Raw genomic sequence first — 60,948 nt, 5'->3', positions numbered from 1 at the left:
TACCAAAAAAAAAGGTAATTGGAGCCCCCACCGTGGGCGCCACCTTGAAATAGTGGGGGGGCTTGTGTGCCTTGATGATTTACAGAGTTGTGCCAACGGGGTTCTCGACCCTTGGCAGATTCTACCATGCCAGAGAGATCTGTACTGAGAGGCCAGACTAAGAGCGTCCTTATTCACTCTCGGAGGGGCAGCTGCCTCCGAGTTTCATTCAGGGACCGGAGGACCGTACTTGTACGAGCCGAAGGACCCTACAGCGCGGGCAGAACGGGCTCATGAGCCGGGTGAAGGCAACCGTTCTAGGGGAAGGAAAACCCTGATTGCAAACCCGTACTTGTCAGGACGTATAACCTGACACAATTGCGAGGGGCCAGGGTGCTTCGACACTCTGGCCCCTCTGGTACAGGGGGCTCAGGCATCCCCGGCAGACCCTAGCCTACCACACCGTAACCCTAGGTCATGTCTCTGGGGTCTTGCCTTAATTGGCCAGACCGCGAGGCGGGTCCTCTATAAAACACCACGTAATCCTACGGTTGAGGCATGCCACGCTTATGGGATGAATGGCAGGTGCGTGACCTGTCGCTAGTGGTTCCTCACCCTGGACACCTGGCGAACCCAGGGGGCAAGCTAGCCTTACCCCGGGTAATGCGGGAGCTCTACCCGGTGTCGTCGCCCACTTCCTGCCGCACTCGTGGGAACATTATGCAGATTTCCATTTTTAAAAAAACAAAACTCTCCCAGCTTTCGGGCTCAAAATCCCGTATGGACGGGTGTAGCAACCCGTCAGAGTACTCACCATTCTCCTCGGAGGGTGATTTTTATGGGGAAGGAAAGGGGGGTTTAGAGGTGGTAGGAAATCTACCGGCAGGTGCCACCTCCCCGCCCCCTGGGGAGGAAGATCTAGCTGGCCCCAGTGGAATAGCCGCTGGGATACAGCCACTAAGTGAGGGCCGACGACCTCCCTCGGGGAGGCGCCCCTCCGACCGCGGAGGTGGCGCGGTGAGCTCGCCGGGCAGGTCTATGCGAGCGTCCACCAAACGCAGGACCTGTAAATCACTAGGTTCTGGGGGTCCCAGTCTGTCACTGGTAACCACCAAACCCGGTCCCCTCTGCTCTAAGAGGGGAAAGGATGTATCCCATCCCTCCATGAGAACAAGGAGGAGGAGCAGCAGCAGGAGAAGAGGAGTCGAGAGGTGGGGACCTCGAGACCTGCGAGGGCTGAAGGGGCGTTGGAGCGGACCACCACCGGACCGGTGGTCCTCTCCGACGTCCTGCTCTCGCAGGGATCGAGAATCCCCATATCCCGACTCAGGGAAGGACAGAGGAAGAGGGCCAGGGAGCTGGTGAGCTCCAACGGCAGCAGCAGCAGCGGCTCATGCACCACCATCACCACCGGCCCAGCGCTCGAGCAGGTAAAGAGGGGACGCGGTAGGCCCGTAGTTAGGCAAGGGCGTAGGGATTAGGAAGAGGAAGAAGGCGGAAAAAGAGGAGAAGAAAGGCGGAAAGTGCCAGACTAGAAAAGGAGTTACAGGCCATTCTAGATGCTGGCATATTCCGGTCCCTGGGAGATAGGAGGCCAATGGAAGAGGTCTTCCGAGACAACGCCGCGAAAGGGCTGCTGAGAGAAGCCAAGGTGAGTGAGCTGGCCTCGGAGGTAGGTCGCGCCCTGGGCACGATTCGGTTGGTCTCACGAAGGTCTAAAACTCTGAAGGGGACCTTCGTGGGAGCACTGAATCGTGCCGTAGGGATATCCGAGGCCGTGCACACCACCCTAATGGCCAGGGTGGCCAGTAGGGAAAAGGAAGGGGACATTACCCTGGCCGAAAAAGAGGCAGAAGAACTCCGCATGGAGCTGAAAAAGGTAAGGGTGGAGAATAGGCGGCTAGCGGAGGAGCTGGAATGGACGAAGCGACAAGTCGCTTCGTCGATTCCCATGGATCCTCCGGCGGCTGCCTCTTCTCCACCAGCTCCGTCAGTAGGCCGCAGGAGACCGACCTATGCAGATGTGACGGGAGGATCGTCGTCGGTTGCGACGAGCGAGGAAGGGGAAAGGATAGGGAGGAGAGGGAGAGGGAAGGAAGAAGAAGAGGAGGAGAATAGCCTCTTCCTCCACTCCCACCACCATCAGGGCAGCGGGAAAGGAAGGGGGAGGGTCGGACATCCCATCATTGGATGATAACATGGAGGAGTTGAACGACCCCCCGCCCCACAAACGAAAAGAAGAAAGGAGCGGAGAAGGAACTGGACGCCGACATGGAGGCCCGGTTCCCGGACTGTGGCTGCAGGGCGAAGGTTGACCGGCTCAAAGCCGTAGTCGACCGCCTTGCAGCTGCCGGTGCGGGAGGCGGGGCAGCTATGGCGGTGGGGGCTTCGGCACCCATCCTCCCCGTAGGATCAGGGAAGGAAAAGAAAGGGAAGGCCTCTCCCAAGGAAGAACGGACAGTCCCCGAGGTGCCTAAAGGACAGGGGAAAGTGGAGAGGAAGAAGGAGAGCAAAAAGAGGAAGAAGGCCAGGGCCAAATTAATGAAAGAAGAAGAGGAGAAGAGGATCCGGGAAGGAAGAAGGGGCATTGCTGCCAAGGACCTCCTGGAGGCAGGATGAGATCCGACCCAGAAGGCTCTACTGAAGGCGCTTTTGCCCAGCCAGGGACCAAAGGAGACATGGTCCCAGGTGGTTGGGCGGAAGGAGCTGCAGAGGAGGATGAAGGAGGAGATGAGGACAAACGGGCCGGCCGGCCTGGTGGCCCCCGCTCCAAAAGCCAGACCTGGAGGAAAGGGGGCAGCAGCAGTTGGACGGGGCAGACCCAAACCGCCGCGCTCGGCGGCCGTCACGGTGATATGCCCTGAGGGTGAATATCCCAGATTCATGGTGGAGGCCAGGCGCCGCATCATCCCGGCGGACCTGGGGATAAGAACATCCCTGAAGGTCCGCCGGTCCCTGAGCGGGGCTCTGTTGATTGAGGTGCCTGGCCTTAACGTCGGGGCATCCGTCGACCGGCTTGCGGAGGAGCTCCGCAAGCTGGCGGCGGAAATGGGCCCCGGTTTTCGCATCCAGAGACCGGTGAAGGTCGCAGCACTGCGACTAGCCGGCCTGGATGCGACAACCGGGGCCGATGAGGTGATGGCCGCCGTGGCCCGCGCTGGGGGATGTACGCCCGGGGAAATATCCCCGGTAATGATGAACATCACCCAACGGGGAACGTCCGCGATTGTGGTGCGGTGTCCGCTGGCGGTGGCCGCGAAAGTAACCGCCGCGGAACGGGTCCACGTTGGGTGGACCCGGGCCGGGGTGACAGCGCTGCCCGCTCGCGCAGTGTTGTGCTTCTGGTGCTTGCAACCGGGGTACGTGCGCGAGCGGTGCACCAGCGCCGTCGACCGCAGCGACCTATGTTATCGCTGCGGTACCCCCGGCCACCACGCCGGGGGGTGTCAGCGGGCGGTGAACTGCCCTGTCTGTGTAGAGGCGGGCAGGCCCTCTGGTTATAAGATCGGAGGGCCGGCCTGTGGCCCGGAAAGGAAGAAGAAGAAGAGAGGAAAGAAGGAGCGAGGACCGGAAGGAGCGGGAGGTGCATGGGCGACGGGAGCCCGAGACGTCGCCGGGATACCAGCCCGACCTACATCGGAGCAGCCAAGGGAGGGGAGCGGGTCCCCTCCCCCAGAGAGGAACCCAGAGGGAACCAAGAGGGGAGAACGAGCGGTAGTGAAACACCGGCTCTCACCCCAGCGGGAACCACGAAAGACCAACCGCTCATCCAATTCGACTGGGAGCCGGAGACGACACCGGGCCTGGAAGGATGGGGGGAGGAGCCACCAGCAGCAGCTGGGAGGAAAAGAAAGCGGAGAGAGGACCCGGACCCGGAACTGGACCTATTGACTGGGGACGTGCAACACGAAGGACCAGTCACAGAGGAGGGACAAAGTTCCAAGATGAGGAGGGTGGAGCTACGGGCCTACCCCCAACGACCGTAGGAGGGAACGCCACCCCCATCTCCCCATTCAAACGATTCCTCCTGATACTCCCGAGAGGAAGGAGTCGCAGAAGTAGGGACCCCCCGCCATTCCGCGGAGGTACTTGCAGAAGGGGCCACCACGGCCGAAGTCCCCCCCGGGGAATCCAAGACGGCTCAGCCGTCGGAGGATGACCAGGGGGGACTGAAGTAGGCAGCCCGGAGGAGGCGTGCAAGGTATAGCCTTCACGCCACTCCGGGCCCTACAGGCCGACGTCGGCCGCGGCGCCTAGGCTCAGGACCTCTGTATATACAGAGGATGACTGAGCTGGGCGCCGGGCTGGCAGTGGTCACCGAGCCGACCTGGATCCCGGTTCGCAGCGCAAACTGGTTCGGCGGTCCGAACGGCTCGGTGGCCTCGATGGTAAACCCTGCGATGGGGGCCCCACCCTGTACATTCAGGGAATCGGGACTCTCGTACGTGGCAGTCGATTAGGGGCCCGTTACTGTGGTGGGGATATATCTTCCCCACCGCAGAAACAGGGCCGGTCGTCCTGCCCCAATTAAGGCGGTCCTGGACAGGGTCGGGGAGTTGGTGCGAAGGTGCCATCACCGACCAGTCATAGTTGCCGGGGACTTCAATGCCCACTCGGAAGGGTGGGGCTGTAGTCCCCGGCAGCGGGACCGCCGGGGGGACACCGTAGTCGGCTGGGCGGCGGGACTGGTCCTCGATCTGATGAACGAGAGCTCAGAGAGCACCTGCATGCGGCCGGGAGGCGGAGCCTCGTTCGTTGACTTGACCTGGGCGACCCCCTCGGCCGCCGGGTTCTTCCACGAGTGGAAGGTGGAGGCGGAGGGGGAAACACTGTCTGATCACAGACATATAATGTGGACCCTCCGCCTCCCCAAACTCGAGCAGGTGCTCATCCGCCGCCCAGGGGAGAGGGAGCTCCCTTTCCCCAAGAGATGGGCCCTCAATCGGTTAGACGCGCACAGGTTTCGGGCGGCTGTCCTTGTGGCATCCTGATACCTGGGAGGGGTGCCAGGAGGGCGAGACCCCGACCCCTGTAAAGGGGCCGGGGAAATAGTTGGCATTGTGACGTCGTGCTGCGATGTCGCGATGCCCCGATCCCGCCCCCGTCACCGCCGGGCCACGTATTGGTGGAGCGAGGAGCTACGGCGGCTCAGGTGCTCCGCCATAGCTGCCAGAAGGCAGCTGACACGGGCCCGGCGGGAATACGGGGATGCCGCAGGGGCAAAAAGGGATTACCTCAATGCGAGTGAATCCCTAAAAGTAGCCATCGCCGAGGCAAAGCGAGCGGCCTGGGAGCAACTAGTGAGCTCCCTGGACGACGATCCGTGGGGGCGCCTTTACAAAAGGGTGACTGCGAAGATTCGCCCTTGGACGCCCCCACCGACCGAACAGTTGGACCAGCAGGCCCTCAATGGGCTCCTGGACGCCCTCTTTTCGAGGGTAGAAGGGGGCTCACCCAGGTTTCCTCCCCCAGAAATGGGGGAGGGAGACTGGGATGAGGGCCTGGAGGTCAGTCCGCAGGAGCTCGCTGGGGCCAGAAAGAGGCTCGGGGTCAAGAGCAAGGCCCCTGGCCCCGATGGCCCTGGCCCCGGGATTTCTGGCCGCGCCTGGGCCCTCGCACTCGGCGAGGGAAACCTGTTCGCGGCCACCCGCAGGGTACTGAGTGGGTGCCTCAGGGAGGGGGTATTCCCCCCAGAGTGGAGGAGGGCCAAACTGGTCCTCCTCCACAAGGAGGATAAAGCACCCGGCAGTGCGTCTGCCTATAGGCCGATATGCCTGCTGGACGAGGCGGGCAAGTTGCTTGAACGCATCATTGCCGACCGCCTCGTCCAGCACCTGTCCTTGGAGGGGCCGAACCTCCACGATCGCCAATATGGGTTCAGGCCCGGGAGATCAACATTGGACGCAGTCCAGTGTCTCCGGGGCCTGACCTAGGTGGTCGTGGAGAGGGAGGGTGGGGTGTTGCTGGCAGTATCATTAGATATAAGGAACGCCTTCAACACCCTGCCGTGGCCGGAGATAGGTCGGGCACTCGTGCATCACAGTGTGCCCGTTTATCTCCGGCGTATCCTCTCGGACTACTTCGGGGGCAGGGACCTCGCCTTCCCAGTGGAGGGCGGGGTCCAAGGCTGGCGCACAATGGAACGCGGTGTTCTGCAGGGGTCCGTCTTGGGCCCCCTACTGTGGAACATCGCGTTCGACCGGGTGCTGACAACTCCGCTTCCCCCAGGCTGCCACGTCATCTGCTATGCGGATGACACTTTAGTGGAGGCCGGGCGGGAGAGCTGGGGGGAAGCCCGCCTCCGAGCGGAGGCGGCACTGGTATCGGTGGTGGGCTCCATAAAGGACCTGGACCTATCGGTGGCGCCCCCGAACACCGAAGCTGTATACTTTTACGGCAGAGGTCGAGGGGCGCCTCCGGAGACTCAGGTCCTTGTAGATGGCGTCCAAGTCCGCGTCGGGCCGACGATGAAGTATCTCGGCCTGACGCTGGACAGTCGCTGGAGTTTCGGGCCTCACTTTGGGAACCTGGCCCCCAGGGTGCGCAAGGCAGGCCTGGCGGTCGCCAGCCTCATGAGCGCCCAGGGGGACCCAGGATGGATGGCACGCCGCCTGTATGTCACGGCCGTGCTCTCGATCGCCCTATACGGGGCGCCCATATGGACGCCAAGCTTCTTGGTCTGCCGGAGGGGAAAACGCTCCCTCCGGCAGGCCTTGAAGCTGGTACTGATCAGCGTGATCCGGGGGTATCGGACCGTGTCATATATGGCGGCGACCACCTTGGCCGGCGTCCCTCCCGTGGAGCTCCTTGCCGATGAGAGGTGCATCCTCTATTGGCGGGTGAAGGAGCTCCGCGCGGAGAGAACGCTAAGGGCCAGGGATTTGAAGGGGCTGAAACTCCAGGCCAGGGACCGGACCCTTCGGAAGTGGAAGGACGAATTGTCCGACCTGAAGGTGTCCGGTCCCACAACGGCCGCGGCTGTCTGCCGCTACCTGTCTGAAGTGACGGGCAGGAGGGGACGTGGAATGACATTCCACCTGGTGAAGATGCTGACCGGGCATGGCTGCTTCGATCGGTATCTGCACCGGATACGAAAGGAGCCCACCACTCGATACCACCACTGCCCCATTCTCTAGGACACGGCGCACCACACCCTGTCCGCATGCTCCGCATGGGACGGGGAACGCCGGGTCCACGAGGGGGCGTTGAGGTGCCGAAGGGGGGAACTCTCGCTCCCGGGCATGGTCATGGTCATGTGCGGGAGCGAGGAAGCGTGGGACGCAGCGGCATCCTACTGCAGGGAGACCATCTCGCAGAAGGAGGCCGCAGAGTGGGGACGCCGACCAGGGGTGCGTCACAATAGGCGACGCACTGATCGGCGGTCCCTAGAAGGGGGAATCGGCAGCAGGCCCGAGGTGGCGTCGGCCGAGGAGGACCTGCCTGTCCACAGGGATGGGACAGAGACTCCTCGGCCGCCTCAGGCCCACCTCCGTCCGGACGGGGGGGGACTAGGTTTCCCTAAATCCCCCCGTGCGGTCGGACAGGTAGGACAAGGGGGAGTGGTGTCCCGGTTGGGCCCGGGCCCACTCACCCAAAACCCTCCTCCCCCTTGAATAGCAAGGAGGGTGGGGGTAAGGAGGAGGGGTGGATGTCCCCTTCCTCCTAATATGTGATACCAGAAGGCCAACCGGTGAGGCTCAGCCGACTGGGGCGCCGCGCTCCATACCTTCTCCTCAAGGGGAATGGGGGCGCGGCATCTGGGCGTGGAGCTCGACTATGAGCCCTGGGGCCGAGGTGTCAGGGAGGGAATACTTGCGTAGTTCCCCTGATCCCCCCATCTCGGTCCGACTGGTAGACACCCCGCAGGGGTTTTAGTGAGTAAAAGTCTCATATAACCCTCCGCCCCTCCCAGGGGGTGAAGGGTACCCATTATGGGTTTCCCCTGCGTTATCAAAAACAAAAAAAAAGGTATTTGGAGCTCTACTGTTCTGGAGCTACCAGAAAATCTGAGGATATAATGGAGCTCGATTATTAGAGCTGCCTGAAGGATTCTTAAAACTAAAATCTATTCTGGAGTGTCAGCTATAACAAGGTGACCTAGCTTGGGGCTCGACAATGCGCGGAGCTGCCAAGACAAGGGTTCAACGATGCGTGGAGCTTCCAGATCCTAAGTCTACTTCCTGTAAGGAGGAGCTCTCCCGTGGGGAGCTACCGATAGATAATTCGCACGGACATTCTGGGGTTCATCTGCGGTGGAGCTACCAGGGATTCATGGGAGTTTGATGTGATTTAATGAAAATGGAACCTATTCTTAATTGAACAATATTCAATAGTTACAATTTTATCATTAAAACTGGTGTAATGTGATTTTATATATATATTGTGCGCGTTAGTGTGTCAAAATGGTGTGTTAAATTTTGGGTTGACCCGTTGTCGCCGGCGACGACGGGTTTGATGTGGCCGGCGCTCCCTTTCGGCGGCCTCCTTCTTGGACATTACGTCCCTGCAAAAGGAGGCCGCCGCTTTCCAACCCTACTCACTCCCGCACATGGCTGCGACCATGCGCGGGAGCGAGATTACCCCATCGCGCCATCCCATTGCCCCGGCCAGGACACGGCGCTCCTCCTCCTAGGCCGTACATTCGGCCAGGGTATGGAGCGTCGTGTCCATCAGCGCGGGGCAGTGGTGGCATCTAGTGGTGGGCTCCTTTCCTATCCGGTGCAGATACTTGCCAAAACACCCATGGCCTGTGAGTATCTGTACCAGATGGAAGGATAGTCCGCATCCCCTCCTGCCTGCCCACTCCGGCAGGCAGAGGCGGGCGGCCTCCGCTGTATCGGGCCTGTACCCCCGAGGGTCGGACAATATGTCCGCGCACATTGCATGGGTACGGGCCACAGCCTGAGACTTTAAGGTCCGCACATCCCTGGCTCTTAGGCCCCCCCCTAGTGGAGCCTCCTTGACCCTCCAATAGAGGATCCCCCTCTCCTTCGCAATGAGCTCCACGGGAGGGAAGCCAATCAGGGTGGTCGCCGCCATGTACGAGACCGTGCTGTACGATCTCGTCATTCTTATCATCATGGGCCTCAGCGCCTGCCTCAGCCTCCGTTGGCTTTCGCGGCAGGCGCTGAGTTGGGGCGCCCATATCGGCGCGCCGTATAGTGCGATCGACAGCACGGCCATCGTGTACAGGCGGCGAGCCCTCCATCCCGGGCCCCCAAGGTTGCGCTGCAGGCTGGTAACAGCCAATGCTGCGTTGCGCACCCTGGGGGCCAGGTCCCTAAAGTGCTGGCCAAAGTCCCAACGGCCGTCCAACGTCCGGCCGAGATACTTGATCGTCGGCCCGACGCGGATGCGGACGTCATCGACTAGGAACCGGGTCTCAGGCGGCGCCCCTCGACTGTCGTCGTGAAAAAACACGGATTCAGTCTTTTGGGGCGCCACCCTTAGTCCCAGGCCCTCAATGGTTCCCACCACCGATGCCACTGCAGTCTCTGCGCGGAGGCGAGCCTCCCCCCAGCTCCTCCCCCCGCCACCACTAGGTGTCGTCTGCATAGCAGACGATGTGGCAGCCGGGGGGGAGAGGAGTTCGCAACACCCGGTCGAACGCGATGTTCCATAGTAGAGGGCCGAGCACCGACCCCTACGGAACACTGTGTTCCATTGCGCGCCGATCTTGAACCCCGCCTTCTCGGTTGAAGGCGAGGTCTCTGCCCTCGAACTAGGCTGCCATCGTGCGCCGGAGATAGGCGGGCACCCCGTGATACTCGAGGGCCCGCGCCACCTCCGGCCAGGGCAGGGTGTTGAAGGCATTTTTGATGTTCAGCGACACCGCCAACAACACCCCGCCCCCCTTCTTCACGATCGTCGCGGTCAGGTCCCGGAGGTGCTGGAGAGCATCCAGTGTGGACCTCTCGGACCTGAAGCCATATTGATGGTCGTGGAGATCCGACCCCTTCGAGGACATGTGCTGGACGAGGCGGTCCGCAATGACGCGTTCCAGCATCTTGCCCGCCTCGTCCAGCAGGCAAATCGGCCTGTAGGTCGGCGCACTCCCGGGTGTCTTGCTATCCTTCGGGAGGAGGACCAACTTGGCCCTCCTCCACGCTGGGGGGAACACTCCCTCCTTTAGGCACCCGCTGAAAACTCCGCGTATGGTGGCGGATAGGCTCTCTTCGCCGAGCGCGAGAGCCCAGGCCCGGCCAGGAAATCCGTCGGGGCCAGGGACTTTCTTCTTGGTCCCGAGCTTTCTCCGGGCCTTGACGAGCTCTTCCGGTTACACAGCCAGACCCTCGTCCCAGTCCCCTTCCCCCAGATCGGGGGCGGGGATCCTGGGTGGGCCCCCTTCCACCCTCGGCAAGAGGGTGTCGAGGAGCCCTTCGAGGGCCCGGCTGTCCAACGACTCCGTTGGCGGGGGCGCCCAAGAGCGGGCCTTGCCCATAATTCTTTTGTACGGGCGTCCCCACGGGTCGTCGTGCAGAGAGTTCGTCATTTGTTCCCAGGCTACTCGCTTTGACTCGGCGATGGCGATTCGGAGGGCCTTCCGGGCCAGCCGGTAGGCCTCCGCCGCTCCCGTGACGTCCTCGCCTTTTCGCCGGGTACGGTACAGGTGCCATCTGGCACTGACGGAGGAGTCTCGGAGCTCCGAGATCTCCTCCGTCCACCAATATGCGATCCGGCGACGGCGAGGGTGGGCTTGGGGCATAGCGGCGTCGCAGGCCGACGCCACTATCCCCACTAGTTCCTCAGCCCCCCTTTGGGGGCTGAGGGCCCACTCACCTGGCTCCTTGTTAAAGTGCCAGGTGGCTACGAAAACGGCCGCCCTGAACCTATCCGCGTCTAGTCGACTGAAGGCCCATCTTCTGGGGAGGGGAAAGTCTCCCTCGCCGGGGCAGTGAGGGGCCAGCACCTGTGGAGGTCCGGGGAGGCGGAGGGCCCACACTATGTATCGGTGGTCCGATAGTATTTCGCCCTCCACCTCCACCTTCCACTCCCGGAATAACCGGGCGGCCGAAGGGGTCACCCAGGTCAAGTCAATGACCGACTCCCCCTTCAGCCGCACATAGGTGCTGACGAACCCCTCGTTTATCAACGAGAGGTCAAGCCCCACTGCCCAGTCTATGAGAGCCTCACCCCGAGGGTCCCTTTGCCGGGGATTACATCCCCACCCTTCAGAGTGGGCGTTGAAATCCCCGGCAATCATGACGGGTCGGGAATGGTACCTTCGCACCACATCCCCGATCCCGTCTAGGACCCTCATAACACGGGCGAGGTCTTCCAGACCTTTCTTATTCTTACGTGGTGGAGATACACTCCAACCACCGTGATGGGCCCACAGTCGACCGCAAACAAGGACCCCCTTGCCCTGATTACACAGGGGGGCCCCCGCCGCGGGGTTTGCCACCATGGCGACCGAGCCGTCCCTACTTCCGAACCAGCACTTGCTGGTGGGTGGCACGTAGTGCGGCTCGGTCGCCACCCCCAGCCCGGCACCGAGCTCCAGGATCCTGTTCCAGAACAGGTCTTGGGCCCGATGGCCGGTGCCGAGGTTGGCCTGTAGTTCCCGGAGGGGCATGAAGGCTGAGCCTTGTTCGCCTCCTCCGGGCTATCTACTTCCACCCCCTCCTGGGAGACGTCAGACGGCGGGGCCGTCTCAGTTTCCCCCGAGGGGGCGTTGGCCTCAACTTCGGTGGCTTCACATGCGGGTGCCTCTAAGTGCGCAGAGGCTGGGGAGGTCCCTACCTTTACCCGACCTTCCCCTCGGGGGTATGGGGAGGTGTCTACTTGGGGATTCGGGGGGGACACTCCCACCGACTCCCCGTCTACAGTTGTTGGGGGTCCCTCGTCCTCCGAGGTCAACCTTACCTTTTCCCTCCTTTTTGGGGCTAGGTCCTCGTCGGAGTCCCTCCTCCCTGAAGTCTCCGTCCCAGCCCTCTTCTTCCGCACCAGGGGCGCGGTCTCCATCTTCCCTTCGTCATTGGACGGGGAGTCCCACGTGTTAATTGTCCCCCACTCCTGGGACATCTGCGATATTACCACCATGGAGGCCACCTCGTCCTCTTCTCCGCTTCTCCTCTCTGGAGTCTCCTCCTTGAGTGGGTCCCTCGTAGGGAGAGTGTCCAGAGGGATACCCTCCTCTGTATTCCCCGTTGGGGGGTGTCCGGACTGGCACCCCCCCAACGGGGGGATTGTCCACCCCCACACCGACGCCGGGAGGGGAGCCCAGCGCCCTGAGAGTGGCGTCGAGGTCCTCCCTAGCCCTCGCCGGCTTCCGAGACGCGAAGGGAGCCTCATCCGGGAGGTTGTCGTTATACGACTTAATCCCTCCGGGGGAGGCCCCTCTTCCTTCCTCAATTTCCTCAGATGAGGGAGGTGGAGACGGTCTGGCCCTCTTCCTCTTCTTTCTCTTCCTCTCGAGTGTCCTCGCGTCCCACAACTCCTCCTCATTGGACGTGGAGCCCCCAGTGGCATCTGCGTAGGTCCTCCACCTCCTTTGATCTGAAACGACGCTGGAGGGAAGAGGGGGTAGTCCCGGAGGCTGAGGGTCACCGGGGCGGCAGTCTTTAGAGCTTTCAGCTCCTCAGCCTGCCGCCCCATTTCAGCCCTCATCCTCCTGTTATCCCCCTCAATCCCTCCATTTCCCTTCGGAGGACAGAGGAGAACTCACCCTCCTCCCCCTCCATTACCGCCACCCTTGCGATAAGGGTGGCCATCGCCGCCTCGGAGGTGGCCAGGTCGCGGTTGATCAGCCTCACAAAAGTACCCTTGAGGGTCCTGGCCCTCTGGGCTATCATTTTTACCACCCCCAGTGTGCGACCCACCTCCGAGGCGAGTTCGGCCGCCCTTGCCCCCCTGAGCAGCTCGATGCAGGCCGGATCTCGATAGACCTCCTCGGCAGGGCGGTTATCTTTCATAGAACGAAAGAACCTCCTGTCGAGGTGATCACGGGCCTCAGCCTCCAACCGGCTGAGCTCCTGCTGCCTCCTTTCTTCCTTCTCTCTCTCTCTCTCTCTCTCTCTCTTCCTCATCCCCTCACCAGTTGTGGCGGGTCTGCCCCGTTTCTTCTGGGGAGGATCAGGAGAGGGGCGGCGGTCACTCGGCAACAGAGGATCCACCGAAGCTGCTGGTGCTTACGTTCACCGCCCTTGCCCTCTTCTCTCAACTTGGAAGGCCTCCTCGTTAGCCTTCGTGGTCGCGGTCGCTGTTGCCGTCGCTGTCGCTTTCATTCTGAGCGCCGAGGCCCTGTTGATCCTCACCGCTTTGGACGACTCCCGCACCGCCGCAGTGACTCTTCCCTCAGTGGCTGCCCTCGATGCTGCTGGCTGAGTCACCCTTGCTTCTAGGGTCACGGTGCACCTTCTTATCGGGATCCTGGAGCCCTGCGAGAGGATCACATCCGACCGGATGACCGGTTTACCAGTCGCCTGGCCAGACACCCTACTCCCCCCCACTCGTCGCCCCGGACCCCGCATCCTTGGGAGTTTCCTCCTTTATCCCCGGTTTTCCGCTGGGGACAGACCCCCTCTTGGAGAGGGGGCCTGGCCTGTTGGCCCCTGGTACTGGGACCCCCTGGCCCACAGGAGTCCCGGACCCCAGGGACTTGCACGTCCCACGTTGGGTGGCCGCCCTTGTTAGCCTACCCGACGGGCTCACCGATCCCTAATCCCCACAGTCAGGGCGGATCACCGAGCTGCTGTCGCCAGCGCTCGTTGAAGGGGATGGGGTCCCCTCTCTTAGTGACCCCTCGGAGGCTACTCCTCCGAGGTCCACTTGCTCTCTCTTCTCGGGGGGTAGGAAGATGGCACCCGCCTTATGATTCTCCCCCATCCTCTCTGTCCCTACCTTCTCCTTTGAAAATCACCTGACGAGTCAGGTGGTGAGCCCTGGGGCAGGCTACTACGCCTGCCCATTTGGGTCTTTGAGCCCGAAAGCTCTGAGTCCGTAGACTCGGGGTTTGGTTTATTTTAGCGGATCAACTTCATTTTGGTCCCACGAGTACGGCGGGAAGGGTGCGTCGACCCCGGGTAGAGCCCCCGCATTACCCAGGGTAAGGCTAGCATGTCCCTTGGGTTCGCCAGGTGCTCAAGGTGAGGAACCACTTGCGACAGGTCACGCACCTGCTATTCATCCCCTAAGCGTGGCATGCCTCAACCGTAGGATTACGTGGTCTTTTATAGAGGACCCGCCTCGCGGTCCGGCCAATTAAGGCAAGATCCCCGGCAAGATCCCCGGCCCCAGAGACATGACCTAGGGTTACGGTGTATTAGGCTAGGGTCTGCCGGGGATGCCTGAGCCCCCTGTACCAATGTGCCGAAGCACACTGGCCCCTCGCAATTATGTCAGGTTATACGTCCTGACAAGTACGGGTTTGCAATCAGGGTTTTCTTTCCCCTAGAACGGTTGCCTTCACCCGGCTCACAAGCCCGTTCTGCCCGCGCTGCAGGGACTTTTGGATCGTACAAGTACGGTCCTCCAGTCCCTAATAAAACTTGGAGGCAGCTGCCCCTCCAAGAGTGAATAAGGACGCTCTTAGTCTGGCCCCTCAGTACAGACCACTCCGGCATGGTGAAACCAGCCAGGGGCCGAAGCCCCCGCCGGCGCAGCTCTGTACCTCATTGGAGCACGCAAGCTCCCCCACCACGTCAAGGTGGCGTCCACGGGGTAGAACTAATTTCGCCTATAACAGATGATTCTTATAGTTCCGATATATTAGTATTTCATAGAGAAGTATAATTGTATGTGTTGTGTTGTGTATTGGTTTTATATTAACTAGATGCACTACCTTTCGAACACACATCCCTATATAGAACTAGGACACACGAAATGGCGGAAGCCATTTGGGCAAAACTTATTAAATGGTATTAGATCGTGAAAAAACTACGATAAAATTAATAACATATGCAATCCACACATTACCGATATACACTAATACATAAATAATTATCAATAATATCATAATTACTAAATTGATTAAAACATAATAATCGATAATTACTAAATTAATTAAAAATTGATTAAAATAGGGAAATAACTATTTTGCTACTTATTAAATTAATTATAAAACCAATTTGTTATAATTTTTTGCAATTAATTTTTATAGGTGGTTTAATGATTTTTCTTGCGCGTACTTGATTCCCTGGGCAATACGGAATATAGTGAGAAGATTGTAAATTTTCTATCTTGACTGGTTAAGTGGTTATTTATTCAATAATTAGTCTGTGTGTAATTTTAGGCAGATCGAGGTATGAGCAAATTTTGGGTTCTGAGAAAAAGTTATATAGTGACAAAGGAACACTCTAGACTTATTATAATTGTTATGAATAATGACATTGAATTTTTTAACAATAACGGAATACATTAATTTTATCCTTTAGTAATTATGTTCAAGTGTTTTTATTGTAATATGGGTCTGCGGCGATTTAATTGTTATTTGCCCGATTTTTTAAATAAACGAATTAAAATAATGTATTAAACTAATTTTTAATCGTGGGGGTACCATATTGAAAGTGTCCGACACATTTTTAGCGATAGTAAAAATCCAAAATTATTTTACAAAATTAGTTTGTTTATGCACAATTTTGTAATTTTCGTGTATTTGGGGTTGCGTTAATGTTGTTTCTGAAGGTTTGAATAGTAGCAAAATAGTTATTTCCCTATTTTAATCAATTTTTAATCAATTTAGTAATTATCGATTATTATGTTTTAATCAATTTAGTAATTATGATATTATTGATAATTATTTATGTATTAGTGTATATCGGTAATGTGTGGATTGCATATGTTATTAATTTTATCGTAGTTTTTTCACGATCTAATACCATTTAATGAGTTTTGCCCAAATGGCTTCCGCCATTTCGTGTGTCCTAGTTCTATATAGGGATGTGTGTTCGAAGGGAAGTGCATCTAGTTAATATATATAGGTTTATGCCTGTCGGTCTCCATTTTGTGCAGATTTTCTGTCAGCTGTCAGTCGTGAGCTGTTAGTTGTACCAGCAGAAAGGGAAGAAAAAGTAAAAATGTATTATTTTAACGTTATTACAAGCATCGGTACATTCGCCCTGTGCCGATGGTAATAGCGAGTGTGATTTCTTTCGATAGTGTTTGTAGAGGTACAACTATATATGGGAGAGGTTCTTTAATATTGTTTTCATTGCAGTGTTTCTGTAATTTGCCCGATGCAGGATGTACGCATAAAGACAGAAATTCTGTTGCTCGGGCTCCTCTCAATAAGGGAGATGAGTAAGGTATGTTGGGAGAGGAGATGGAGGAGAAGAGAGGCGGAAACCTACTGATTATTTGGCAAGATAGACTGCAGGGAGAATTTCGAGGCATATGGTTTAAGGAAATTATTCGGGTAGGTATTTAATACTACTAAGCTAATTATGTTAATAAATGCGCAAATTAAACGAATATTTTCCCAGCGGGGCTTTGCTATATGAGGTTATCTTTGCTGTCAAATGCTTGTCCTTTTTGTTCTTCGAGCAAAGCATTAAATTTAGTTAATTATTATTCCGGTATCTGATTTTTCATTAAAATTTGGAGTGAATTTATTGGTTTTTATTCGTTTTATCCGAGTCTAATAGGAATTGTGTGTATGTGGACTCTGCGTCTATTGTCTCTGATATAACAGAACCTCAAAATTTATTAATTAATAACTCAGCAACTAATCGAGCTAGACAATTGATTTTGTGTATGCAAGTATATCTTTTCACTCGCTAACGAACAGTGCACTCAGAATTTGTCCAAGTTATTGTGGAACGAATTTCGCTTTGAGAACTTATCATGCAAAATTTAGTTGGAGCGGTATCAATTTTGACACTAAATAATTTATTTCTCAAGATCTAGATGAGATAATTGGCTCATTCTTTCACGTACAAGTCAGGTTTTAAGCCTTCTTTCTGAAAATCTAATTAGTTTTGTCCCCAGTTACTCAGAGAAAATTTCAGCTTAAAAAAGTGACATTCATTGGGTTTGTTGCAACTGTTTCGACATGAAATCTGTACAAGTCTGTAACTTTCGGACTATTTGCTCTACATTAATGATTGTAGGCTCATTAGTTTCGGTTTTTCGTCTACTTGTAGAATTTCTAAGTAGGAATTAGGCCTGACGCTTGGAACATCCTGCACTATACTATAATTGTTGGATTTTTCTTGTCGCTGAGACAATAAGGTTATATATTAGCCTTAGCGTGATTCCACCGTGTCAGTACGTCGGCTTTTTTCTTTTTGGAAAACGCGGGAGTTACTTATATTAATCTTGTTTGTTACAGAGAATGAACGAGTTGCCGTATTGCACCTAAATATATATATGTATATTTATATATTATTCTAAATATGTATTTTGTATTCCTTTTTAAAATATAGTTATGTCTTATGTATGTACAAGTGTGTTATAGGGTTTTTCTTATTATTAATTCCCTTTGGATTTTGCTTTTTGTTATAATGAATAACTTTTGATAAATCCATAGTAGTTATTAATCATGAATCAACCTCGATAAAAGTTATAGCTCATGCGTGTCTCGGCGTAGGAATTCGTAGCGGAGTGTTTATTTTATTGAAGATATAAACCGTATCAAACGGTACCATGAATAGTATTCGTCAGATCTTTCGCAGCTTAACTTACGTCGGTTTAGTAGGTGAAATATTAGAGGATTGTTTGGTCGTTTTATCCGGCAATTTGGTTAGTGTAAAGATTATTAGCGATATACAATAAATGTTGTAATGTTAGTGCTAGTGAATATTCAATATTAAAAACTACAGGAATAGGTTTTAAATTATACTCGTGATATGGCGTCTGTGAGTGATACATTAGCTTTATGACTGTTGCCTACTATGTTGTTTCCTCAGTGTTAATAATAATTTTGATATTATTTTATGACAAATTTGGATAAGAATCAGATGGGGGCTAGTGAATTCACCCGGCGGCCGTGGCGCTGTGGCGACGCCACGTACCTTACGGTTGTCTCGGCGTTCCGGGTTAGACTTCACGTTATGCTTGTCCCGCCATTTTGTTGTACAGGTGAATATAAAATTTTAAAGTTTTGATCTGTCGCAGTTATTTTTAACATAATTTCCTTGTATTATGCATTCTACTCACTAGCTTAAGAATAAGAATATAAAATATAACTAGGGCTAGTAATAACTATATAAGTTAAGTGATATGTGTAAGTGCATTATGGTTAACGATATTGTATGATTTAATTAATAAGAAAAGTGCATTATATTATGCATTATATGAGGATTTATGCATTATAGAGGGTGTTAAATAAGAAATTGTGACATAATATATAATATATTTTTCAGAATTCCTTAACTTGTAAACTGATCAATGAAATGGGCTTTTAGCTAGTGTTTTGAAAATTCTCAAGGTAATCTACCAGAATGTTATAAAAATTTAATGTTCTATTTTGAAAATTCTGTTGACCTAGGCCTAATGTTGGTCGCATTTTCTGCAAAAATAGACATTTCTTTTATGACTTCTTTTATTTATATATATTCTTATTTACCAAATAAATTTTATTACAAGTTTTTATACTTCTTCAAATTTAATAGATACATGTATACAGGGTGCACGATTTATCTGAAGACATTGAAATATCTCGAGAACTATGAATTGGATAAAAAAAAGTGGTTAATGAAAGTTGTTAGGCTCCAAGGGGGACATTCAATGATACCAAACTCGACCTTCCCCTGGGGGTGAGGGTTGGGGCAACTTCGAAATCTTAAATGGAAATTCCCATTTTTTATTGCAGATACTGATTCTACGCCACAAAATACGTAAATTTTGTCCGAAACTTTTTTTTTGATTCGTGATAGATGGTGCTGTAATCGCAAAAAATTATATTTTCCGCAATTCTCCAGAAATGATCATTGGATTGAGAAATAAAAAATACCTGTTCAATATTTTTAAAGAACATAATAAACGTTATTCCCCCCCATCCTCTCGGGGTAGGGTGGGTGGTAACGTTCAAATTTCAAATGGGAACCCGAATCGAAGAGGGAACTGCTCGACACGCCACTGTAGGTGTATAGCGAACTACGGCTTATTATAAAAGGCAGTGCAATGCGGTCAGAGCTCACTTTTCTTTCAGAATTAGAACTGAAAGCATCTCTAACAATTTCATTTTACTTGACTAGTTTTTATTACCTGCATATCTACCCTTCATTCTTTGAACAGAATTGCAAGTAGAAAATGAATTCTGCAACCGTAGAAGAAAAAATTGAAATGATTCTGATTTATGGTGAATGTAGGAGGAATGTTGACGATGCTGTTGCCTTGTATGCTGAGCGTTTTCCAGACAATGTTCGCTCACGTTCTTTTTTTTACAAAGTTGTGACTTCCTTTATCTCGGATGGTAGCGTACAAACTAAAAAAAGAAAACGAAGAACAACTGTTACAGGAGAAGTTAATGAAATAGCTGTGCTAGCAGCTGTTCACCACAACCCACAGGTAAGCACTCGGCAATTACATCGCGATTTCGGAATTTCCGGAAATAGTATTCGCACAATATTGCATCGTCATAAATATCACATTTCACTGCATCAAGAACCTCATGGCGATGATTTTCATAATCGAGTGGTGTTTTGTGAATGGGCACTTCAACAAATACAAACGAACCCCAATTTCATTGCTAATGTACTATTTTCAGATGAGTCTACATTCACAAAACATGGTGGCGTTAATCGACATAACATGCATTAGAAAATCCCCACTGGTTACGACAAGTTGAACATCAACGTCTTTGGTCGGTTAATGTTTGGTGTGGAATCATAGGGAACAGACTCATTGGTCCTTATTTTATTGAAGGTAATTTGAATGGAATCAAATATCGAAATTTCCTGGAACAGGAACTACTACCACTACTTGATGATGCCTTGGACGTTCGACAAAGTATGTGGTTTCAGCATGACGGTTGCCCAGCGCATAACTCAATAGCAGCACGGGAAGTTAGACCGTGATTACAATGGTCGGTGGATTGGAAGAGGTGGCCCGATTAATTGGCCTGCTGTGTCGCCTGATTTGACATCACCGGATTTCTTTCTGTGGGGTTACCTAAAAGATAAGGTTTATCAACAAGTGCCAACAACTCGTGAAAACATGGTAGAACGCATAAGAAACGCTTGCGCTGAAACTCCCGCAGATATGCTTCTATCCTGTGTACAGTCATTTGAAAAAAGGATCAAGTGTACTGAAGTTGAAGGTAAAAATTTCGAACACTTACTCTAATTAATTGAACAGTGAGAGGCAAGGGGATTCACATTAAAAAAGCACCCGAAGGGAACATAAAACTACTACGTCCTCGTCGTTGTTCCTGTGTAACGTTAAAAGTAGTTTCTCGGAAAAATTCAACGCTATCTATCACGAATAAAAAAAATTATTTCAATAAAAGTTTCACGTACAATCTAATTCTGCAATGAAAAATGTGGGTCCCCATTTGAGATTTGAACGTTATCACCCACCCTATCCCGAGAGGATGGAGGGGGTATAACTTTTATTATGTTCTTTAAAAATATTGAACAGGTATTTTTTATTTCTCAATCCAATGATCATTTCTGGAGAATTGCGGAAAATATAATTTTTTGCGATTACAGCGCCATCTATCACGAATAAAAAAAAAAGTTTCGGACAAAATTTACGTATTTTGTGGCGTAGAATCAGTATCTGCAATAAAAAATGGGAATTTCCATTTAAGATTTCGAAGTTGCCCCAACCCTCATCCCCCAGGGGAAGGTCGAGTTTGGTATCATTGGATGTCCCCCTTGGAGCCTAACAACTTTCATTAACCACTTTTTTTTATCCAATGAATAGTTCTCGAGATATTTCAATGTCTTCAGATAAATCGTGCACCCTGTATATTTGTCATTTCAAATCAATCACCCTGTACATGTATATGAATACGCTGATATATATATGTGTGTGTATATATATAAGTGTGAGTTAGTGAATAAGCGACTAAGAGTGTGAATGTATTAAATATAATATAGGTCTGTGAATACTTTGATTTATAACAAAATATAATTGTTTCAGATATAACATGCAAAGTGGTCACACGAGATGCTCGATGCGGGTAAAGTGTCGCAAGCTGCACGTATTAGTGGGGGCTTGGGGGTTCCCCAGTTTCAGGTTTGACATTTTTTTGCTACTAAAACTATTTGTTCTTTAATATTTCTCTTAATTGTTAACACTTAATGAATTTTCAGTATAGCTATTAGGTGGAGGCTTTTTATACTTCTAGTAGAAATTTGAATCGTAGTTCTTAGTTTTATGGTTACTGAGATATATCGAATCTCCTCTGATTGGTAAAAATTTTGAGTGGCTATAACTTTTAAACTATTGATTTTACAAGATTTCCGTCAATACAAAATTTGTAGCATTTTAAAAAGCCTTTCGATTGCGTTCAACGATTTGGTCAAATTGTTATAGTCTCAAGAGATATATGCTTTCATTTTTAATTTCGACCGTGAATAAACATTTTGGATGATTAAAATTAATCATGTTTCTTGTTAGCTTTCAGGTTTTAAGGCGAAAAAATTATAATGGAAGAGAGCACGTCGTGGGACGTTACACCTGAACGAACTGGTGCGCCGTTATGTGCGCGACAAGATATTTCGCGGTAAACCGCTGCCGCGACAATTGCGCGTATTTTTGAATCTGTCCACTTTGCAATCCTGCGCCAATTCAACGCGCTGCGTGCTCTGCCGAGTGACATCATGGAGACTATGCGCCACGACGACATGGCGAAGAACGAAATGTACGGTGGTGCGCCCGGACTGGGCTCGAGTCAATCGCATCACGGAAAATCGATTGGTCTGGGTAGAGGCGGACCGCCCAACGCGGCCACCGATCCGGGCGGTGTTTTAGCCCTGGTGCAAATAGCCCACGTAAAGTACGATTCTGAGAAATCGTACATATTGTCTCGCGGGTACATAGTCGCTACATTTTCATCGGGATGTGATGTCTAGGGAAGAATTACAATAAAGAAATGCCTATACTTTAATTGTTTCGCTCTTTATTCGCAACTCATCCTATCCCCTTTGCGCGCCGATGACGCGCAATCAGTATCGACGTACAATCTTGTCGCATTCGTTGCAAATGACGAAACGCGTGGCCGCCTCGTCGTTTGCGTGCAATTGTTCCGTCTCGGTGCGAAACGATCCGGTGGCGTGTTTACATTCGAGCTCTCTGATGAAATTCAAAAAATGCTGATAATCGTCAAACAATGCGCGCAACGCGATCTTCATAGTGTCCTCATCGATCGACTCGTCCTCGCGATTCGATCGTGGCGATATCACCGCAGCCAGTCTCGGCGAGTACAATATGTGATTCTCGAGAGCGAAGAATCGACCGCACAGCGATTCGACGCGAGGATCGCTGTTCATTTGTAACGTCCTGCGACGTTCTCTCCACCATATCATTTTTTCGCCTCTACATTAAAAGGCCAGCGAGACATATAGGTAGATTCAACCATAGAGGGTAATTGTTACTATTAAAATTTATCGATAAAAGTTCATATCTTTTAAAATAATAATAATTTTAGAAAATCGCGCGGTGCGATTTAAGGCTCCTTCAAAGTATTACAAATTATGTCCTAATAAAATTTCTGTAAAATCGATAGTTTAGAAGTTATGGCTATTTGAATGTCTCGACCAATCAGGAAAAGGCATGTTTTTCTCAGTAACTATAAGGCCTAGAAGAAAAATCTTAATTGCTAACAATAGCATTAAAAGACCTCTATTTAACGACCATATTAACATTTTGAAAAACATTAACAATTAATAAGAAACCAACAATGTTACTTACCAGTAGACTTCAGAAAATTCTAAAATTCATACGCAGGAACTATTGGGACATCAGTAATGCGTACCTTCCGTGAAAATTAAGAAAAGTCAATTTAAAATATTTTTAACACCTACGTACATAGAGAACATTTTAGTGAAACATAAGCAAATGTCAAAACCTCAGAATATTAATTACAAAAGGAAATAATGCCAAACGAAAACAATTAATTCTTGCCCACAAACAGAGAATCCTTCTGACAGTACATTCTCAAAATTTGGTAATTTTTACTTAAAATTTAATAAACCTCATTTATTTAAGTTCAGGGGTCGTTTAAATACCCTATTTAGCTTGGAAATCCACCATTTTTGCCTTGGTCACGTTTAAATACTTTATTTAATTTAATTTAAGCCTTCTGTCCACGTTCAAGCTCCTCTTAAATATTGCACTCTTTTAAATTCGTTCGTACAGTACAACGGCTTGAACTCATCACTAATAATAAAAATTAATTGTTCATCGAATCTTCTATTACCATAAGCTTCTATAAGGTCTAAAAGTCGGTAATTTATACATAAGAACCGTTTATAACAATTGTTAATTAATTACCGACGCCAATAATAACGAAACCTACCCAAGGGATCTATCTTACCGACATACGTAAGTAGAGAGCCCTATGGTAGAACTCAGCCTTGCCGAGAAACATTAATTTAACAACAGTAATAATAAGGATCCCTGTAATAAGAAATCCTAATTTTCCAGTTAACAATATTATAAATCTCTACACTCTAAAACCCACTGTTAACAATATGCATTTCTTATAATAATTCTTAATAACCACATTTAAACATTAATAACAAATATCTCTTTTATTATAACACATGCATATTGTCTTTATAAAAATCATAACTAATTAACATTATAACTTTCTATTACACTATTCATATAATACTAAATTAGGCGTATATTATAACCTTAAGAACCACACATATATAATATTAACCATTTCTTTTTATTAAATTATAATATTATAAGGCATAAATAATTACGCGCACATATAAATTAATAAGTCAGACTGGCGACAGGAAGTCTCAAAGATAAGGCACGCACGCAGCCGGGCCACCGAAGGTGCTCTGGAATCCCCGAGTAACCCGAGCCCATATCAGGTAACATAGGGCATCCTGTTGACCACGCTCCTTATCACATCCGGCGGCGCGCCGAGATGTCTCGATGCCCCGTCAGCATCACGCCACTCAGTCCCACTCTGAAAAACCTTGAACGTTCCTACTCTGGATCCCTCTCGTATAATCCCATTACTCCTACCATATAGCCTACCCCACTCTTGAGTTCCATTGTCCGGACCGAACGAGGCCCCGGGAGCAGCTCCCACCGCAGAGTCGACATCGGAAGTTCATACAGTACAGACGTGCCTCTTAGGAGAGCCTCCAAGACATCTTTGTTAATTTGACGCAAAGAGGAAAAGTGTCTCTGAGCGACCGTGCCACCACGGACAACGGTCGTCTCGCATAAGAGCCTCTTCCTACGCTCCTTCAGAGCCTTTGCCTTGTGCTATTCAAAATCTGGAAGATTTCTTAGGAAACTTGCCAGAACATCCACGGTGTTTTATAATACTCCAAGTGTGCGGATAAGTCGACTCCCCGCTCGAGTTGTGCCGTGGCTAGAGTGGTCCTAACAATACTGAGAGTATTCTGGAATAAAAAAGCCTGTTCTTTGAGATTTCTCTGCAAAAGTCTGAGCTACTGAAATAAATAGTAAGTATATAATATTTTAATGCACAACACTCACATACACCGCGTTTCGCGCAAGTGAAATACAATCGCGATCTAAGCCTTAGGAACATTGTTACGCGAGTGAACCAGTGACGTTTCACCATACGCCAAGTCGAATTATTTAACAGATACCATAGCGTCACGCTGAAATTTTCGTTCATGTCGGTTCGTAACTGCCTTACATAAGGACCATTCATTATAATCCGAATAGTGTATTATCTACGTTTAGTTTGTCAAACCGCTCTTAGAATTTCGTTCCGATTTCCTTAGGATACGCTATACAAGCTAGTATATATATAAAGAGAGAGAGAGAGAGACAATCTTCAGATTCTTCTTTTTCTAAATCGTGATTACGAAACCCCAGTGTCTGTCAACGCAGTGAACTACGCTCACACACTTATTATTCCCTTTCCATTCCTCCTTGCGGGCGCATGACATCGGTGCTAAGCACAGGGTTACGCGCGCACGGCATCGGTGCCAAGCACAGAGCCGTATTGGTATAGTCAGAATCCTTATCAGCAGTGGCATCCCACCACTCTGACATCGTCTCCAGGCGGATTCCTTACGCCGGAGACTCTGCTTTGAAAATCTGCTTACTCCAACCTCCTAGGCCTTCACCTCGTTAATAGACATTGAATAAAAATAAAAATTACAATTATCTCGTAACAAGGACTCACAGAGACGTTCCTTCATGTTAGCCTTCTATCTATCTCTCTCATTAGCTATTTTAGTTATAAGACATTTATATGCCTTTATAATTTCATGTATAATTATGTACTTGATATAATATTCCCACTGTTTCTACTGTAACCTGCACTTGCACATATAAAATATACTGCGTTCTGCTATTACCATTATCCGTAAAGACTATTCTATATTAAACAATCAAATTACTAAGGTTTCAGATTAATAATATTTTTACAATCTCATTGTTTATTTAGACGAAAGTATATTCTTAATAACGACAAGATCTTGACATTATCCATTATAAAACCTGGAATAATATAAATCATTTCATGAAGTGCATCCTTCCCCACCCACATATATATATGTATATGCATTTATTGAATTGTAACTGATTTTATTGTGTATGTGTAGACGTGTGCCATTGCATCGGCATACGCCTTAATTACCTCACTGTGTTACTTGCTATTGTACAATTCCATTAAAATCACCGATTCTCTTGTACAACGAACATATGCCATTGCATCGGCATACAATTCTTCAATATTTTCTACTAAGCATTTTAATTTTATGCAGCATCCTTGTTTTATCGGCAGCCTTTTTCCTCTTATTCGAACATTTTCTTGAAAGGAAGATATTAAGCATTCATAAATCTTTGTCCTTTTTATTCAGTTACTTAAATCAATTGGTGCCATAACATCTCTTGCCAGAGGAATTTATAGTTCATTAACCATTAAATCTGAATCTTACATTATTAAGCATAGATCTTGCTCACTTTTAGGGAAGCGCCTTACTGGAGCTACCCGCCTCTATCCTTGTCCAGACTGAGGAGCGCCTTACGGGTGCCTCTCGGCTCAAGCATCCTATCCATCCCGTCCAACTCATAAGACCACCCCTTCTCCATCAAGATCAGGAAATTTAACTTGTGAATTAATAACCTGTACAGTGCTTAGTATCCTTCAATCTCAGGGGCGCAGCTGACAGCCGCCACCCGCCTCAATTATCCTTCTCCTACAATCCGCATAACCTAACCCTGCCAAAGCATGGTAGTAAGCATTAATTATTAGTACTTTTACAGTACTCTGGCAACGGATAACTAAAGTCACAAGAGTCTTTTTCACTCAATAATTAATTTTATCAATTGCTATTTTAACTTGTCCGACCAAAAATGTTATTCTTAAACTCAATCCGTTAGATGCCAAATAAACATCGCGGGGGCGTTAAACAGAAGGCAAGGCAGCTACGTAAGGAAGCTTGCCGACGAGCGGCCCTGTTGTCTCAACACATGGACCCCACCAAACCCCGTATAATACAAGATATCACGGGGCACGATCTAGTTCCTCCATCGTACATCAAGTTTTTATTACAAAACAGACTCATAAGCACATTTAAATACGCTCCACGTCCATTACATTCCACACAAAGACACTTCATTCCGGATTCGCATTCTTTACCAAGCTCTTACAGGGCTCACACGCGCAACCCTCGGCTGGTTAAACAGCGTTCGACGACAGAAACTCTAGACATAGAATTGATAGATTTAACACAGGACGACACTTTCAACAACAAGACAGCCACCTACATTTACCAACTGGAGTCCTATTCTCTCACTGGAACTCCTCGCAAATTACCGTACCACCTTCATTACTTCCACCGGGCAGGATAACTGTACATTTTCTCAACACTTCACTGTAACTCATTACTAGCAGCTATATAATGTAAACCACATTTGTATTCATTAATTATATAACTATAAGTATTATCACTCATTTATATTACACTTTTAACTATCATATTGTCTCATTGTTAAATAAACAATTGTTTAGTCTCTATTCCTATCAATAGCCATAATCTTTATATCACCTACAATCACCATATTTCCCCCTTTCACCATCTGTCCGGAAAAGCTCTCGGCATCCCAGGCAGTGCCGGTGTAAGCAGGTAGGCCTAAATAAATAGAGAGCAGGCGGATCACGATCCCTAGGGAGACGCGAGACGTTACATGTTCCATCAGATACACCGGTAACATGGCTCTCGCCATATTGTGCGCCGTGTCCTTGTCCGTGTAAACGTGAGGCCCGCTAAAAACCACGTCGTTCGCCTCGAGACCTCGCTCGTCCGGACAGGCGACCGCTTTCGGTCGCAGGTATGCCGTCATGTCCACTTCACCGTGAATCGCTCGTAGCTCAGTGCCGCGCGGATAATACATGTAGTAGTTTAACGCCACTGCGTCACGATAAAACGGATACGGCGAGTACAAGGTGCTCGACTCGAATGCCAGATCGGTGTGTGTCGCGTCGCCCCAGAACGATCGCAGAGATTCGCACACCAAGCGACGATGTTTCGCGATCGATGGATGATTGAACGTTCAGATCGTCGCCAGGTCGCGCAGATGGTCGTTCTCCGGTGCGACGAGTGAGCGCGCGAATCGACGATAACTCGGCGACTCGTCGAAGCTGTCGCTCGCGTTGCCGAACCATCACTAGGCGGTCGTCCGATCGAACAATACGCCAATCTCCAATGCGAAACCGTCGCGCTCAAGACTTTTGCTGGTGCGCGCGGTTGTCGTCTCGCTGGTCATGAATTGCAGGAGAAACCGATCGCTCGCGAGCCCCTCAGCCGATGAGAGGCGCAGACACACGTTCGGGAATTGACCGCCGTTGCCGTACAAGTAATCGCGTTCTCGACGCACACCTATGTACGCTCGAGCGATCGTTGGCGCGCCGTCGCTCGATTCCGCGATCCTGAACTCGTCGCCGCAAAAGTACGCGCTTCCGTCGTCCGTGGCGACTATCGGGCACAGGTGGCACGGATTAGCCAGTCGCACCGGCGCGTCCTCGCTGTCGCGCCGTTCGCGCTCAATCACGGCGCGAAAACCCGCGTCCACAAACTCGGACGACAGATCGAGAAATCCGTTGTCGCCGTAGTTGGGCTCGGGCAGCAAACTCGGCCATTCGCCCACGGTGGCTTCCCGGCAGAACGGACCGATCACGTCGTCGCGCTCGGAGATCCATCCGTTCTCGCACTCGCATCGCCCGTTCATGAACGGATCGACGTCGGGCGCGCGAGACGCCTCGTCCAAGCGACCGTGGTCGCCGCAACCGACGTCGCGCGAGCACGCCGAGAGCGGGTCGCTCGCGTTTGTCATGAGATGCGGATAGTTGCATCGACATACAAAGTTGAACGAGCCGACGGAGGTGTCCTGAGTGGCTCGCTTGCGCACGAGCATCCAATCGACGTTGGCGACGCGACATTGGCGCCTGGCTCGGCCGATCTCGCTGGTCGCCGCGCGATTCGGCTCGCTGAGATCGCGCAATCGCGCGGCCAGCGACTCGCTCACGCAGTAACCCTTGTCGACGGACGTGTTGGCGCGTAGCGTGAGATTCGTGCCTAGATACTCGCCGTAGTCGTAGTCGGTCATGTGCACGGTCACCGGGGCGGACACGTGAGCGCATATGCGCAACGACAAGCTGCGCGATTCCGCGCATTCGAAGCACGCGGCGTAACCGTCCGAGACCAAACACTCGCGAGCGTGTCCCAGATCGTCGCAATCGCGCGTATCGGACGACCGGTCCGGCAGTTCGATCGTCGCGCGACGAAACCGTCGCAGTCGATCGTCACCAAACGGTCGTCGTCTCTTGGACGCCCCCTCGTTATCATCGCCGTCGCCGCGCGTTGCGTCGTCGCACGACGGCGATCTGGCGCGCTTTCTCGACACCGCGCCGGCGTTTACCGCGGCATCGATGGCTCGCGCCAGCGCTAAAAACGCTGTCGCGCACGCGGCTAGCAGCAGTATCACCGCGCCGATCAGTCGAATTCGGCGAATCGCGATTGACGTATCGTCGCGGCAAAGAACCTTTCACGCGCGTTGCGATCGAAACATTGCGCCTGTTCGCGAACGGACCGGACGTAGCGAAAGAAAAGACACGCTGAAATTGCGTAACAATCTGGCTTTTATTGTTCCATATTGCGCATTTTACAACAAATGGGTGTATCGCCGGTGCCAATCGATCGCGAACGCTCGCCAACGTCTTACTTCGCGACGACGGGACGAGTCGTCGCGTCGGGTGTTTGCGCGATCGACTCGAGCATACGCTCCACGCGGGCCGAGTCGATCACGCGAAACGACTTGTGAAACGCCATGCCCGTGTGATCGCAGATTACAAACTCTCGCACGTAGTACAGTATCTTGCCGAAGAACTGTCCCAACAAACGATTGCGCAACGGGCACAGGCGATGACGTCGATAGCAACGGGCCGCTGAATGATGCCAGGCTCGATGATGCGCGGCACGAATCACCGATACCGCGGTGTGCTCGAGTCACGGACGCGTACGATCGTCGTCCTCACCGTCGTCGTTGTCGTCGGTCTCTTCGTTGTCGCGCGGTAGCAACGACGATGCGTCCTTGTCGCGCTCATCGGGCGTGTCGCAATGGCGAAACAACTGCGGAACCGTCGTTCGATGAGCATCGGCACCGGCGGTGGTGGTCCTCTCGTTGTCTCTCGAATCCGTGGCTGCGTTCGACGAGCGAGATGGTTACCGCTTATCGCGGTAACCACGAGCCGATGCGGCCGCGTCGTCGTCCGAATCCATATACGAGTCGGCGATGTAAGCGTGAAACCTTCTCGCCTCGGCGGACGAGATTACGCGGCGCATATTGTTCGATCGCCATATCCAACAGAGCGACAGAATGACCAGACCATGCCGTTCGGCCAGAGCTCGCGCGTTCGTCGCGTACTCGCTCAGAGTCGAGTCGTCGTAATGCGTTATCAGCACTACGTTGCACGGTGTATTCACCAGCGACTCGTACGTTTCATTGATCGCCGTCAACGCGTCGGCCGAACCGCCGTAGGCGTTCACGATATCGCGTCGATTCGCCTCGTAGGTTCGACGAATCTCCCGCCACACGTCGGCGATGCTCTTGCCGCGACTCGTGCCGCTATCGTCACATTGTCGCACCGTCGTCGGTTCGATCATCGGCGCGACGGCGCGTTACGTTGCGCGGTTGCTAGCAGTAATCGTCGTCGACGACGTCGTCGTTGTCGCGGTTTCGTCGTCGTCGCTGTCGCGGTGTCGTCGTTGCGTCCTTTCTCCGCCACGCAGCAACCATCGATCCATCGTTCTCACGGCGAACCGTAGCTTGGGCGAAACGCGGTTCGATCACCGACCAACGACCGTGCACGTGCAATAGCTTGGCGCGAATGATATCCGCCGTCAGTCGCGCCGCGCTCGTTGATATATCCTCGTCGTTGCCGGAGTGCCCCGCCGATTCGACGTCGCGTGCCACCAGCGTGAGAAATCGCGCGCGTGTTATCGGATCGTGTCGCGAGGTCATCGGCATGCGTCTGCACAGACTGGCGCGAGTCGACGTCACCGAACGAGTTCACTCGTGCAGCGTCACGCGCTTGATCAATTGAACGGTGGCGTCGCGCGTCATGACGCCGATGCGACCGACGCGACGCGCGGTCGGGCGTACTCCTACCATGCGACACGAATCCACTCGCAATTCCAACGGCTCGCTCAACACGCGACTCCGATCAGCGGCGTCGAGTCGTTCGAAGCCCGCACGATCGTTTGCGCGCACGCAGCTCTTGAGCAGGGCGCATGTTTCGGCCAGAGCCAGCGTGCGATTCCTTCTCGGCTCCTCATGAGCGACATCGGCCAATTCTGCGGCGTAATCGTGCACAAAATCAGCCACTTCCGACAGGCACAACGCGCGCAACAGATCGCGATCCGGGGCGGAAAAATGAGGCGCGTTCAATACGAGCGCCATCACCAATTGACCCAATGTGCACGAATGCGACGCGTCGCGAGTGATGCGCAGTAGCGGATCGTTCGCGCGTTCGTGCAAAAAGTAGCGCACTCTCTCGTAATTGGCGCGTCCAGCGATTACCGCTGAACGATGCCGCGTCAAGCGAGTGTTGTCCTCGTCGATCGCGCGTCGGCGCGTCGATTCGAGAAGCGCGCGCTCGTCGCCTCTTTGCGCGCTCAACGCATTCTCGACGAGATACCGAGTTCCGTCGCGCACAGCGTCCATATTCGCGCATCGTTCCAGCACGTTAACGTACGCGAATCGCGACGAGGTCGTCTCGTTGTTCTCGATGCGCTTGACACCGAGAGGCGGCTGTTGCTGTTCGTTGTTGCTGCTATTCTTCGCCATGACGCGTCGTGCGATTCATCGAAGCTGCGGTAATAATGATGATGACGTAACAGAGTATCGTACACGGCGTCCAGTTGACGGTCGGACAATCGTCTGACTCGATCGATGAGATCGTTTTGAAAGAAACACGCGGTCGTCGAACCGCTGACGGTGTCGCTGATTCGCGCTACCTTCTCGGCGGGCACATGGTTGTTGCGTTCGCGATTCCGTCGCGGTGACTTATTGCTGCTGCCGCCACTGCTGCAACGTTGAGAATCGCGCGATTGTCGCGGCGTTTCCTCCAGCATCGACAGGATATCGTCCATGTGAGCGCTGTCGCGATACACGGAATATTCGTCGTCGTCGACAAACGCCATCGCCGATCGTTCTACACGAATCATGTGATTTTTTGCGTGATCGAGAGCCGCCGCGAAACCCTGTTGCTTCGCACCGGTGCGCGCGCGCACTCGATCGTGCGAATTGGTCAGTGCGCGTACTCGTAATATCGGCGATGGCACTGCCGACCACACTGCGGTCTCGTCAAACACTGCTCGAGCGATTCGGTGCGTTGTCGCGGTACTACCGCTGCTGCCGCCGTTGTCTCTCGGTTCGTTCTGCCACAGGGAAATTCGCAACGGCACTCGCTCCCCGCGCACCCGAGCAGTCTCGTCCACGAGACCGCACGCTTGCGCGAACAATACGAAATGCATGAGCGTACGATGACGTACGCGAGAACCGCCACGAACGTCAACGCGTCGACGCACGCGAGCGTCAGACCTATCATAATGATCTATCATAATCGATGCGCGATATATAGACGATTGGCCAAAAAAACCGCTTACACGTCTACACTCCGTGACGCATTATTGAATATATGTGCCGTTGCAAATCCGCTTGACTCAATGCCAAGAAAGCGTCGTGTGACACGTACGGCTTATCGAAAGACGCGTTTATCCGCTTTAACATCCCACGACGTGCTCTCTTCCATTATAATTTTTTCGCCTAAAAACCTGAAAGCTAACAAGAAACATGATTAATTTTAATCATCCAAAATGTTTATTCACGGTCGAAATTAAAAATGAAAGCATATATCTCTTGAGGCTATAACAATTTGACCAAATCATTGAACGCAATCGAAAGGCCTTTTAAAATGCTACAAATTTTGTATTGACGGAAATCTTGTAAAATCAATAGTTTAAAAGTTATAGCCACTCAAAATTTTTACCAATCAGAGGAGATTCGATATATCTCAGTAACCATAAAACTAAGAACTGCGATTCAAATTTCTACTAGAAGTATAAAAAGCCTCCACCTAATAGCTATACTGAAAATTCATTAAGTGTTAACAATTAAGAGATATATTAAAGAACAAATAGTTTTAGTAGCAAAAAAATGTCAAACCTGAAACTGGGGAACCCCCAAGCCTCCACTAGTACAGCTTGCGACACTTTACCCGCATCGAGCATCTCGTGTGACCACTTTGCATGTTATATCTGAAACAATTATATTTTGTTATAAATCAAAGTATTCACAGACCTATATTATATTTAATACATTCACACTCTTAGTCGCTTATTCACTAACTCACACTTTTATGTATACACACATATATACAGAGTGTTTGATAGCTGATCATGCAGACGAAAATTGGAGATAGATTGGGTGTAGCCGAAAAGAAAAGTCATGTAGCACAATGTCAAATTGCCAATAGTTATCCAGTTATTAATTAAAACATGTGAGCCAACGAGCGCGTAGAGAGCGGAGGGCGACCGCAGTAAGCACGTAGACATTTGATACAGGCGGAGTCAGCGAGTGGCGATAGGCAAGCGCGCGTGACGAGGAGCAACGTAAACGACAAGAGGCGAGTGCGCGCGATGAGGAGCGAGCGAGCGCGAACGACGAGGAGCGAGCGAGCGCGACGAAGAGCGAGCGAGCGCGAATGACCAGGAGCGAGCGAGCTATAAGGAAAAAGCTATAAAGAAAAAGCTCGCTAGCTCCTCGTCGCGCGCGATCGCCTCTTGTAGCTTACATTGCCCCTCGCCGCGCGCGCTTGCCTACCGCCACTCGCTGACTCCGCCTGTATCAAATGTCTACGTGCTTACTGCGGCCGCCCTCCGCTCTCTACGCGCTCGTTGGCTCACATGTTTTAATTAATAACTCGATAACTATTGCCAATTTGACATTATGGTACATGACTTTTCTTCTCGGCTACACCCAATCTATCTCCAACTTTCGTCTGTATGATCAGCTATCAAACACCCTGTATACATATCAGCGTATTCATACACATGTACAGGGTGATTGATTTGAAGTGACATATATACATGTATCTGTCAAATTTGAAGAAGTATAAAAACTTGTAATAAAATTTACTTGGTAAATAAGAATACATATAAATAAAAGAAGTCATATAAGAGAAATGTCCCTTTTTGCAGAAAATGCGACCAACGCCAGGCCTAGGTCGACAGAATTTTTAAATAGAACATTAAATTTTTATGACATATTCTGGTAGATTACTTTGAGAATTTTCAAAACACTAGCTAAAAGTCCATTTCATTGACCAGCTTACAAGTTAAGGAATTTTGAAAAATATATTATATATTATGTCACAATTTCTTATTTAACACCCTTTGTAATGCATAAATCCTCATATAATGCATTATATAATGCACTTTTCTTATTAATTAAATCATACAATATCGTTAACCATAATGCACTTACACATATCACTTAACTTATATAGTTATTATTAGCCCTAGTTATATTTTATATTCTTATTCTTAAGCTCGTGAGTAGAATGCATAATACAAGGAAATTATGTTAAAAATAACTGCGACAGATCAAAACTTTAAAATTTTATATTCACCTGTACAACAAAATGGCGGGACAAGCATAACGTGAAGCCTAACCCGGAACGCCGAGACAACCTTAAGGTACGTGGCGTCGCCACAGCGCCACGGCTGCCGAATGAATTCACTAGCCCCCATCTGATTCTTAAATTTGTCACTATAAAATAATATCAAAATTATTATTAACATTGAGGAAACATCATAGTAGGCAACAGTCATAAAGCTAATGTATCACCCACAGACGCCATATCACGAGTATAATTTAAAACCTACTCCTGTAATTTTTAATATTGAATATTCACTAGCACTAACATTACAACATTTATTGTATATCGCTAATAATCTTTACACTAACCAAATTGCCGAATAAAACGACCAAACAGTCCTATAATATTTCACCTACTAAACCGACGTAAGTTAAGCTGCGAAAGATCTGACGCATACTACTCATGGCACCGTTTGGTACTCTTTATATAGTACCGGCCAAAAATATATCACCTTTAAGATTTTTTAGCATAACTTGATTTAAAGTGTATGGATATCTATTAGGTCATAACATGTTTTCACAACAGGTGTAGCTTACCGAACAAAGTACTTTTCATCAAATAATATAAACAACTCGTGAAAAAAATAACTTTATTTCAAATGTCCAAAGTACGTGGAAATGAATAGTAAACTTTAAATAGCCACAACTATGTTCAATGTCAACAGAGGAACACCAGATTCATAATTTAAATTAAATAACTCTAGTATTTTGTAGCAAAGCCTTTTGCATCGATTACAGCTTGACAACGTCTGGGCATGGAATCAATGAGTGCGTCGATTGTAGCTTGAGGGATCTTTTTCCATTCTTCTTCAAGTTGGGAGAATTTCTGAGCCGCATTCGTAGCTCGCTTTCCTGCCAAACGTCTCTCCAGCTCTTCCCACAACGATTCTATATTCTATATTTAGATCGGGCGATTGACTTGGCCAATCCATGAGAATTACGCGATGGCGTCGGAACCACTCCTGCACTTTAACTGCTCGATGTTTCGGATCATTGTCTTGTTGGAAGATGAAATTGCGACCAAGGAAACGTTTTGCATATGGAAGCATTACATTCTGGAGGATGTTTATGTACACTGTTTGATCCATAATGCCGTCGATTTTATGAAGAGGACCCATTCCTTTTGCGGAAAAAGCACCCCACACTATAACCGAACCGCCTCCATGCTTCATTGTAGGAAGTTGGTATTTGGGGTCAAAGCGTTTGCCTTCAGGACGACGAACCCACTTTATTCCGTCACTACCGAACAGCATAAACTTACTTTCGTCGCTCCACAGAACGTCAGACCATTGCCGTGATGTCCAGTTAAGGTGTGCTTTGAACCACTCTACTCGCGCCTTCCGATTCTGCGCAGAAATGAATGACTTCTTCACAGGTCTTCGACCATGTAGTCCTGCGTCTTGCAGGCGATGGCGTATGGTACGTACAGATGGATTAGACTGTCCTGGAGTCAATATTTCTTTAGCAATGTCCGGCGTCGTGAGATGTGGGTTGCTACGAGATGTACGCAAAATGTTGCGATCGACGAGAGAAGTAGTACAACGCGGTCGGCCACGTGTTTTCTTATTAATAGAACCTTCTTGAACCTTTAAACGCTTAAGCAACTTGGTCACCGCTGATTTGGAAATGCCAAATTGCTGGGCGAGTTCTTTATGCGTCCGTCCTTGTTTGCGACCCTCTACGATAGCTTTCCGTTGTCGTTCGTACACATTTCGAACACCACGAGTCTTCGCCATCTTCTAAGATACTAAACTAATGTATACAGCCGTGTAGAAGTAGCGCCAGAATACATAAACATAACGAGTACACAAAGGTTGTCAACGGACGATTTTGGGACAATCAGTAAATAACTTTGAAAATCATAGTATATGATGTCAAATTTTCTTATACATTACACACACAGTGTACATGATACCAGCTATCTGTTGTAAAAATTTGAATTTATTTTCTTTACTGTGAAAGAAGTTATGGTCAAAAACCCTGAAGGTGATATATTTTTGGCCGGTACTGTATCTTCGATAAAATAAACACTCCGCTACGAATTCCTACGCCGAGACACGCATGAGCTATAACTTTTATCGAGGTTGATTCATGATTATTAACTACTATGGATTTATCAAAAGTTATTCATTATAACAAAAAGCAAAATCCAAAGGGAATTAATAATAAGAAAAACCCTATAACACACTTGTACATACATAAGACATAACTATATTTTAAAAAGGAATACAAAATACATATTTAGAATAATATATAAATATACATATATATATTTAGGTGCAATACGGCAACTCGTTCATTCTCTGTAACAAACAAGATTAATATAAGTAACTCCCGCGTTTTCCAAAAAGAAAAAAGCCGACGTACTGACACGGTGGAATCACGCTAAGGCTAATATATAACCTTATTGTCTCAGCGACAAGAAAAATCCAACAATTATAGTATAGTGCAGGATGTTCCAAGCGTCAGGCCTAATTCCTACTTAGAAATTCTACAAGTAGACGAAAAACCGAAACTAATGAGCCTACAATCATTAATGTAGAGCAAATAGTCCGAAAGTTACAGACTTGTACAGATTTCATGTCGAAACAGTTGCAACAAACCCAATGAATGTCACTTTTTTAAGCTGAAATTTTCCCTGAGTAACTAGGGACAAAACTAATTAGATTTTCAGAAAGAAAGCTTAAAACCTGACTTGTACGTGAAAGAATGAGCCAATTATCTCATCTAGATCCTGAGAAATAAATTATTTAGTGTCAAAATTGATACCGTTCCAACTAAATTTTGCATGATAAGTTCTCAGAGCGAAATTCGTTCCACAATAACTTGGACAAATTCTGAGTGCACTGTTCGTTAGCGAGTGAAAAGATATACTTGCATACACAAAATCAATTGTCTAGCTCGATTAGTTGCTGAGTTATTAATTAATAAATTTTGAGGTTCTGTTATATCAGAGACAATAGACGCAGAGTCCACATACACACAATTCCTATTAGACTCGGATAAAACGAATAAAAACCAATAAATTCACTCCAAATTTTAATGAAAAATCAGATACCGGAATAATAATTAACTAAATTTAATGCTTTGCTCGAAGAACAAAAAGGACAAGCATTTGACAGCAAAGATAACCTTATTGACTCAGCGACAAGAAAAATCCAACAATTATAGTATTGCAGGATGTTCCAAGCGTCAGACCTAATTCCTACTTAGAAATTCTACAAGTAGATTAAAAACCGAAACTAATGAGCCTACAATCATTAATGTAGAGCAAATAGTCCGAAAGTTACAGACTTGTACAGATTTCATGTCGAAACAATTGCGACAAACCCAATGAATGTCACTTTTTTAAGCTGAAATTTTCCCTGAGTAACTAGGGACAAAACTAATTAAATTTTCAGAAAGAAAGCTTAAAACCTGACTTGTACGTGAAAGAATGAGCTAATTATCTCATCTAGATCCTGAGAAATAAATTATTTAGTGTCAAAATTGATACCGTTCAGACTAAATTTTGCATGATAATGTAAGATACTGCGACGCGACTTTCGTTCGCCGTCGGCAAACGGCCGTCGGTCCACGCGCCTCGGTCGTCCGCACTCGCACCAAAGAGTTGGGCGCCAGGTGCAGCAGGCTACACCGTTCACCAACACGAGACGGTACACCACCCAAGGCCGAGACACGCGAATCCGACGGGACCGGTAGCTCCGCGGTATTTTACAATCGGTAGACGGGAGGGTTCGATCGGGAGTCCGGGATTTTATCGGGAAAGAAATTGCAAAAATGTGGTATGCTATTCAATACTGCGATTTATTCGGTATCGGTATTCACCACGCTCCGGAATCCCGCGCGCTGGTACAGTTACTCGCCGCGTTATTTCCGCGGGATCGGTACTGCTTGCGCTCACAATCAATTGACGGGGCGAGACACCGAAACGTTAAAGCAGGTGGACGGTCTTACATGTACGGGAACCTCCCGGCGGAGTGGCCCTGGTCGGTCGTTTCTGCGCTCGTCGCTCGGTCCCTCGGGCGTTCTGGGATTTCGTTCTCTTGTCCGGTAGCGCACTGCACTCCGTGCCTCCTCTGGCGTTTGCTCGCGGTATACCCTTCTCTTTCGCCGGCACTATCCTTGCTCGTCGTTCCTCGGTAACTCAAAACTTCTCAACAGAGCGATATCGAATCTCAAAACCGTCTAGAGCGACAACGCAAATCTTATCGACTTAGCGCCAAGACGATTTTCTCCTCGAGAGCGAACAGCGGAAATCGGCTTCGGTTTAGCGTGGAAAACGGAAGCTGAGGATCTTCTCTACGCGAGGCCAAAATCGAATCTAATCTTCTTTCTCGAGACGAGAAACGAATCTTCTTCTTTTTCCAACGGCAAAAACTCTTTCTTTTCCTCCGTTTTTTGCGTGGGGTTCTCCTCTCCCCGTTCCACGCCTTCTCCAGCGGTACCGCAATCCGTCCGCGGATCATTGTTGTTACTCCGCGGAACGGAAGCTTTGTCTCTCTCTCTCTCTCTCTCCATATCTCCGTCTCTCGCTCTCTCTCTCTCTCTCTCTCTCGCGGCATCCCGCGAGCATGTCTCTCGGTCTGTCTAGCCGTTGTTTTTCGGTTAGCGGTCCATGCGTCGAGAACGTGCTGGACGGTATCCCGCCTCGCTTCTCCCGTCTCCTTCAGCGTGGTCTGACAACAAACACGACAACCGGTAATCTCGATCGGGACGACATATATTTTTCTAATAAAAACGATAATCGAGAGCGATCACCTGATTTACACGTGCCTGGCGACGAGCGGAGTCCTGTAAATTCCTCCTGCTCCTCCTGTTCTGCTGGTCGGCTCGGGAGGTCCAGGGGCACAAAATTGCGGGACGCGAGACCATCGCACCTGCGCGCTCTTAACTCTAACTTCTAATTAATACGGGGGGGCAATGCGGTTACTCCCCCCTGCAATCCTCGCGCGATGTACTGTTCGCCCCCCCCCGCACCCTCGCCTAAGGGTCGAAGGTTCGGCCTGGGACGGGCGCCTTCCCGACTGCCACGTCACAATACAGACGAGGGAGAACAGCACCAGCCTATTCCGGGGGAGCCACGGGAGAAAGGCCGGTCCCAACAGTTCAGATTCGGCGGATGGAGAAAAGATAATAGGAGACGAACGGACGGAGGTAGCGCTTTTTGCCATTTAACGTTGAGACGGATAGTAAAAATAGAGTCGAGTCGAAAGACAAAGTCCTAGATCGTCAAACTTTGTAAAGCGATATATTTAGTATAAATTGCGGTGTAGGGTACAATTGTATTTGTGTTCTTTTAAAATATATACTTGTTCAATATAAGAAGAGTTTCATATTAATCGCTCGGAACCTCTACATCCTGAACATCCCCTTTTTCTAACTAAGGAGGAGGATCTAGAAGAAGAAAGATTAGAAGAGAAAGGAATAAAGATATAGACGATATCTCTTTTAAATCTTACAGCAAAATTTTTCAGAAGTGGGATCCAGCTCATGCCAATTACGCGATTACAATTTAAAGAACAGCAATTAAAAGTCGAAAAATTGAACAGGAACGTGCTGGATGGAATGACGCTGAAGCAGCTGCAGGAAGAAGCAATAAAATTCCGATTGACGATGTCGAATAACCGTGAACGGATGATAGATCAAATGATGTCCCATCTAGAGCGACACGGGCCGATGCGAGACCTCCTTGAGCTGGAGGAGGGCTCCAGAATGGGAAAAGACCGACAGGCAGCGGAGACTCAGCCGAGGAACAAAGAAAGGAGTAGCAGACGGAAGGGTCTTCACAGAATATGATGGGTCAAGTCACGGACAGTTTGGCCAAGATGCAGCGCTTAATGCAGGAACAACAGCAACAATTTATGCAGCAGCAACAAAACCAGTTTGAACGGTAGCTTCTAGTGCTATCCAACAGGAGACCAGACGCCGGTCTCCCGACCGAGCACCAAGGTGAAGGACGATCTACGCAGAGTTCTACACCGTCGGGGAGCGACGGAGTGGTGGCGGGTCAAAACCCCATCGAATTGCAACAATCTCAAATTTCGGTTTCTACCTTAGCGTCGCAGATTCCGGAGTTTGGTGGAACAGAAGAGGAGAATGCTAAAGTATGGAGTATGGATACAACGAGTCGACTGTGTAGCAGCTATACATGGGGCAACAGATGGTGCTTGCAGCAACGGCGAGGTTGACGGGGGCAGCCAGGAAATGGTATGACACACAGTACGGACCGATGCTGCAAACATGGAGAAGGGTAAGAGAGGAATTACTTAAAATTTTCGATCGAGAAATTCCCTTCTATAAAATTATTAATAAAATAGAGAATCGAAAATGGAACGCGGCAAAAGAAACGTTTGACCAATACGCCCTGGACAAATTAGCGCTGATGCAGCGAGCAGAATTGTCGGTACAAAATAAGATACAATTATTGATAAGCGGAATAGCGGTGAGCGCGCTGAGAGCTACAGCTTTCGTTATCGTCGGAGACGATCGAAGATTTTTTAACCAAGATGAGGCGAATTGCGGAGGGTGTGATCGAGACGGAAAGGAGAGCGCCGATCGGGTCTAATATTGCACGATCTCAAGAGATAGAATGCCGAAATTGTAATAGAAAAGGGCATCCCCACAAGGAATGTCGGAATGAGTCAACGTGCTTCTTTTGCAAAGAAAAAGGGCACCGGCAGTTCGAGTGTCCAGTCTTGAAGAGAAGGGAAAGAGCTGCTGTTCCAGTAAGGGCGCCAGCCTATGCAGGAGGACGTCGAGCGGCAGATGATGCCCCGAGACAACCGGTAGCCGTGGTGTAAGAGCAGGAGGTAGCGCTGGAGCAGGATCAGGACCTGCGAGTCAGCGAGCCCTTTGTGCCGGTCGCAGCTATAATGGGTGAGCGATGCCAAATTAAAGCGCTAATTGACACAGGCAGCCCAGTATCATTTATTAATGAAAAATTATACAAAATATATATACAGCCGAGAATACCGATATTAAGATCGGTCGGAACGAAATTATACAATTTAAACGCGCAGCCGTTAGCAATTTTAGGAATAGCGCAAGTACAGCTAAAATTCGAGCCAACAAAAAACGTAGAATATGATGTCGACCTCTTTGTATTATCGAGACAATCTTTCCAAGGAGAAATAATTTATTAGGACGCGATTTTCTGTATAAAGAAAGAATCTCTTTTGTCTTCAGACCACAAAGTGAAAAAGTAGAGCGAGTTTGTTTATTCGAACAATTGCCTTTATGTATCGAGGAAGGCCTAGATAAAACCGTTAACGATAGATTAGACGATATCAAAATAGATTATGATAGACAAACAAAAGAAAGGTTGCTAAATCTATTGTTATCGATAAATAACAAAGAGATCGAGGAGATCGAAGACGGGCACGCGATACGTATACCCTTGAAAGAAGTCGATATACGCGTATGCCCCGCGTCGATTTGCGTTCGCCGAGCGTGACGAGATCAAAAATATTATTGACAACCTATTAGCACGCGACATTATTAAACCAAGTATATCGCCTTATTGTGCTAGGATTGTACCGGTGAAAAAGAGAAACGGTAGTATGTGATTATGTGTCGATCTACGACCTTTAAATAGTCGTGTAGAAAAGCAAAAATATACATTCCCGCTAATCGAAGATTGCTTGGCAAAACTGGCGAATAAATCCATATTTACGTTATTTGATATAAAAGACGGTTTCCATCATATAAAAATCGATGAGCGCGACACAAAATATTTTGCTTTTGGCACACCAGACGGCCAATATGAATACAAAAAATTACCCTTTGGCTATAGCGAAGCACCGGCCGAATTTCAAAAGAGATTATTACAAATCCTGAGACCGTTAATTAGCGCCGGGAAGATTATTGTGTATATTGACGATATTTTGATCGCATCGGATAACATAGCCGAACATTTCGAAGTAATTAGAAAGGTACTGATTATTTTAAAACAATATAAATTCGAGCTTAACTACGACAAATGCTTGTTTTTGCGCAAAGAAGTCGAATTTTTGGGTTATATCGTGAAAGCGAACGGTATTACATTAAACCAACGACATGTCGAGGCAATTAGAATGTTTAGAGAACCGCGATCAACGCATCAGGTGCAGCAGTTTTTAGGATTGGCTGGGTATTTCCGAAAGTTTATCAAAGATTTCGCGTTAAAGGCTAGGCCTCTACAAGACCTACTAAAGAAAGGCGCAGTATTTGACTTCAGTCCACATTGTCGGGAAGCCTTTAATATTTTAAAAACAGAGCTTACATTGTTTCCAATTCTGCGGCTGTATGATCCAGCGGCGGAAACGGAGATCCATACCGATGCTTATATCCAGGGGCTGGGCGCGATATTATTACAAAAACAAAAAGACGGGGTGTGGGCACCCATTGCTTTCTACAGCAAGACGACTAATCAGGCTGAGGCCAAGTATCACAACTTCGAGCTTGAAATGTTGGCGGTGGTTAGAGCGGTCGAACGGTTCCACGTTTATGTGTACGGAAGAAGCTTCACCGTAGTCACTGACTGTTATGCACTGGTATACGCTGTAAATAATGCCAACTTAAATCCGCGAATAGCACGTTGGACATTGAATTTGCAAAATTACAATTTTAAATTGACTCACCGGTCGGGTAAAAAGATGGCCACGTGGACGCCTTGAGTCGAAATGTAGGATATATAGATGCGATCACCAGGTTTACGTGGCTTTTTCCCACTCGATCCACCAGATCGAAAGAAGTGATCGAACATCTGTCACATCCGCACTACCAATTGTAAGAGGAAGCACCACACAAAATTTTCTTTTTCTCTTCTTTATTTTCTCTCTCTCCTCTCCCTGGAATCACCACAAATTTTCCTAAGTCCCACCTAAAATTTTTCTAAGTCCCTCGAACCTAAATTTTTCTAAGTCCTTCGAACCTAAATTTTTCTAAGTCCCCTAACTACAAATTCTTCTAAGTCCCACGAACCTAAATTTTTCTAAGTCCCTCAACCCAAAACTTTTCTAAGTCCCTCGGTCGAGAATTTTTCTAAGTCCCTCCGCACCGAAATTTTCTAAGTCCTAATTTCCAAACCCCCACTACGTCCCCACTCCAGAGGAAAATTCGGCGGCTCGGGAAAGCCGCAGCTCAGGGACCGCGGAGCGTCCGAGTGGGAGTCTCAGTCGTGCAGTGATCTGGTGCAGTGCTTCCTCCATCCCTCCTAGGATCTAGTATAAGTACTAAATCTAATTTAGAATATTTTCGTAAGTTTGAACTTAGAATAATTTCGTGAATGTGAACTTAGAATATTTTCACTAAATCTAACCTAGAATATTTTCGTGAGTTTGAACTTAGAATAATTTCGTGAATGTGAACTTAGAATATTTTCACTAAATCTAACTTAGAATATTTTCGTGTATTCGTTTTAGTTAAAATATATTCTTGTCAGCCGATTCAAGGTTAGATTCACTCTCCCATCTCCTCCCATCCCCGACCGCTAACGCATTGGAATCGCCTAGCTGATAACTGGCCGCCAGATTCTTCGAGGTATTCGCATCGCTAGAATAGGGGTGTATAGGCTGCGGCTCGATCGCACCGCCCATCCGTAGACGCACAGGTTGCGGCTCGATCGCACCGTCTACTAGTTGCTCGAAGGCGCATAGGTTGCGATTCGATCGCACCGCCTGACAGAATAGGGACCTCCGAATTAACCACACGAATACAGCTGGCCGGAGTCACAGGAATGATTCCAAATGCGCCCTGTACGCAGGGATGGTCGTAAAAAATTCATCAAAAAATTGGAATACCAACTAAAACATGGACAAGCGTACCACCCTTACCTAGGTGTCGAACCCACCAACTCCGCTCCCGACGAGGGGCCTCCTCGCTCCACTGAACCCCCTCGCTCTTTAAAATCTCTTCAGTCGCCCGTGCCAGAGCACCCGAAAGCTACCGCTCGCAAATCATACAGTGTTAGCGAGATCGATTGTGATACCCATCCGCGACTACCGATCATTCGACGCGGATTCTCGCCACGAGACCCGAGGCCTGCTTTCTACCGTCGACTGCGTGCAGAGATCCTCTACTACTACGGAGCATCTACCCCGCCTCACACCCTCCGCACCTATAACGGGAAAACTCCGACCCTCGAACAGCTTCGTGGGCACGTGCGCAACTCCATGACACAGGTGTGCCAGATCATTACATTGGATTAAAGGAACTGGTGAGTGCCAATTGCTCCATACTCCGCGGAACATCGTGTCGTGCTCGCCAGATCGCGCGTATCCCTGGGGAGAATCACGCGATTCGTTTAACCCAAAAATTGCGATCTAGCCCCGCGTCCAGGCCCGAGCACCTGCAGCCTAGCTTCGCAGCCGCGGCCGACCGGGACGTAACACATCTACGCTCTATTTTCTGTACGTTCGGAAATCCAATTGAATTAGTCAGCGACCGAGGAACGGCTTTTACGTCAACCGAATTTAATGAATTCATAAACGAACAGCGTATTAAGCATCGCAAAGTAGCAGTAGCATCACCGTGGGCGAATGGCATGGTTGAGCGTACGAATCGTTTTCTGAAAGCCGTGATAACAAAAGATAGTAGTATACCCGAAGAATGGGAAAAAGAAATAAGACATGCGCAATACGTTATCAATAACACGTACCATGCGTCCATTAAGTGTTCACCATACAAATCATTGCTAGGTTACGACAAACGTAGTAACACGGACGCGGCACTCGCACGATTTACTCGTGAATGGGTCAAAGAAATCACCGACGTCAATGACGAACGAAACGAAGCCCGAATGCTTACACAAGACGACGAAGTTGTAAAAGTGTATAATATAAAATACTACGATAAACGACACAGAATTCCGCAGTACAAGATAGGAGATTTAGTCGTAATTAGAGACAGTCGTACGAAAACCGGACAAAGTTCAAAGCTGAAAGCAAAATATAAAGGACCTTATCAAATATCTAAAGTATTAGGATATAACAGATATGTCGAGATATACCCGGTTTCAATCATCGAGCACGACCATTAGATACTATTTTGTGAGTAGATAAAATTAAGCCGTGGATTAAAATTTCGGACGGCAATTCATTGTTAACGAATGAGCGAGCGAAGTAAGCGTATGGTAACCCGTAGATTAAGGAACTCGCGAGCGACGTAGGCGGAGAAGGGCAGACGCACAGTTATCCGCCCTTATTTAAGCTTGGTCAGCACTAGCCGCGGGACGCAGCTGAAGCAGAATGGCCGAGCTGTAAGATACAGACGAGGGAGGACAGCACCAGTCTATTCCGGGGGAACCACGGGAGAAAGGCCGGTCCCAACAGTTCAGATTCGGCGGATGGAGAAAAGATAAAAGGAGACGAACGGACGGAGGCAGCGCTTTTTGCCATTTAACGTTGAGACGGATAGTAAAAATAGAGTCGAGTCGAAAGACAAAGTCCTAGATCGTCAAGCTTTGTAAAGCGATATATTTAGTATAAATTGCGGTGTCGGGTACAATTGTATTTGTGTTCTTTTAAAATATATATATACTTATATTCTTGTTCAATATAAGAAGAGTTTCATATTAATCGCTCGGAACCTCTACATCCTGAACATCCTATTTTTCTAACTAAGGAGGAGGATCTAGAAGAAGAGAGATTAGAAGAGAAAGGAATAAAGATATCTCTTTTAAATCTTACAATAAGTTCTCAGAGCAAAATTCGTTCCACAATAACTTGAACAAATTCTGAGTGCACTGTTCATTAGCGAGTGAAAAGATATACTTGTATACGCAAAATCAATTGTCTAGCTCGATTAGTTGCTGAGTTATTAATTAATAAATTTTGAGATTCTGTTATATCAGAGACAATAGACGCAGAGTCCACATACACACAATTCCTATTAGACTCGGATAAAACGAATAAAAACCAATAAATTCACTCCAAATTTTAATGAAAAATCAGACACCGGAATAACAATTAACTAAATTTGATACCTTACTCTAAGAACAAAAAGAACAAATATTTGACAGCAAAGATAACCTCATATAGCAAAGGTCGCCCCGCTGGGAAAATATTCGTTTAATTTGCGCATTTATTAACATATTTAGCTTAGTAGTATCAAATACCTACCCGAATAATTTTCTTAAACCACATGCATCGAAATTCTCCCTGCAGTCTATCTTGCCAAATAATCAGTAGGTTTCCGCTTCTCTTCTCCTCTATCTCCTCTCCCAACATACCTTGCTCATATCCCTTATTGAGAGGAGCCCGAGCAACAGAATTTCTGTCTTTATGCGTACATCCCGCATCGGGCAAATTACAGAAACACTGCAACGAAAACAATATTAAAGAACCTCTCCCATATATAGTTGTACCTCTACACAGACTATCGAAAGAAATCACACTCGCTTTTACCACCGGCACAGGGTGAATGTACCGATGCTAGTAATAACGTTAAAATAATACATTTTTAATTTTCTTCCCTTTCTGCTCGTACAACTAACAGCTCACGACTGACAGCTGACAGGAAATCTGTACAAAAAGGAGACCGACAGGCATAAACCTATATACAGGGTGTGCCAAAAGAAGCGGGACGGTCGAATATTTCGCGAAATTTACATCGGATCGAAAAATTGAAAAACACGTGTTCAATATTTTTCAAAAATCTATCGAATGACACCAAATACGACCCCCTACCCCCACCCCCTGGGGGTGGGGCGGGGGGCAACTTTGAAATCTTAAATGGGAACCCCCATTTTTTATTGCAGATTTGGATTCCTCATGAAAAAATAAGTTACTTTTATTCGGGACATTTTTTTCGAATTGTTGATAGATGGCGCTGTAATCGCAGAAAAACAAATACAGATCAGAAGTCTGCAAACGGTCAAATTTGTCGGGACATACGCTTCGGAACACAAAATTAGTATTTTTGAAAAGGCTATCTAATGATGCTACAGTAGACCGATAGATGGCGCTCTAATTGCAAAAACAATTCTTTCTCGCAAGTGAAAGTATTTCTACAGCTAATATGAGGTTAACGTCTTTCGTTGATTTTGTATCTGACTTTATTAAAAAACTACGTTTAGCATAACCCAGGAACAACGACGTGGACGTAGTAGTTTTTTGTTCCCTTCGGGGTGCTTGTTTTTAGTGAGTCCCCTTGCCTCTCACTTATCGGGGTGCTTGTTTTTAGTGAGTCCCCTTGCCTCTCGCTTATCGGGGTGCTTGTTTTTAGTGAGTCCCCTTGCCTCTCACTTATCGGGGTGCTTGTTTTTAGTGAGTCCCCTTGCCTCTCACTTATCGGGGTGCTTGTTTTTAGTGAGTCCCCTTGCCTCTCATGATTGCCGCCAATAACTTTACTGTAGTAAATGCTCAAATTGTGCACCGTTTACTTCCTGGCAGTAAACTAATCGATGGTAAACAGATTCGATGGAATTTTTTAAGTATTCTGCAGGTATTTGGGCAGCTACATCAATTATTCTTTGACGCAGTTCATCTAAATTTTGAGGTTTCGTTTCGTAAACCCGATTTTTTAAATAACCCCACAAGAAAAAATCAAGTGGAGTTAAATCTGGTGACCTGGCAGGCCATTCGATCGGACCTCTTCGTCCAATCCAACGATCAGGAAAATGTTCATCTAAATAATTACGAACGTTCCGTCCGTAATGAGGTGCAGCACCATCTTGCTGAAACCAAACCTGCTCCAAGTTATCGCCAGCAATCTCCCTTATTGTTGGAATTATTTCATTTCGAAGCATGTTTTCATACCTTTGAGCAGTAAGATTACGTCGTCTTACCATCGATAAAGAATGGCCCAATCAAATGATGATGTATTATTCCAGCCCAAACGTTTAATTTCTGTGGGTATTGGGTTTTGCTCTCTCGCATCCAATGTGGATTCTCGTCTGCCCAATACCTGCAATTATGCCGATTACAAGTACCATTCAATTGAAATGTTGCTTCATCTGAGAATACAATGTTGTAAAGAAAGTCTGGATCTTGATCTATTCTAAGTATCATGTCCTCACAAAATTCTAAACGTCGGTCGGGATCATCTTCATTTATCTCATGAACAAGTGTCATTTTGTAAGGATGCAATTTATTACTTTTCAAAATCCTGCGGACTGAAGATGTACCAATTTCTTGAGCTTGGGCAGTTCTACGAAGACTACTGTGAGGATTTTACGTAAATGATAATAAAACATTCAACGCTTTTTCTTCGTTTGTTGCTGACTTTGGTCTTCCTAATTTAGCTCGATCTTTCATAGAGCCTGTAGCTTCAAATCTTCTAACCGTTCTCTCCACAGTCGATTTGGAGATAGGATCCATTCCAATTCGAAAAGTATCATTGAAAATATCTCTTGCTTCCGAGTATGACCTTTTCCTATCACCCCAGCCTACCATCGTTAGTAATGACATTCTTTCTTGTTCATTAAGATGAGCCATTTTGAAAGAAAAAACACATTTTCAAGTAAAATTTTTCTTTATAGATGAAGGTTCATCTGCTTGAATCAACTTAAACAGTTGAACTAATGTGTCATTTAAAAAGTACCTACCAAATGGATGAAGCAAAAAAAATCACAACAAAAATAGTCCACTTTTTATTTACGTATTTATTAATAAAGAAAAGAACTCTTACCTTGCTGAATATTGTTTACACGAGTATGGAATCACAAACATTTTCATTTCTACTTCAATAGATTAGTTTTCGACAGGTTTATTTTTAATTTGCTTATTGAATAATGGCTGGTAGAGAAGCCGAAAGCTACTACAAGAATACAGTTTATCGTTAATAAAGTGAGGTTCGTCAATTTATAATTCTTCGAATGTTTTATTACCTAGTGTATTTTATACGGGACTCACTAAAAACAAGCACCCCGATAAGCGAGAGGCAAGGGGACTCACTAAAAACAAGCACCCCGATAAGTGAGAGGCAAGGGGACTCACTAAAAACAAGCACCCCGAAGGGAACAAAAAACTACTACGTCCACGTCGTTGTTCCTGGGTTATGCTAAACGTAGTTTTTTAATAAAGTCAGATACAAAATCAACGAAAGACGTTAACCTCATATTAGCTGTAGAAATACTTTCACTTGCGAGAAAGAATTGTTTTTGCAATTAGAGCGCCATCTATCGGTCTACTGTAGCATCATTAGATAGCCTTTTCAAAAATACTAATTTTGTGTTCCGAAGCGTATGTCCCGACAAATTTGACCGTTTGCAGACTTCTGATCTGTATTTGTTTTTCTGCGATTACAGCGCCATCTATCAACAATTCGAAAAAAATGTCCCGAATAAAAGTAACTTATTTTTTCATGAGGAATCCAAATCTGCAATAAAAAATGGGGGTTCCCATTTAAGATTTCAAAGTTGCCCCCCGCCCCACCCCCAGGGGGTGGGGGTAGGGGGTCGTATTTGGTGTCATTCGATAGATTTTTGAAAAATATTGAACACGTGTTTTTCAATTTTTCGATCCGATGTAAATTTCGCGAAATATTCGACCGTCCCGCTTCTTTTGGCACACCCTGTATATTAACTAGATGCACTACCCTTCGAACACATCCCTATATAGAACTAGGACACACGAAATGGCGGAAGCCATTTGGACAAAACTCATTAAATGGTATTAGATCGTGAAAAAACTACGATAAAATTAATAACATATGCAATCCACATATTACCGATATATACTAATACATAAATAATTATCAATAATATCATAATTACTAAATTGATTAAAATAGGGAAATAACTATTTTGCTACTATTCAAATCTTCAGAAACAACATTAACGCAACCTTAAATACACGAAAATTACAAAATTGTGCATAAACAAACTAATTTTGTAAAATAATTTTGGATTTTCACTATCACTAAAAATGTGTCGGACACTTTCAATATAGTATCCCCACGATTAAAAATTAGTTTAATACAATATTTTAATTCGTTTATTTAAAAAATCGGGCAAATAACAATTAAATCGCCGCAGACCTATATTACAATAAAAACACTTGAACATAATTACTATAGGATAAAATTAATGTATTCCGTTATTGTTTAAAAATTCAATGTCATTATTCATAACAATTATAATAAGTCTAGAGTGTTCCTTTGTCACTATAAAACTTTCTCAGAACCCAAAATTTGCTCATACCTCACGATCTGCCTAAAATTAAAACACAGACTAATTAATGAATAAATAACCACTTAACCAGTCAAGATAGAGAATTTACAATCTTATCACTATATTCCGTATTGCCTAGAGAATCAAGCATGCGCAAGAGAAATCATTAAACCACCTATAAAATTAATTGCAAAAAATTATAACAAATAATTATAAAACCAAGACACAACACAACACATACACTTCTCTATGAAATACTAATATATCGGAACTATAAGAATTATCTGTTATAGGCGAAATTAGTTAAATAATTTTCTTCAATTTATCAGGTGTAGTAAAAAGAAATCCATTATTTTTGCATGAAATTGAAGGCTTTAATTACCATAGTTAGAATGATCCGATTTAGATCAAATATACGCCGTTTTGTTCGATAACTTGTTGCCATTTTGAATAATTTCATTATGCCTCTCTAATAGAAGCCCTCGTTCCTATTCCGCAAAAAGTTGAGACAGTCGATTTTCACAAGCCTCTCTTGAAGCGAATTTTTCACCAGCAAAATTGTTCGCCATGGACAGGAACAAATGGTAATCACTTGGTGCCAGGTCCGGACTATAAGGTGAATGCATAAGAACTTCCCAACCAAGCTCCCGGAGCTTCTGGCGAGTCACTATCGATGTGTGTGGCCTGGCGTTGTCCTGATGGAACACAGTTCCTCTCCTATTGACCAAAGCTGACCGCTTCTGGGCGATTGCTTCCTTCAGACGGTCCAATTGTTGACAATACAGTTCCGAGTTAAGAGTTTTGCCGTAGGGGAGCAGCTCATAATAGATAATTCCCTGCCAATCCCACTGTTACGTCCTAGAGGAGGAACGCAACCCTTTCGTTCGCGAGTAAGGCGAACCTCGTTCGTACACATCAGTGAACGGGTCAGGGACCCGACGGGTCCCTTTACTCGGGCACCGACGTACGACGAGCGGTCCGTTTTTCGGTCAGGGACGCGAATCCCTTTACCGGGGATAGGACCATGAGTTGACTGTTGGAAGGGTATATGTGATTTTGAAATTAATTGGAAAAAGAATGAAATTTAAACAGATTTATTAAAATAAGTATAATAACAAAATGAATTACGGCGCGGTTTAATACAATTGATGAATGACTGTGTATGTGTATGTGTGTGTGTATGAGAAGTGAAAGAAGGAGGAAATAAAAAAAAAAGGAAGGAATATGAGTAAAGAGTTAGTAAGCAAAGAAAATGTAACTTACTGGTGATTCCTAGGATGCGAGAAATGAACAAGATATAACGGTTGATAGGCGGCTCCTGCTCTGTAGGTTGGGATGGGTTGTGCGACTCCCTTCCAATTGTCCAATTATGGCACAATAGCACTGATTCTAAATTTTTATTTTTGTCCCCAAAAAAAAATAAGACAGAGGACGTAAGAATATGTGTAGTGCCGAAACAAAACCGAAGATGAATTTGAGTCTAAGGACGCGTTTTTACAGGTCTGACTTTTGAATCTAGAATCTATGTGAATCTGCTCTTTTTCCTGTCTCTCAGAATAGAAGTAATGGTAGAAGTAGAAGTAAAAGTAGTGTGTCGCGGAGGCGCGGTTTTTATAGTGATAATCGGAGGCAGAAACTATCAGGGTGGGTAGAGAGATGGCCTTTGAGGAAGGGGTGAATTGGTTTTAGTGGGAAAAAGTCTCAGCCATTAGCAAAGTTAAAAGACATCGTGGGAGGAGACAGTTAGTTTTTGGAGATATGAATATGGAAGGGCTAAAGGGTGGAGCGTGGGTGTCTCATAGTTTTATTTGGATATATGATTGGCTGAATGAATTAGGCGCGACAAGCGTGGAGGTGGTGGATTCTTGAGATAGAGAAATGTATACAAGTGGCCGGCTGGAAAAATCAAAATGCCGTAAATCAAAGGCTGAGATCAGATTTTACGTCTATCAGTGAAGTAAGCTTTGTTGGTTGACTGATAGGGCACATATGGTTTTGGATTGGGAAGATATAAGTTTCAAGTTTTAGAGCAGGAATGCTCTGTGTTGCTTTGTTTTACTGAAGGTTTGTTAGCGCGGAGTTTCAAATTTTTATGGCTAGGACGACGGACACACTTGGCGAACACTACCCAGATATAAACTTTAAACGAAGACGTAGATTTTTACAACAGGGCACTGTTTCCTGTTATGGAATTTTCCCGAATCGCCTTTCATTTGGCGCGACGGCTGTTCGCCAGATGGGTCTGTTTCCTAATTTATATTTATATATGTATATATTCCTATTATAGTTATATTAGGAGAATATAAATCCGCGAGAGGAAAGAATTTTTACTAATTAAATCTACAGGACGTAACACCCCCTGCCTTAGACAAATGTTGGGGCCGCCAACATTTGCCTACGTAGTGTATTGTTAAAATCGTATTAATTGTGTGTAATTGAGTGTAGATTGTAATATAGTCGATTTGATTTCGCAATTAAAATACTCATTTGTAGTGCTGATATGGTCCTTGAGTTTTCACAGATGTGTTGTTTTATTGCTAGTCAGCGCAAGGTGGCAGGCTTCGGATCCTCTTTCCTTTTTAGTCAGGTAGTTCGTGTTTCGGATTGCAGTATGGTTATCCCTTTTTGCGGTTAGAACCTGCTAGGTTGTCTGCTTAAATATGTTATAAAATAATCTGGAAAAAATACTTCGAGGAGATTAACGCAATTATTCGTAAATCATCTGATAAATATAATTAGAAAGAGCTTAATTATAATAATTCGTGTTTGTTTAGAAGAAGGAAAGAGAAGGCGACCACCAAAACCCCTTCCTTCCTTTTTTCGTCCTTCTATATATATATATATATATATGTATAGAGAAAAAAAGAAAATAATATTGAAATAGTATCTTATAAAGAAAAGGGAAATTCAGTGTTATACTTTGTATCATCATTATAAATTATTATAAATATTTTCTTTTCTCTCTTTTTTTTTTTTAATATTTTTATTACAAAATTTTTATTTATATATATATATATATATTTTTTTTGTGTATGATGTATAATACGATATATAGTATAAATGCATGTGGTACGTAATACAATATATATGTAACATGTAAGAATATGTGTTAGTGTATAAAAGCATAAAAGTATGTAAAGTGTGCGAGTATATAAAAGTATAAAAGTATATAAGCATATAAGAGTATATAAAAATATATATATATATGAATATATAAAAAAAGGATATATAAAAGAAAGATATATATATGAAAGTATATAATAGGTGTTATTATAAGAGTATATATTCCTTATATTGAGGGAAATGGCCTGTAATTTTTGTTTGTTTCTATAGCGAGGTTTATCGCTATTAGGTCCCTTTTCAAGTCCGCGAGTCCTATTTGTCCGGGCCGTTCTAAATAGAGGTCAATGTCTGCCCCTGTTTTCCCTACAGGTCGCTTGATCACCATGTAACCTATTTCGTTTTCGGCAAGTAGTTTGGTAATCTCTATTGTCTTTTTAGGCCAGCGGGCCGCAGATTCTACGGATCTAACCCCGTGTAGTCCACAGCCTATAGCCTGCCATGCCATTAAGTGGTATCGTTGCGGTAGGTTGTACAATTGTGTAATTGGTTTTTTAATGATGCGTCCCCAATCACCCAGGGTGATTACGGCAGTAGAACCACCGACATGGGTAATGGTTCCGCGATACCACTCGCCGCAATCTTTTACTGCCATGACGAGTCCAGTTTTGACTGCGTGCGGAAACATGTGGTACTTCTTCGCGTGTCGTTCCATCTTCCATTTGATCTCGGCTTGTAATTCCGAGACTTCTTCCCGGTTGAACTGGAGTTGTACCCAGAAGAGTGTGGGAGATTCCACGTGGGTGACATATACTGGAAGTCGCCCACGGCACAATTTCTCCGTGTTGATATGTTCTATTGCCATTTCTGCTAAATTGATAACAGTGAAAAAGAAATAATGAGGCTTGCAACGATTGACCTTTATGGTTTGAGAGTGAGAGAGTAAGTAGTAGTCTCCTTTTGAGGGAGTGAAGGACGAAGACTATGATATCCAGTGCTAGTGGTAGGATGTGGTTCGGTGGTAATAGGAGGATTACTAGATCCACCATTGAGTTCTTGTAACTCGGTGAAATCTTTATTGATTTTGGTGGTCTTCTTCCCGCCGATTAGAATTAATAATTATGTAAGAGAGTCCCAGAGAGCTCCTATTAAATAACAGGAACACCCATATATTGAGTGTAGTGCTAAACCATGTAAAATGGTGTCCAGTAATAGTTTAATAAACCGAAAAATAAGGAAGATTCCCATTATTCCAGCACTAATGTTGCCGAAAATCAAAAATCGTCCCCAGATTTTGTTCCAAGTTGAAGTGGCTAGTTTTTCTAATGAAGCTTCGTCTAGAAGGTTTGTAAATGATCCTCCATGGATCGTAGCACTGTGGCCCATCATTGCTCGAGCCATTGTATTAAGAACGGCAGGTCGTTCTACTGAGAATAAGATGTGATCTTTGAATTCGTCGAGATCCGATTGGCTGTAAATGCCGCTGGTGGCCAGTGCTCCAGGACTGGTGTATTTCCATTCTGGTTTAGTCATAGGTTTCAAAGTTGTTGGCGGAATGGATTTTATCGGATTTGGCATCATTTTGTACCAATCTTCTCCTAATTGGTACATCACAGGTGCCAAGGGGTTGCAGTTGACCTGTGTTCCTTGGCGAAGCAGTAAGTGAGTTTGTGGTGCTAAATAATATGTTTCATTTTCTCTTATTACCGGAAGTTGAGTATAGCAGTTGGGCGTTCGAGCTACTTGAACTTCCACTGGTACACATTTAATGATGTGTATTACTTCTCCGGCTAATATCGAAGTATAACCTGATGCTTTCATGAAATGATATGCAAATATATCTGGAGATTGAGTTGCTATCGTCAGTGCGTTCTGTAGCATTTTCTGCTCGAGATAACATTGCTGATATAACATATTCCTGTAAAGCTGATTTAATTGTGCTCGGAAATGTTTTTCTACATACACGAATTTGGAGTTCATATATGTAAAGATATCTGTGTTTGCCGGGTTGTGTATCTTTTTGAAGATACTCAGGTCAGTGAAGGTTTCAAAGATAAACAGTTTCGGGTGCTCCGTTTTTACTAAGGGGTAACCGCAGGCCTTTACCTCGCCTCTACTTGCTAGAGCGAAGGTAGTATCCTGTGTAGTAATAGAATATACCGTTTGGGATCCGGCATCAGTGCTGTCTTGCATTTTGATAGCGTATCCGTCGAATAAAACTCCATAACTGCTCCCTTTGCATGAATCATCTGGTATGGTATCCCAATAAGTATTTCCTCCTTCGATATCGACGCAATGTGCGGCTTTTAATTCGCAATAAACCCCTGATCTGAGCACCACTTGATTGGCGTTAAGTTTTACCGTTGCACTGTATTCTTGTAATGTAATCTTTACATTCGCTAATACTACAACGCTTGTCCAGCTTCCATAATCGTCGGTTAAAGCGCTTCCATAACATGTACCGTCATTTTCAACTTTTCCCGCCAAAGTTACTGGCCTACTTATAGTTTGATTAATTTTTAGTCCTGATATATATGTGGTTCCTAGTCTAGCTGTGCTATGCCAGTGCATACGTAAGCATTCTTGACGAGACGTTTCCTGAATATATGCGTATTTGCCATTTGCTACGTCCATAGTATGAGAGTGCATTCCACATCTTCTTACAATACGATCTATTTCCACCTTGCATTGTCTTACCATTACAGAATGGAAATCGTTGGCTTGCAATAATTGCAATTTTAATTTGGTGGAGTTGACCTTCTGTGGCGGTATGTCGCATTCTTCGATAGTGAGAAGCGATACGGTGGTTATGTTGGATGAAGCTGAACCGCAATCATATCCGATTATTCCCTTGATAGCGGGAAGATATAAGGTGAGAATAAGCAGAATGATCCCACGATGCATCTGAAATTGTGATTATCCTAATCATTAAACTTTATTCTTGTTTACTGGAATGATGTAAGATATCCGAAGTCTATTAGGATGAACGATACGGCTGTTCTTTTGCAATTTGATTCTGACATTATTTCTGTTTATTATCTCTAGTACTTCGTGTGGCCCAGTGTATTGATCTCCGAATTTTCCGGGTTTAGGTCCCTTTAATAAGAAGACATAATCTCCCGGTTTAAAAGTCTGAGGATTAATTTTTTTATCGTAATAGCCCTTAGATTTTACTTTAGCGTCAGTCAAATTGTCATTTGCTTGTAATTGCATTTTGTGTAATCGAGTAAATAGTTGTATCAAGTAATCATCATATGTTTTTATTTTGTCATCTTCGAATAATGGTTCGTTTGACGGCATTCTCGCGGGTCTACCGAAAACTAATTCGTATGGTGTATGTTTAGTGCCTTCATGTATGCAAGTATTGTAATTTTGTATTGCTAAGTCTACCCATTCATCCCATTCCTTTTCATTGGTTGCGTATTGTTTCAAATATTCTCCTAGTGCGTGGTGAGATCTTTCCAAGGAACCATTTGATTGTGGATGGAAGGCAGTTGTACGAAACCTTCGTATTCTGTAGTATTTTGCTACTTTTCTTATTAGATCGCTGATGAAATTTCTTCCTTGGTCGGTGAGCACAGCTTTAGGTGGTCCAAAAATAGCGATAAATCTCTTCACAAATTTATCGGCTATTATTGCAGCAGTTTGATCCGGTAATGGTACGGCTAAGCTGAATTTACTTAGTTGATCTTGCATTGTGAGAATATATTCGTTACCATTTTTAGTACGTGGTAATGGTCCTACTATATCCATGGCAATTTTATCGAATGTCCATCCTGGAGTATCCGTTATTACCATAGGTTGTTTAGTTTTTACTCTTACCAATTTCTTTAACTGGCATTGCAGACATTGTCGAATATAACGTCGGACATCTGATTTCAGATTTTCCCAATAATAATTCTGACGAATTCTGTTGTATGTTTTAGTTACTCCTCTGTGACCTCCTACTGGAGTACAATGCATTTCCTGAAGTATTGCTTCGCGTATATCTCCTGGTGGATATTTGATCAAATCTTTGCAAATAATTATTCGTATGGCTGAATCCAAGAATCCTGTCTGAAATTTAGTTTTGATATCGTTCCATGGTACATTCAGAATATATTCGCTCTTGGCTACACTTATACTTGCGAGATTCATACTCTCAGCAGTCTGTCGCAAATTGGTTATTGCTTGTGTTATATTTTTTAATATCATAGTTGGGCCTTCCTTCTGATCTTCGCTAATCGGTAATATAATGTGATACCTCTTGTTTCTTTTTATAAATTTTGCGATGCTTATTGATAGATTTGTAACTTTCGGCATTTCTTGTCTTTCGAATAATTTATTTCCTCCATCATCCACAGGATTCCCTGAGATATCTGTAAAATATAGCAAATTATCTTTGCGTAGGAAATGTAAATCTCTGGAGTCTATCAAATTGCTTTCTTTGCTTTGTGATTTCGTATTAATTGTTGCAAGTGGTTCGCAGTCATTGTCTTCTTCGTCCGTGTCCTCAGGTAGAGGTTTCGGCGGTAGGTTTGTTTCTTCGGTTTTACGACCTCTTCATATGGTTCGGCTGTTTAGGTCAGTTGTTTCGCTCGACTTCGGGTCATAATAGCCCGAGAGGCTTCGGTAGGTCCCTGTGCAGAATCCCTGCATTCAGTATTCGTAGGTCCAGACATATGGACCAAGGCCTCCACTGTTTGTGTTTTTGGTAATTCCATTGTTTCTCCGTCGGTCAGTGGCGAAATATTCTCGAGAGAGTCTACAGTCAGTGCGCGGTCGTCGGAAGGATGCGTGTCGCGAACGTTCTCCTCGGTTGATTCCTCGATATGTGGGTGATCATTTGTGAGATGTCCTTCGTGACCGTCTTCTTCGTGTGATTCTTCAATGTCGCTATCTTCTTCAAGAAGGCGTTGGATAATTTCTGCATCCTTTGGATCATTTGGATTTAATTTGCTTCTTGTATTTATCATCTTGCAATCCTTTGAAGGTGAGTCAATAGGATTCCGTGACAATGCATCCGCATTTATATTAGTTTTCCCGGCCTTATAAACTACATAATCATACTCAGATAATTTCAATCTCCATCGAAGTATTCGCATGTTCGCATCCTGAGCGTTCTTAAACCACATTAGAGGTTTATGATCTGTTACAAGAGTGAATTTTCTTCCGTATAAATACGGTCTAAAATGCTTAACACAATATATTATTGCTAAAGCTTCCTTTTCGTAAGTATCATATTTTATTTCATTCTCACTCAGGGTATGAGATGCGTAAGCTATAGGTCGATCCTTATTAATAACTCCTTGAGATAGAATTCCGCCTATGGCATAACCGGATGCGTCGGTTGTTAAAATAAATGATTTTGAGAAATCGGGGTATTGCAGCACAGGTTCCTTACATAATTCGTTCTTTAGTATTGTGAATGATTGTTGTTGTTCTAATCCCCATTGGAAAGGTATTTCCTATTTTAATAGTTGTGTTAAAGGTCTTGATAATTTAGAAAATTCAGGAATAAATCTCCTGTAGTACCCCGCTAATCCCAAAAATTGTTTAATATTTCTTGGTGTTTTTGGTATTGGAAATTCGTGTACAGCTTCTAGTTTTTTAGGATCCGGTTTCACTCCTCCATTGCTAATCACATGACCTAAATCATTGACTTCTCTGCGTAAAAATTGACATTTATCGGGTTGTAATTTTAAATTAGCTTCTTTGAGTCGTTGCATTAATTTTTCGAATTTATGTTTGTGTTCTTCTAGAGATGATGCGTATACTACAATATCATCCAAGTAAACAAATGCTTCCTGTCCTTGTATTCCCGATAAAACGATGTCCATTAATCGCTGAAAAGTTGCAGGAGCATTTTTTAAACCGAAAGGCATACGATTAAACTCATAATGTCCAAAAGGTGTGGTAAACGCGGTTTTATGTCTATCGCGAGGATCCATTTCAATTTGATGGAATCCTGAAGCTAAATCAAATACAGAAAATTATTGAGCTCCACCGAGTTGATCTAGGATGTCGATTATATTAGGTAACGGATAAGCGTCTCCAATAGTTTTATCATTTAATAAACGAAAATCCAATACCATACACCATCGCTTATTGCCCAATTGATCTGCCTTTTTGGGTACAATCCAAATTGGAGTATTATACGGCGATTGAGAAGGCCGAATAATACTATTGGCTAATAGTTCTTGTACTTGTTTGTCAATTTCTTGTTTGTGAATTTGAGGAAATCTATATTGTTTTGTATTAATTGGATATTCGTCTATAGTCGGTATGCAATGTTGCAGTACGTGCGTCGAAGTCAGTTGTTCTCCAGGCAAATAGAAGCAATCTTGATGAGATTGTATTAATGCAATTATGCTACTAGTTTCGTTTTTATTTAAATGGTTAAAATCCATTAGGTCAAATAGTCTGTCTAATCGTTCGTCATCATGGTTGTCGGTTGAATTTATTTGGAGAACGTTTGTATGCAACTTTGAATTAATGAAATTGTTATTGAGATAAGTGGCAGTGTCTATATCGCACTGTTGTTTTGTTCCGTCGTATCGTTGAGACGTGTCAATGTTTCGTCCGTTCGTCAAGAAATCGGCTGCTGCAGGCTTTCCAGCATTTGTAGTTGAGACTGGGAGAGCTAGAACTGTCGTATTGTTATTAGAAGCGTGATTACATTTAAATTCAATTGCATTATTTTGGTCGGAAGATTGTAAAGATTCCTGGTTACGAGGGAAAATTGAAAGATCAATTACTGGCACACAGTTAGCATCATTTATAATATTTTCATTTCAATCTGTATAATTCTCATTGCATTTTTTAATTTTTTGAGTTTTAACATTTTCATAGGAAGCCTTAAATACTCCCTCTTGAGTTTCATTAAATTTTGTACATATCTTTTCAGTTACATTTGAGAAATTATATTCTGGATAATACGATTGTATCTTATCGTGTAACTCTTCTTCGATAATATATATACTTTCATTAGTTTTTAGAGTATTTTCCTTAGAGTTATTATATATTTCAAGAGATTTTTCCTCCTGGTTACCCACTTTCTCCCTTGGACGAGGAATCTGGAAATTGTCCCCTTGGTCGGGAGGATCGTGGTTTGGATAGGAGAATTGGGAATTTTTCCTTGAAATCTTATCTAAGTCTTTGCCTAATCCTACAAGAAGAGTCGATTCGAACATTTTTTGGTGATTAATTTTTTCTTTCTGTTTAATAGGAGCATGGAAGGTCGCTCCTTGCTTCTTATTCTGAATTTTCGTCACTAGGCGGGGAAGTTGAGATTGATTCCCCTTTTCAAAATTTTTGTTTTCAACATTTCTTGATTCGACAGGGGTTGCGAGATTTTCCTCCGGTGAGTTAATATGTATATAATTAAATGTACCTTGGCCGTCGCATAATGCCGCATTTCGTGGTTCTCTTTCTTCGCGGTCAAGAATATATTCCCCTTTATCTTTAGGTTTTTCGTTATCTCTATTATTCTCAATATTTCCATCTTTAATATCGTTATCCTTCTCGTTATCCTTTAAAATCGCGGGTCGTATATT

General features: G+C 46.1%; 1 protein-coding gene across 1 annotated transcript; it reads right to left on the bottom strand.

The window, feature by feature from the left end:
- Positions 1–8,607: 8,607 nt before the first annotated feature.
- Positions 8,608–9,534, bottom strand: LOC112589408 (uncharacterized). Its single transcript, XM_025302587.1, has one exon. The coding sequence runs from the start codon at positions 9,532–9,534 to the stop codon at positions 8,608–8,610; it is 927 nt and encodes a 308-aa protein (XP_025158372.1).
- Positions 9,535–60,948: the final 51,414 nt, after the last annotated feature.

Source organism: Harpegnathos saltator, unplaced genomic scaffold, assembly GCF_003227715.2.
Source record: "Harpegnathos saltator strain DR-91 unplaced genomic scaffold, Hsal_v8.6 scaffold50, whole genome shotgun sequence".
In the NCBI taxonomy this organism is placed as follows: domain Eukaryota; kingdom Metazoa; phylum Arthropoda; class Insecta; order Hymenoptera; family Formicidae; genus Harpegnathos; species Harpegnathos saltator.
This window is presented reverse-complemented; position numbering and strand designations above follow the sequence as displayed.

What these genes read in the sequence shown, in the direction of transcription:
- LOC112589408 (XM_025302587.1), bottom strand. Translation starts at nt 9,534, where the DNA reads ATGCAGACGACACCTAGTGGTGGCGGGGGGAGGAGCTGGGGGGAGGCT.